Source organism: Zalophus californianus, chromosome 2 (genome assembly GCF_009762305.2).
Source record: "Zalophus californianus isolate mZalCal1 chromosome 2, mZalCal1.pri.v2, whole genome shotgun sequence".
NCBI lineage: Eukaryota > Metazoa > Chordata > Mammalia > Carnivora > Otariidae > Zalophus > Zalophus californianus.
In genome coordinates, this window is record NC_045596.1 from 174,152,795 (window position 1) to 174,224,883 (window position 72,089).

Sequence of the window (72,089 nt, forward strand, 5' to 3'; positions counted from 1 at the left end):
CCTTGGCTTTTTCAGCTCATCATTCTTTCTTTGACAATGGTGCCTAGAAGAAGCCTCCAGGGAAAATAAGGCTACCCTCCATATAACCAAGCTAAAACATTCAGGAATGGATACCAACAACATTGTATTCCTCCTCTTGACACATCAAGGATCCATCATTCATTAATTTGTGCCAGTCCTTCTTAAATCACGTTCCATTATTAATCTATTCCATTCTATGAGGATGGTAGGCTAAATAAATGTATAGTTCTTTTTTACAATTATCCTGAAAACTCTATTCACAATCTTCACTAAGTATCTTTTTGTTCTAGAATTCCACAAATAAGGAAATTAACATTAGAGTGATAAGAAGAGTCATATATATAACATAAGAGTTGAAAGACATTCTGGATATTTTGAACTTAATTCCTAGAGAACTTAACTAATCTTATGGAGCCTATAGGAATGTTTATTTCAAGAAAGCCCAGTTACTGGGCGCCTGGGTGGCTCAGTTGGTTAAGCGACTGCCTTCGGCCCAGGTCATGATCCCAGAGTCCCGGGATCGAGTCCCGCATCGGGCTCCCTGCTCAGTGGGGAGTCTGCTTCTCCCTCTGACCCTCTCCCCTCTCATGCTGTTTTTCTATCTCTCTCTAAAATAAATAAACAAATAAATCTTAAAGAAAGTGAGTTATAACAGCCATATATTAAATTTCCGCAATAATTCTTAGGGGTAATTATTATTATTATGTTATACATATATATAGGCATGTACCATGCATATAATTATTTCAAGATTAGCCAAGAAAAGTAAAGAATATATAGACCCTTAAAAATCCTGATATGATGGGCGCCTGGGTGGCTCAGTTGGTTAAGCGACTGCCTTCGGCTCAGGTCATGATCCCGGAGTCCCCGGATCGAGTCCCCGGATCGAGTCCCGGGATCGAGTCCCGCATCGGGCTTCCTGCTCAGCAGGGAGCCTGCTTCTCCCTCTGACCCTCCCCCCTCTCATGCTCTCTCCCTCTCATTCTCTCTCTCAAATAAATAAATAAATAAAATCTTAAAAAAAAAAAGAAAGAAAAACCAGTTACAGTCACAATCCTCCTTATTCAGATCAATGAACTCTCCATCTGGCCAACAAAAATATTAAGACATTTGCAGTTTATAGAAGCAGTGGATCTTTCCTGAGCATAGTTTCTTATTTTATTTGCTCTAAATTCTCTACCTGCTCATCAATATATACTAATTAGCTTTATGTTTCTGTACTTGAGAGATGTTACATAAATAAGTATATAAAACGGCTTCTTATTTTTACTTCCTTAAGGTATAGGATAATTACATCCATAAATCTAAATTTTTTAAAGATTTTATTTATTTGAGAGAGAGAGAGTGTGTGTGGCTGGGAGGACAGATGGAGAGGGAGAGGCAGACTCCCCGCTGAGCAGGGAGCCTGATGCAGGGCTCAATCCCAGGACGCTGGGATCATGACCTGAGCCCAAGGCAGATGTTTAAGTGACTGAGTCACCCAGGAACCCCCATAAATCTAAATTTTTAAAACTAGTTTCAACATAGGTTCAAATATTCCTATAAGTAAATAATGTTGGGTGATAATTAAGTGTTTAATGCCTATAGTTGCACATTATATCAGTAATGGACTAGAGTACTATATATCCCTCAAATTTAAATGGGTGCTTTTTTTTTTGTATTTGTAACATTCCTAATTTTATAAACCAAATAAGCAGCCCATCTTCTACCTTTTTTTCTTCAAATGCATAAATCAAGAAAATAGACCTTTAATAAATACTATTTATAAAGAACATCGTTAGGCTCTAATTTTTTTTCAAAATCTTGTCCTACTAAAGATAGTGTGACAAAAGTTAACTTAAATTTATCATATGACCTTGCACTTGTACCCCCGCCTGGAATTTACTCAAGAGAAATGAAAATATATGTCCACTCAAAGATTTGATGTGCACATTCATGGCAGCATTACTTTTATTAAACAAAAAGTGGAAACAATCCAAATGTTGGTAAACTGGTGAATGGTGATACATCCATACAATGGCACATTGTTCAGCAAAAAAAGGAATAAAGTACAAATACGTGCTACAACATGGATAAGCCTCAAAAATATTATGCTAAGTAAAAAAAAGCCAGATGCAAAAGACCACATATTCCATGATTCTATATTCACCTGACTCCAATTACATGAAATGCCCACAAAAGGGAGATCTACAAGATAGGAATAGATTAGGGATTTGTTGACTGGGTTAAGGGTGAGAATGAGGAATGACTACAAATGGGCACTAAGGGGTCTTTATGGGGTACTGGGAATATTCTGAAACTGAATTGTGGTGTTAGTTACTCAAGCCTATATACATTTAACTGAGAAATCACTGAATTACACAGTTTAGTAAATTTATGGTATATGGATTACATCTCTATAAAGCTATTTTTAAAAAAAGTAACACATAACACACCTGAAAATATAAAAGGGCCTGGCTGACTCTGTCCCCATCAATTTATGCCTGGATAGGCTTCCAAACTGCCTGCAAGAGTAGAGAAATGCACTAGTTGCTTTTGGTTAAACACTTGATTGAGTAGGAAGAAATGCACATGGGTTTCAAGTCCATAATGACCCAGTACTGCTCTTTTCCCTAATATTGTGATAACAATCAGTTACAACAGTCCAACCTCAGGAACTAGCCCTACCATTTCTCACCTCTGAATTTATCAAACTCCAAACACCTACATGCAAACCTCTCAATTTAGTATAAATAACCCAATTAGTTTGACACAGGTGCAAACCGCAGGTGCATTCCCAAAGGGAAACTTTCCCTCCCTGCCTCCCTCCCTTCCTTTCTTCTTTACTTCCTGTGAATATTTATTGAACACCTCTATATTCCAGACACATTAATAGGTGCTGGGGATACAGACAAAATTATTTGCAATCATGAACTTACATTTTAGCAAATCCTTGTATTGGTTATCTATTGCTGTGCAACAATATTACCCCACACATGGCACCATTAGAAAACACACATTTATCATCTCACAGATTCTTTGGGTCAGGAGTGTGAGCAGAGTTTAGCTGGGTCTTTTGCCAAGCTGCAAGCAAGGTGTTGGTCAAGGCTGCACTCTCATCTGAGATTCAAGTAGGGAAGGATCTGCTTCCTTGCCCCTGTGAATATGGGCAGCGCGCAGTTCCTTGTCAGCTGCTGGACTAAGGCCTGTTTCTCGTCTGTTCACCGGAGGCTGCACTCAGTTTCTTGCCATGTGACTCCCTTCATGGGCAGCGTACAGCATGGCAGCTTGCTTCTTCAAAGCCAGTAAAGGTGACAGAATTTCCTCATAGGATAGGATTGCAATTTTATATAATCACATCCATGTAATCATGTCCATCCATCACTTTTCATGTATCATTGAATAGAAGAAAGTCACAGATCCCACCTACACTTAAGGGTAAGTGACTACATAAAGTCATAAAAACTGGGAGATGAGGATCATGGGGGGGGCACCCTACAATCTATCTGCCACATTCCACCCTCTGGTCCCCAAAGATCTATGTTTTTTCCATGCCTAAAATACACTTATCCTATCACAAGTCCCTCTGGAGTCCCATCCCATCTGCACGAAGTTTTGAATCTCATCATCTAAACCTAGTATAGGTGATGCTGAGCCTCTTTAGATTCATCTGTCAATCCATAAAACTAAAGGGACAAGTTATCTGCCCTCCCTACAGGCATTACAATCTTATGTAATGCAAGAACATGTACATAATTACATATATCCCATCACCTTTTCCATATTCTATTGGTTAGAAACAAGTCATGGGTTATGCCCTCACTCAAGGGGAGGAGACTTGGTATTCTTGGTAAATACCAAGAGATGGGAATCTTGGAATGGTCCTAGAAGCTGTCCTCCACATACCAGAACAAGGCTACCCCAACAGAATCAGTGAAACTTTAACCAGAATCTACTTTCCATTTCTTCTCAATCCTCATTCTATGGCATTTAGCATGTTATTTAAAGTATCTCAAATCAGTTTCCATGTTTGTGAAATAACCCTTCTTCCCATTTCCACCTCACAGATACATCAAGGAGGATGATAAGAATAGTAAAAAATGTAATGGTGTTGTAGGAATTAAACTACCAAAAAAAAATCACAAATTATATTTCAGAGATTTGAGCCTAATGAAAATGGGAAGAAATTCACCAGGATGAAGCAGGTATAAAAAATGGGCTAAGGACATGTATATGCAAAAGTGTCATTTTGACTTTCCTTATTTTAAAATCAATTCAATTGAGAAAATTCTTAAGATTAACAATAAGCGTAAAGGTATTTTAAATAATTATCTTAGAAGTGCATTGTTTTTTAGAAAATGTTTAGTATTAGTAAAATTATAAATGATAAAATAGATACTATGATAATGATGCCTATATACTTGTGCTTTCACTATTTTATTATTCATGTCTTTTCATGTTGCCTGAAGAAAAATGTTTTAATTAAACAATTTCCTACAATTGAGATAATGCAGGTAACATCCAGCATGATTTAAGTCTATATACCACTACATGAAATAGTGATGACTTTAGTGTGGTATTTTGCTGTTAACTATTAAACTAAATTGCTTCTTAGTGTTCTTTTTAATGTTAAAACTATTAAATACCATGAGATAAATTTTGCTTGAGTTTGGTTTTAAACATTATTTACCAACCATAAACAATAACTGTGTCCCATGCACTATTCTAATTGCTCTACATATATCAGCTCATTTAATCCCCACAACAACTAAATAAAGGGACATGCTATTTAATTGCCATTTTCCAGATGAGGTAACCATATACAGAGGGATTAAAGAACTTGCTCAATTTCACACAGCTGATAAGTGGTGAATTTGGATGCAAACCCAGGCATCTCATTTCAGAGTCCATGCTCTTAACCATGTCACAGCTGTCACTCTTACAAGGGGTTGCATAAGGATTAATTAATATCTGACATATGTTAGGAAGATGAAAAGTGCTGTAAATAATCACATAGTTTTGTATTACCTATTCAGTTTCAAATGAATGAATGAACCAGGGTACAAGTGCAGTAATTTATTTAAATAAGCCGGAAAAACAATATAAAATATTATTCACTGAGACACTGAGAAAAGGTTGCTTAAATTGGGGCATTGAGAAAAGGTTGCTTAAATTGGGGATCCTACTGCTCTCGCACTCTCTCTCTCTCTCTCTAATAAATAAACAGAATCTTTAAAAAAAATTGGGGATCCTAGATGGCAGTCCTAGAGGAGATTTTGAAGGAAAAATAATGACTAAGTTTACTCTTGGGAAGAGGAGAGAATCTCACCACACAAAAAGAAAAGATCATTATCTGGCTAAAAAAATTTTTTTTAAGATTTTATTTATTTGAGAGAGAGAATGAGAGAGAGAGAGCACAAGAGGGGGGGATTGGGAGAGAGAAACAGACTCCCTGCTGAGCAGGGAGCCCAATGTGGGACTCGATCCCGGGACTCCAGGATCATGACCTGAGCCGAAGGCAGTCACTTAACCAACTGATCCACCCAGGCACCCTCTGGCTAAGAATTCTTTTTTAATTTTTTATTGTTATGTTAATCACAATACATCATTAGTTTTTGATGTAGGGTTCCATGATTCATTGTTTGTGCATAACACCCAGTGCTCCACACAGAATGTGCCCTCTTTAATACCCATCACCAGGCTAACCCATCCCCCCACCTCCTCCCCTCTAGAACCCTCAGTTTGTTTTTCAGAGTCCATCGTCTCTCATGGTTTGTCCCCCCCTCCGACTTATTCCGCTTCATTCTTCCCCTCCTGCTATCTTCTTCTTTTTCTTTTTTCTTAACATATGTTGCATTATTTGTTTCAGAACTACAGATCTAAGAATTTTTAATACCAAGATTTAATTTAGGGCATGCTCAAAGAAATACATAACGAAAGCATTACATTAAAAAAATATACGTTTTAGGTGGGCACCTGGGTGGCTCAGTCATTAAGCATCTGCCTTTGGCTCAGGTCATGGTCCCGGGGTCCTGGGATCGAGCCCCGCGTCGGGCTCCAGCTCCGCGGGAAGACTGCTTCTCCCTCTCCCACTCCCCCTGCTTGTGTTCCCTCTCTCACTGTGTCTCTCTCTGTCAAATAAATAAATAAAATCTTAAAAAATATATATATATACATTTTAAATGATATTTCTTAAAATGGGATTGTATTATTTCAATTTAACTTAGAGTAAGATGGAAACTTTCTATAATCTTATTATGTTGATTGTCCATTGGTAACTTCAACAGAAAAATGAACACAAGTCCTGGAGGCAGATGCAATGATTGCTCCTAGAATCTAGCAAATACCACAGGTCATTTTACCTCCTGCTGCTGTGGCTAGACTCCATATCCTGCTACAATGAGTTACTCTATTTGTCCCTCAATTTCTCAGTCTTCTTATACCAATGAAATTATTTGCAAAGCCTACAATATGCTCGTTATGAATTGCAAACACCTTGTAAGAAGTCCACTTGCTATGTGTAAAGATTTCTACCCACCTGTGCATATAACCCCCCAAATATGAAAAAAGGAAAAAAAGGAAGGAAGAAGGAAAGCAAAAAAGCAATCTAGCAGTTTCTGTGTCTTATCAGGGCATTAACTGTCAACTTGACAATGTACTAAGTTATTACTTCAGAGCTATTGAGGTTAACTACAGAAATATTTTTTGTCATCTTATTCATTTTTATTTTATTTTATTTTATTTTTATTCAGGTATAATTAACATATAGTGTTATATTAGTTTCAGGGATATAGTACAATGATTCATCAATTCTATACATTACTCAGTGCTCATCAACATAAGTGTGCTCTTAATACCCTTGATCTATTTCACCCGTCTCCCTTCCCTCTGGCAACCACCAGTTTGTTCTCCATATTTAAGAGTCTGTTTTTCTGTTTGTCTCTTTTTTTCTTTGTTCATTTGTTTAGTTTCTTATATTCCACATACAAGTCAAATCATAGGATATTTGTCTTTCTTTGTCTGACTTATTTCACTTACCCTCTAGGTCCATCCATAGATGTTGTTGCCAATAACAAGAGCTCATTCTTTTTTATGGCTGAGTAATATTCCATTGTATACATACATCACATCTTCTACCCAAAATGGTGAAACAAAAAAGCAAAAAAAGCAAAACTAGTAAATCACTTAAATCAAATGTCCCTAAATCTCCCAGCCCCCTTCACAGAATGCCCAGTTCCTTTAGGTTCTAGTCCCCATTCCACCTTCTATGGTAAGTCCAGTGTCCTAATATTGCTGAGGATTCTCAGAGCAGAGCAGAATGGGATCTGGAAGAAAAGTAAAATCTCCCCTCCTCTCCTTTTATATTGCTGCCTCTGCTTAATTTGTGATTGCTACTCACTCTCTAGGCTTCATCTAGCTAGCCCCTTTCCTTACAATTTTGCCCCACCTTAGCCATTACCCAAATTAAAAGAAACACAAGGATATTATGTGTAAAAAATTTAACTGAATATTTAATGATAAAAAAATAATTATAACATAGAATAGGAAACAACTTTAAATTTTATACCATACAATACTGATCCAAAAAATTTGCCTCCAGTACTGATCACAGGCTATCTCTTACTAATAAATCCATCCTTACTTAGACTTTGCTTCCATTCTGCTAGGGCCCTCCTCTCATGAAAACTTTATTCTCATTTTCCAGTTCCAGTGACAACCAAGGCAAGAGCACACATTTTTAAAATATGGTTCTCTCTAAACTGTCAAAGATCATATTCTTAGACCTCCATCCCCTATCAATTTTTGCAAATAGAATACTGTAAAGTATAAAGTAATGAGTTCAACTCATATTAAAATTTATTTTCTTTCCTCTTCAAAACAAATGTAAGTTATATGGATGTTTTTCTTTACATTAGAATGTAAGAATGAGAATTCTCACCAGATGCTCATGTGCTCACACATGTGCAAAGACACACACACACACACACACACACACACACACACCAGTATCCTATGGTGGGAAAAATCTTCCTTCTGTAGAAAAAAAAGCACAATATCTGGGAAAAGATAAATCTGTGTTCAAACCCAGCCTTTGTCACTTGCTAGCTATATGGCCTTGTTCAAACTCCTAGTATCATTGACTCTCAGGTAGAAAAACCTCCCTCACAGTGTTGGCTTGAGGATTTTAAAAGACAATGTATGATAAGTGAATTTCCTAAGACATTTGAGTAATAAATATTAGTTGTCTTCAGCTTTTAGGAGAAAAAGTATTAAAATGTGTGCTGTGTTTATATTATTTTCAAAGTGATTTTTCTTTCTTCTTTATTTTTTGAAGTTCTTTTGATCAAGGCCATTGCAAAATACTATCAGAAATTTCTTAGTAATCCTAAACCTTGCTTTTGAAAACATTATGCCTCATTCCACAGGATGGATATCAATTTCAAAAAACATGAAATTCACAAATAAGGATAAATATGAATCCCAAAGTTTTTGCAATGTATGGTCACCAGACCAGAACCCATTTGTGGTATTCACTTATGTCAAACTACTGGATACCACCAGCCAGCCAAACATGAATTGAAGTGTTCTTCTGAAACATCCACAAGGCAATGCAGTGAGGCTGAAAAGACATATTGGCTTGGTTCTGGGCTGTTCTTTGCCAAGAGAAGCTGCTGTAGAGGCTGCTTTTGTGGACTTTTTAAAGACTTCCCACTTTATCTTGACAAAAATTTATGATCTACATGTGCCAATTGGAATGGCCATGAATTCCAGAACATTTAGTAAATAAAATAAAAACCCCAAAGTAGTCACAGATGTTTAATATCAAATATAAAATAAGTGTGGCTGATACTAATATTTTTAGTTGGACAAAGAATTCTATTTAAAACTTGTACTTCAAGGGTGCTGATTATATAAATTATAAAACTTGCACATAAGGGAATATTTTGCATCAATTAAAAAGAAAATTAGAAATATAAAAGCTAATAGAGAAATTTCTTCAAAATATGTTTAAAAAAAAGCAAGTGAAAAGCAGTGGGTATAATATTCTCATATAAATTTTCCAAAGTTTAGTTAAATATATAAAGTGAAAGAGAGAATTTTATAATGTTTGAAATTTTATCTTGTGCCACTATTTTTAAATATAATAAAAATTCATCAGAAATGAACTATTATAGTTATAGATATTGTTACACCATAAATCAAATGGGATTTCTCATACTGGAAACTAAGAGTAATGAGGAGTTGGATAATTTGTGGAAACTACTGATTCAGTATTTTTTCAAAAAGAATTTGTGTAATTCACATAAGGTGGGGCCCTTCTAGAACTGACCAAAAAAAAAATATCAAGAGCTTAGATTTAAATTATAGAACTCTCATAATTATCACCAAACTACCCAGAAACAAATTAAAATTTGTATTCTGATTTACATATTCAACATTTTCCAGAAGTGAATGCTTTGGTATTTTCCCTTTTTTAAAAAAACATTTATTTATTTGAGAGAGAGAGCACAAGTTGGGGGGGGCAGGGGCAGAGGAAGAGAGAGAAGCAGACTCCCTGCTGAGTAGGGAACCAGTCGCAGGGCTCGATACCAGAACTCTAGGATCACAACCTGAGCAGAAGGAAGATGCTTAACCAACTGAGCCACCCAGGTGTCCCTATTTACTTTCATTTTATAATGTAAATAAAATTTTCTTAACACTCCAAAAAATATTTTTTTAATGTTCTACTTTCTGTTCTGCAAATGGAGGAGAAAGGACCTTTCCCATACCACTAGAAACAGTAGACAATTATCAATATAGAACTGCCAAACCTTTGGAAAAGAGCTACTAAGATTAACATGGAACAATTATAAATCAAGATAACTTGACAATCGATTATAAAAAGCTTCAAGATTTCCATGTTCATTGTCATCCTCTGCTTTAGATCATACACTTCATTTATTTATTCACTCACTCATGTTCAATAAAAAGTGAGCAAAATAGAGCACCTGACCTCAGTGAGAGAGAAAATAAACATATATCTAAAGCCAGAGACTGAGAAGTGATGTCAAGTAAATTAAAAAGAGTGTAATATGTACAAATATTATATCATTTACATCTCAATTTTAAAAAACAGGAGAAAAATTTAAAAGAGTAAAGAAATCACTTCTACTTCTAGTCAAGAAGGGACCAGGTTTACCCTCAAATCTCTAACTTGAAATAACAACAACAGAAAAAAAAAAACAGACAAAATATATGCAACAATGGTTTTCAAAATACTGGACATCAGGCGAAGAAGGACAGTGATCCCAGAGAGACAAAAAACAAACTAATTAATATGATCGTCCCAGATAGATGGCCTTGAGAGAATTTCCAGACCACAGAGCAGAGAGGAGGAACCCAAGCTGGTGGACAACCTAGCTAGAGATGGAACTGAGAATCTGGGGATATTAAGTAGTCTAGAGTTTGTAGGATAGAGTACTGGAGAAGGAAATGTTGAACAGAGAGAGACTCTGAAAATCTGAAGAGGGTCCTCTTTTAGTACTGAACAGTACATGCGTGGAAGGAAACTATCTGAGTCTAGAGAAAGAGCCATCACAAAAGATTATAAGAAATAGGACCAGCATGCACATAGTACTGGAAATAATGTCTGTCACAACCAGCCAGACTGAAAACCTCATAATTCATGAAACGCTGGGTAGGGTTTTCAAAAGGAATTCACCTCATTGGTCAGAAATAAATAGGCCTCCCTAAATTCTATGCTGGCCCTGCATTACAAATCTTAAAAGCAAGATGCAAAAAGATCAGGCTGCTTCCAAGTAATTTAATTGTTCCCACAACAAAACTCAATAACACTGAGAGGAATATAAAAATATCCAGCACCCAACAATATAAAATTGCAATGTCTAGCATCCAATCAAAAATTATGAACAACTCTATGCCCAGAAATCAGACAGTGTTGATGAAATGGACAAACTCCATGAAAGGTACCAACTACAAAACTCACTCAAGAAAAATAAAAAAGTCCTATGGATCTGAAGTTTCAACATTGTGAAGCTATCTACCCTCCCCAGATTAATCTATATATTCACTGCACTCCAATAAAAATTTCAGCAGGTTTCTCTTAAAGAAATTGACGTTGTCTCTAAAATTCATGTAGAAATTATAAAGAACCCAGAAAATCCAAAAACAACTTTGAAAAGGAAGAACAAAGTGGAAATACTAACTCTACAAGATTTTGATTTCAAAATATATAATGTTAATATTGGGGCCAGCTTCATGGAGTTGTACCAGGCCTCACTCTTAGAAGGGCTGTGTGCTGGGTGTTAATGCTCTGCTATTACTGCCTTGAAATTCTTAATAATTTTTGAACAAAGGGACCCATGTTTTTATTTTATACTGAACCCCACCAATGTGGCTGGTCCACCTACAGAAATCAAGACAGTGTGGTATTTATGTAAAAATAGAGAAATAGGTCATTAGATCGGTATAGAGTCCAGAAATAAACCCCACCCACAACTATTTTTGACAAAGGTGCAAAAGCACTTTAGTGAGGAAAGATAATCTTTTTAAACAAAGAATGCTAAAAAAAAATTGGATGTTCATATGCCAAAAAAATGACTTTTGATCCAAATAATACTACATACAAAATTAACGCAAATAAGCATAGTCATAATGTAAAACCTAAAACCATAAAACCTCTAGAAAAAGAAGTTCGGAGAAAATCTGTATAACCTTGAATCAAGAAAAGATTTCTTAGCAACAACACAAAAAACATGATCCATAAAAGAAAAAATAATTGATAAAGAAGACTTCATCAAAACTAAAAACTTTCACTCTTTGAAAAAAAATGAGTCTAGAAGAGGAGTTAAGATGGCAGACTAGTAGGGGCACTCTGGGCTTGCCTCATCCATCAAACTCAGCAAGATCAACATCAAATCATTTTGAACAACTAGGAAATCGATCTGAGGATTAAGAAAACAATTTGCACAATTGGAGGAAGAGAAAATGGGAGATGTGAGCTTCAGAGATGTGAATTGGGGTAGAGAAAAGCCAGCATGCCATGGAGGGGAGGGAGCCCTTTTTGGGGAGAGAAGTCAGGGAAAGAGGGAGAGGGTGGGTGAGAGAGCAGCATGTAGGGTTCATGCAAGAGCCATGGTGTGAGGATCCCCTGGATTGCACTGGGAGAAAATGTTCCCCCTCCTGGAGTACATTTGGAAGAGAGTTTACTGCCTCTCTGAGGACAAAAGGCCTGCTGGACGCCACTGAGCAACCATTTAACAGGAGGGCACAGAGGGGACATGCAAGGCAAATAATCTGGTCACAGCTTTTCACGGTGCTTTTACCATAGACTCCAGGCACCTGCACAGGCATACAACTGCTTTCCTGGGACAGAATGGTGCAGGGTGCAGTGCTGGGAGACTCTCTTCTGGTGGAGGGGAGTGGGCCCACACCTTGCCGGGTCCTTTAAGATTTAGAATTTTGAATCCCAGCCACTGGCCAGAGATAAAACACAGGAGAACTGTGGTGCTGGGCATGTCGATGGCCTCAGCACAGACAGGTTGAGGGCAGGGATCTGATGAAAGCCTGCGACAGAGGAGGGGAGAGTGTTCACTTGTCTGTGAGGGCCTCCTGAGCAGCTGTGGCTGCGAGTTCCTCTCCCCAGGAATGACAGGCTGGGGTGACACCATCTTCCACCGTCCCACCCCCCCAAACCAGCACCATGGGACTTCAGAGAGATATACAGCACCTCCAGTGGAGGCTGGAGTCACCTACACCAAACGCCAACCCCCTGCACCCAGCAGGGACATGTTTACTAGGGCAGGTCTGACTGTGAGCCAGTGCAGCAGGCCTCTCACTCAGAAGACCAACACAACCAAGTCTACTGATCATAGAGTGCTCCAAAGTGTCAGTTTCAGGTCTGATAGAAATAAGACCATTCATTTTATCTTTTTTCTTTTTTCTTTTTTCTTTGGAATCAGGCATATAACTTTTGTTCATTTGTTGGTTTGTTTGTTTCCTTTTCATGTTTTTTGGATCAGGCCTTTTTTTTTCTTTTCTTTTTTCCTTCTTTGTTTTTCTTTGCAGTCAGGCTTATAGTTTTTTGTTCGTCTATTTGCTTGTTTTTTTTGTTCCTTTTCCTTTGCTCTTTTCTTGGATCAGGCTTTCTTTTCTTTTTTTAAAATCAGGCTTATCTTAACAAACAAACCAAATCACACCTAGATAAAGGTCTAAACACTCCCCACTGCAAGGAAGGAGGAACTCTGCAGAGGACTGTCCTCTGGGAAAGAACAAACAAAACACAACAGCAGAGTGCACACAGCATACACCAGAAACACTTCCTGAAGCACCAGGCCCTGGACAGTGTAGGACCCCTTCTTGATATAGTATTACTCTCAGGAGCAGGAAACATCACAAGTTTTCATAACATGCAAAAGACAGAAACCTAGACATAATGACAAGATGGAGGAATTCTCCCCCAAAAAGAAAGATTAAGAAGAAACCACAGGGATTTGCTAAAAACAGATATAAGCAATATATCTGAACAAGAATTTAGAACAACAGTCATAAGAACACTTGCTGGGCATGAAAGAAGCATAGAAGACACCATAGAAACCCTGGCTGTAGAGATAAAAGACCTAAACACTAGTCAGGCTAAAATAAACAATGCTATGACTGAGATGCAAAACTGACTGGATGTAATCACAATGAGAATGGAAGAAGCAGAAGAACGAATAGGTGATATAGAACATAAAATTATGGTAAATAATGAAGCAGAAAAGAAGAGGGAAAGAAAACTATTAGATCATGAATATAGACTTAGGGAACTCAGCGATTCCACACAGCACAATATTTATCCATATCATAGGACTCCCAGAAGAAGAAGGGCAGGAAAAGGGGGCAGAAGCCTTATTTGAACAAATTATAGCTGAGAACTTCCCTAATCTGGGGAAGGAAACAGGTGTTCAAGTCCAAGGGCACAGAGAACTCCCTTTAAAATCAACAAAAACAGGTCAACAAGACGTAGCATAGTGAAATTTGCAAAATGCAAAGATAAAGAAAGAATTCTGAAAACAGCTAGAGACTAAAGTCCTTAACCAACAAGTGTAGACACATAAGGTTAGTAGCAGACTGTCCACAGAAATTTGGCAGGCCAGAAGAAAGTGGCATAATATATTCAACATGCTAAATGGAAAAATATGCAGCCAAGAATATTATATCCAGTAAGGCTGTTATTCAGAATAGGAGAGATAAAGAGTTTCCAAGACAAGCAAAAACTAAAGCAGTTCATGAACATTAAACCAGCTCTGAAAGAAATATTAAAGGGGACCTTTGGGCAGGAAAGAGAGACCAAAAGCAACAAAGACTAGAAAGGAACAGAGATAACCTACAGGAACAGTGACTTTGCGGATAATACAATGGCACTAAATTCATATCTATCAATAATTACTCTGAATGTAAATGGACTAAATGCTCCAATCAAAAGACAGAGGGTATCAGAATGGATTAAAAAATAAGACCTATTGATATGCTGCTTACAAGAGACTAATTTTGGCCCCCAGGACACCTCCAGATTGAAAGTGAAGGGGTGGAAAAACATCTATCATGGTAATGGACATCAAAAGAAAGATGAAGTAGCCATACTTATATCAGACAAACTAGATTTTAAACCAAAGACTTTAATAAGAGATGAAGAAGGGCACTATATCATAATAAAGGGGTCTATCCAACAAGAAGATCTAACAATTATAAATATTTATGCTCCCAACTTGGGAGCAGCCAAATAGAAAAATCTATTAATAATAAACTTAAAGAAACTCATTGTTAATAATACAATAATAGTAAGGGACTTTAACACCCCACTCACAGCAATGGACAGATCATCTAAGCAGAAGATCAACAACGGAACAATGGCTTTGAATGATACACTGGACCAGATGGACTTAACAGATATATTCAGAACATTTCATCCTAAAGCAGCAGAATATACATTCTTTTCAAGTGCACATGGAACTTTCTCCAGAATGGATCACATACTGAGTCACAAATCAAGCCTCAACCAGTACCAAAAGATTGAGATCATACCATGCATATTTTCAGACCACAGTGCTCTGAAACTTGACAAGAAAAAATTTGGAAAGACCACAAATATATGGAGGTTAAAGAACATCCTACTAAAGAATTAACCAGGGGTTAACCAGGAAATTAAAGAAGAAATTAAAAAATACATGGAAGCAAATGAAAATGAAAACACAACAGTCCAGAACCTTTGGGACACAGCAAAGGCGGTCCTAGGAGGGAAGTATATAGCAATACAAGGCTACCTCAAAAAGCAAGAAAAGTCTCAAATACACAACCTAATCTTATACCTAAAGGAGCTGGAAAAAGAAGAGCAAATAAAGCCTAAAATCAGCATAAGAAGGGAAATAATTAGGACTAGAGCAGAAATAAAATATAGACAGGCCCCTGGGTGGCTCAGTCAGTTAAGAAAGTTAAGACTGACTCTTGGTTTCAGCTCAGGTCCTGATAGCAGGTCATGAGATCAAGGTCTGCATTGGGCTCTGTGCTTAGCACAGAGTCCACTTGAGACTCTCTCTCCCTCTCTCCCTTCCTGCTCCCCTCTGCTCTCTTGCTCTCTCTCTCTAAAATAAATAAAAATAAAATCTTTTTTTAAAAAAAGAAATGATCTAGAAGTAAAAAAAAAAAACAGAACAAATCAATGAAACTAGGAGCTGGTTCTTTGAAAGAATTGACAAAAGTGATAAACCCCTGGCCAGACTTATCAAAAAGAAAAGAGAAAGAACCCAAATAAATAAAATCATGAATGAAAGAGGAGAGATCACAACCAACACCACAGAATTCAAACAATTATAAGAGCATATTATGAAAAAATATATGCCAACAAACTGGATAATCTGGGAGAAATGGATAAATTCCTGGAAACATATAAACTACCAAAATTGAAACAGTAAGGAATAGAAAACCTGAACAGACCCATAACAAGCAAAGAAATTGAATCAGTAATAAAAAATCTCCCAACAAACAGGAGTCCAGGGCCAGGTGGCTTCTCAGGGGCATTCTACCAAACATTTTTTTTTTTCTGAAGATCTTATTTATTTGTCACAGTGAGAGAGAGAGAGAAAGTGCACAAGCTGGGGTAGCAGCAGGCAGAGGGAGAAGCAGGCTCCCCACTGAGCAAGGAGCCCAATGCAGGACTCGATCCCAGGACTCTGGGATCATGACCTGAGCCGAAGGTAGATGCTTAACAGACTGAGCCACCCAGGCGTCCCATCTACCAAACATTTAAAGAAGAATTAATACCTATTCTTCTGAAGCTGTTCCAAAAAATAGAAATGGAAGGAAAACGTCCAAACTCATTCTATGAGGCCAACATTACCTTGATTCCAAAACCAAAGACCCCACTGAAAAGGAGAATTACAGACCTATATCCCTGATGAACATGGATGCAAAAATTCTCACCAAGATGCTAGGTAATCGAATCCAATAGTACATTAAAAGGATTATTCACCATGACCAAGTGGGATTTATTCCTGGTCTGCAGGAGTGGTTCAATATCAGCAAATCAATCAAAGTGATACACCACATTAATAAAAGAAAGTATAAGAATCATCTGATCCTCTCAATAGATGCAGAAAAGGCATTTGACAAAATACAGCATCATTTCTTGATAAAAACCTTCAAGAAAGTATGGATAGAAGGAACACACCTCAACATCATAAAGGTCATATACAAAAGACCCAAAATCATCAAGTGGGGAAAAACTGAGAGCTTTCTCCCTAACGTCAGGAACATGACAGGGATGTCCACTCTCACTGCAGTCATAGCCTCAGCAATCAGACCACAAAAAGAAATAAAAGGCATCCAAATCAGCAAGGAGGAAGTCTAATTTTCACTCTTCACAGGTAACATGATACTCTATGTAAAAAACCCAAAAGACTCCACCAAAAAATTGCTAGAACTGATGTACAAGTTCAGCAAAGTTACAGGATATAAAATCAATGCACAGAAATTTGTTGCATTTCTTTACACCAATAATGCAGAAGCGGAAAGAGAAATCAAGGAATTGATCCCATTTACAATTGCACCAAAACCCATAAGATACTTAGGAATAAACCTAACCAAAGGGGTAAAGTTCTGTACACTGAAAATTATAGAACACTTAAGAAAGAAATTGAAGAAGACACAAAGAAATGGAAAAACATTCCATGCTCATGGACTGGAAGAACAGATATGGTTAAAATATCTATACTACCCAAAGCAATCTACACATTCAATGCAATCCCAATCAAAATAATACCAGCATTTATCACAGAACTGGAACAAACAATCCTAAAATTTGTAGGGAACCAGAAAAGACCCCCAAATAGGCAACGTAACATTGAAAAAGGAAACCAAAGCTGGAGGCATCACAATTGCAGACTTAAAGCTGTATTACAAAGCTGTAATCATCAAGACAGTATGGTACTGAGGGGGGGAACATACACATAGATCAATGGAATAGAATAGAGAATCCAGAAATGGACCCACAACTATATGGTCAACTAATCTTCAACAAAGCAGGAAAGAATATCCAATGGAAAAAACTCTCTTCAACACATGGTGTTGGAAAACTGGACAGCAATATGCAGAAGAATGAAACTGAACCACTTTCTTACACCATACAAAAAAATAAACTCAAAATGGATGAAAGACCTAAATGTGAGACAGGAAACCATCAAAATCCTAGAGGAGAAAATAGGCAGCAACCTCTGGACCTCAGCCACAAAAACTTCTTACTAGACAGGTCTCCAAAGGCAAGGGAAACAAAAGCAAAAATGAACTATTGGGACTTCATCAAGATAAAAAGCTTATGCACAGTGAACAAACAATCAACGAAACTAAAAGGTAACTGATGGAAAAGGAGAAGATATTTGCAAATGACATAACAGATAAAGGGCTAGTGTCCAGATTCTGTAAAGAAGACATCAGAATCAACACCCAAAAAATAATCCAGTTAAGAAATGGGCAGAAGATATGAACAGACATTTCTCCAAAGAAGACATACAAAGTAGCTAACAGACACATGAAAAAATGCTCAACATCACTCATCATCAGGAAAATACAAATCAAAACCACAGTGAGATATCACCTCACACCAGTCAGAATGGCTAAAATTAACAACTCAGGAAACAACAAATGTTGGCAAGGATGTGAAGAAAGAGGAACCCTTTTGCCATGTTGGTGGGAATGAAAGCTGGTGAAACCACTCTGGAAAACAGTATGGAGGCTCCTTAAAAAGTTAAAAATAGAGCTACCCTACAACCCAGCAACTGCACTAGTAGGTATTTATCCAAAGGATACAAAAATGCTGATCCCGAAGGGGCACATGCACCCCAATGTTTATAGCAGCACTATCGACAATAGCCAAATTATGAAAAGAGCCCAAATGTTCAACAACTGATGAATGGATAAAGAAATTGTGGTATCTATATACAGTGGAATATTACTCAGACATCAAAAGGAATGAAATCTTGGCATTTGCAACAACATGGATGGAGCTAGAGTGTATTATGCTAAGCAAAATAAGTCAGAGAAAGACAAATATCATATGATTTCACTTACGTTTGGAATTTAAGAAACCAAACAGATGAACACAGGGGAAGGAAGGAAAAATAAACTAAAAACAGAGAAGGAGGCAAACCATAAGAAACTCTTAACTATAGAGAACAAATGGAGGGTTGCTGGAGGGGAGGTAGGTGGGGGAATGGGCTAAATGGGTGATGGGCATTAAGGAGGGCACTTGTTGGGATGAGCACTGGGTGTTATATGTAAGTGTTGAATCACTAAATTCTGCTCCTGAAATTTAAAAAAAAATGAATATGAAGCCACAGACTGGGAGAAAATATTTGCAAAGTGTAAATCTGATAAAGGATTTGTATCTTTATATATAAAGAACTCTCAAAATTCAGTTAAAAAAACACAATCCAATTAAAAATTGGCCAACTATTTGAATGAAAACTTCTCCAAAAAGCTCTATGGATGTCACAGAAACACATGAAAAGATACAAAATATCATTAGTCATTAGGGAAATGCAAATTAAAGCCACTATACATGGCTAAAATGAAAAACACTCACTATATCAACTGTTGATGAAGTTTGGAGGATTTGGAATTTTCTTTCTTTTTTTTTTAGATTTTATTTATTCATTAGAGAGACAGAGTGGGAGAACAAACCGGGGGTGGGGGGATGGGAGGGACAGAGGCAGAGGGAGAATCAGGCTCCCCGCTGAGCAGGGAGTCTGATGCGAAACTCCATCCCAGGACCCTGGGATCATGACCTGAGCCAAAGACAGATGCTTAACCAACTGCACCACCCAGGCTACTCAAGGATTTGGAATTTTCATGTCCTATTTGTGGTTATGTAAAATGGTACAACTAGGGACACCTGGGTGGCTCATTCGGTTACACATCTGCCTTCAGCTAAGGTCATGATCTCAAGGTCCTGAGATCGAGCCCCGAATTGGGCTCCATGCTCAGCAGGGCGTCTGTTTCTCCCTCTCTCTCTGCCCCTCCCCCCACTCATGCTCTCTCTCTCAAATAAATACATAAATTCTTTTTTAAAAATTAAAAATAAAATGGTATAACCACTTCAGAAAATATTGCAACAGTTTTTCTTTTTAATTAAATATATGCCTACTACATGTTCCAGCCATTCTACTCCCAGGTATTTACTCAAGAGAAAAGGAAAAGCATATGTCCATACAAAGACTTGCATAAGAATCTTCACCGTAGGTTTATTTATAATTTCCAAAAACTAGAAAGAAACCAAATGTTCATCAACTTGTGAATATAGACCAAATTGAGATATATCCATATAATAGAATACCATTCTGTAATAAAAAGAAAGAAACTGCTAATACAACACACAACATGGATGAATTCTCAAAACCACTGTGAAAAGTAAAAAAAAAAGTTGGCCACAAAAGACTAATATAAAATTCTAGAATAGGTAAAAGTCTAGTCACAGAAAACAAAACAGTGGTTGCTAGGGCCCGGGATGTGGTACAAAGGAGGCATGAAGGAACTTTTTTCATAATAGAAATGTTCTATAACATGATTTTGGTGATGGTTACATGACTATATGCATTCATTGAAATTCATCATATTGTACATTTCAAATTAGCTAGTTTCCTTTCGTGTAAATTACATCTCCGTGAAACTGATAATTTTTTAAGTAAGCTTTACACCCAATGTGAGGCTTGAACTCACAACCCCAAGATCAAGAGTTGCATGCTCTAAAGACTGAGCCAGTCAAGCATCCCAAAGCTAATGGCTTTTAAAAATTGCCTTTTAGAATGTTTCCCCCAGGAGACGATGCTATTGGTTCATGAGAAAAATACAAATAAATTTCTCTTCAGGTATGTACCTGAAAAGGTTATCTTCAGCGCCTTACCTGATTTCTGATTGGAAGAGCAAAGTCTCATCCAGGCAAGAGGTAATACACAAGCTCCAGAATTTCATTTGACAGTCTCACCTTGGTTTTTGTTTTTGTTGTTGTTGTTGTTACATTTTAAACTGTAGTACACCAAACAAAAACAGTATCAATATCCTTTAATTACTATCCTTCCACGGAGTTTCTGGTTAGAGGCATGTAGAAAATGTCTCTCCGCAAATTCTTACTAATGTACTCGAAGTCTTGACAAGGCTACATACAGTCCTCCCTTGAAAGAGAGATCCAGAAGATGGTCTGCTATACTGAATACCTTAGAATCTGGACATTTAAGGTCTGACAAAGAAAACATTTCAGTTAACAAACTTTGTGGAACTAGAATTTCAAATCTGTAAACCCTGGAAGAAAAGGGGGAACAGCAGGTGGGTTGGAGGGTAGAGGGAGGGGGCAGGTGTTTGGATACCGAAGGTTTAAATCTTGGATGGCCAAATCTTTATTTTTCTCTAAAACCAGAGAAGCTCAGATGATTCTTTATGGTGAAAGTAAAAACATACAACAAGTAAATTTTTAAACTTACAAATTATTTACAGTGCAATAAACAGAGAGATTCTTGGTTTGAATCTGCCACTTGTCTTCCAAAACATAAAAATAATGCCTACTTAGAGGATAGTCCTAACTTTAAAAAACATCAAGAGGAACATCAAAATAAAATTTTTAACAGAGAGTTTTTTAGCCATCGAACTACCCTTAACCCCACATAGAATGCTTTACACGGAAAGAACTGAGCATTGTGTAGAAACACAAATACGGCCTGGCCAACAGGAACTTGGGCTCACAGCCCCCAAAGAGAGATGTGAGGGCCTGTCTTATTTAAGTCGCTGTGTGGCTAGGTGCTACATTTTCAGGTGTTTTGTCATGTTTTCATTCTCTGAAACTGATAAGGTGAAACCACCAAAACACAGCCTCTTCCAGCCTCGGTTCCTCAACAGAAAGGGGTAAAAATAACCCGTGAGTCTAAAAGAGTTCCTAATGATGGATGGGACAGCTGTTCCCAAGCATACGTAATCCACCACTGACAATAGATAACCCTGCTTGTGCCCGCAAGCTGGCTTCTGCAGCCGGTGGACCCTCTATCCAGTCAGGTTCTGAGCAGTTACTAGGCATGGAAAAGGGTCAGGACTGGTTTTACCAGTAGGAAGTCCATAATTTGAGGAGGCTAACAACAATGGTCTACAAGGAAAAGAGCATGGCAAATTCAGGCATGCTTACTTAATGATGAGGAGCTAAATTCAATACCTCTTTCCTCATGCTTATACACTGAGCGTTCCATTTTCGCTAGACTTCTGTTAAGGTAATCAACCAAAGCAGGAAATGGAAAAAAACATACTCAGTGCATTTGCTGCATTTCAGTGACTTTGAAATAATTTGGAGGTAGGGCAGATTGGGGGGATGAAAGCTAAATGTCCTGAGATTATCTGCGGATTTCATTTATCCATGCTGGCTCTTACCCCAAGTCCAGAGGTAATCCAAGGAGTCAACTGGAGTTCACGTCTTCCAATATGGATATTGAACGGCCAGATCAAGGTGGGGGAGGGGGAACAGCATTTATCATTGTTACATAAAAAATAATATAGCTAATTTATTGCTAATACCTGCAGCTATTAGGTAGCATGCCTTGGTATAAACACGATGATAAGCTTGAAATCTGAAAGTTAATAAATTGGTTAGTTAAAATGATCCTTCTACTTCAGTCTTGTCTTTTTCAGTTTCTGTTTGCGTATTATTAAAATACTTTTTTACTCTACTGGAGAAAATCAGCAGGTGCTTTTTAATTATTCAAACTCCTCTGAAAACCAAATTACTTAATGTAATTACATCTAGAATAAAAAAAAGTAGTAATAAAAGCCATTTACAGTGCTGGGGGGATTTGACATATATATTTACCATTTTGTAAAGAAACAATTGATTTTTATTTTTGATTTATTTTGATTTTGCTTTTCATAAGAATTGCAGAGCAACAATCAGGAAAGATGGTAATATGTATCTCAGAGATAAAATGTACTGTTATCCCTATATGCAGATTTTAGCCATGAAAAATCCATTTTGTTTTGTTGTAGTTTTACCCAGTTGTATAGATAATGAGGCTTCCCATGTCTCTTCTGGTATAATTAATAAGGGAAGAATTCGTTCTTACTGGAGTAAAAGAATATCTTAGAACTGAAACAAAACAGACGTAGATACCAAACATAAACAGCCAAGCAGGGCATGAAAGAACGTAGGACTACTACTATGAAAGAGAGAAAAGCCACAATAAACAATGTAATTTGCATGTTTTAACAACTTTATTTCCTTTTTAAAAGACCAGAGTCTTATGAAGCTGCTTTTCCAATTATCCCCTGACTTTGAATCAATGGGTAGGTGTTTGGGATAGAAAATTTAAGTGCAGCTGTTTGGATATGAAAACCTTCATAATTTCATACTTGAGCCAACCAATAAAGTACCCATCAACCTTTTACAACTTTGGAAAAAGCCTCAAGCTAGCATTTATGCCCGCCTCGATATGTAAAGGCTGCACTTGGCTGGGATTTGACTCTGGGGAAATTATTCTGAAAGGAGCAAGTTAGGGAGGTATAAGCACATAGACTTGTAACACAGCAAAAACATTTGCTTCCCTGGTCCACTGAAAGAGCGGCGGCACGTTTCTCACAGCCCTCAGTTATGATCTATGCGTACCAATACGGTGCACAAATTCAGCTTTTTATAGTAGTGTTCCTACAACTGACAACAAAATCTTGTTTCAAGCAGCTGAAACAAGGCAGAAAGGAGAAATCTCGTGACGCAAACAGCAAGTGCACAGGTGACCATAAAGATAAACTGTCCTTCCAGACACGTCCCTTTTTGAAAATAATTCATGTTTAGTATAAACCTTGTAGGGCTTATCATCAGTGGAACTATTTATTCTTAGCAATTAACCCCTCTTCTTAGAAATGTTATTTATTTCTAATGAAACAATTAAACTGATTTTGTCATCCTTATGTCTCATTTACGACTGAAATTTGCTCACCCCAAGCACTGGTATTTTATTTTTCAGCCAGTTTCTCCATCTGCTCTGATGGTGGCCAATTAGAGAGGTTCTTCTGGCTCCCTCTAGCTTGTCTTTGAGAAATGATATACATGACTCTCATCACACTTCTCTGAGGCCATGTGGGAATGTTCGGGTCACAGTGCTTTGAAGTCTCAGTCGCAGACATCAGACCCAGACGCTGGCCCCCGAGCCAATGCCAGCTCAGGACAAAACTGACACTGCTTTTTTGCAAAATGAAAAAAACAAGCAAACAAACAAAAAGGGGAGAAAGCACAGGTTTTTACACTACTGCATTTATTCCCTTGGGAGAACACGTCCTCTGTGAGCAGGTCTTTCAGTTGTTTTATGGTTCAAATTCTGTTTCAAAATAAAGGTGACGTAAATGGTAATAATTGTTAAGGTCCCTACGTGGCATGGTCAAAATGCTATTTCAATTTCCAGATTCTGTGAACTTCCGCTGGTTATTTAAAAATCTGAACTAATCTAAAACAAAGGATCCATGACTCTCTGGGATGTCAGGAACACAGTCACAACAACAGTGATAAGTGGTGTCGGACGGATGCTATGGCCAAGCAGAGATGCTTCCACATTAGCCTTCAGACAGAAATTGCTTGAACTGACAAAACTCAGTTCAACATTATGTGCTAATTACTTTTCTGATCTTAAATCTTTGTTCAAGTAGGCTAAAATAATCACCTACTCTTTCTGTCTCCAAAATCTTGTGTATACCATTAGTTTGGTCATCAAACTTTTATTATAAGTACAGGCATTGCAAAGGTAAGTTTCATCTCATGTACTCCCAAACCACTATCTATCAGTGGGGTTAGAAGAAATGAGCTCAGTTGGGCTGGCCAAGTTTGGTTCAGGCAGAGAGGCCCCAATTTCCTCGAAGAATCACTGGTCCTCACTGCAGTCCTTCCACTTATCACTGGGTGACATTGAGCATCTCATCACTTGCCTACACCTCCGATTCCTCCTCCTTTAAGTGGAGGCTACACGAATAATCCTGACCTCTTAAGCAAATGTGAGTGGAGTTTACCTTACAAAATTGCAGTGATTGTTTTGGTAGTATTTTTTTTTTAATTTGAGAATGAGAGAGAGCGAGCACAAGCGGGAGGAAGGGGCAGAGGCTGAGGGAGAAGCAGGCTCCCCACTGAGCTGGGAGCCCCATGCGGAACTCGATCCCAGGAGCCTGGGATCATGACCTGAGCCAAAGGCAGATGCTAAACTGACTGAGCCACCCAGGTGCCCCTGTTTTGGTAGTATTTTAATTCTAAGGTTTAGGTCAACATGTGCAATGTAAATGGTAAAAAGGAAAATAAGTACATTCGGGGATGACATTCCACAGGTGGAAGCCAGCTTAGCACTTTGATGATCGTAGGTAGCAGGATCATGAGGGAATTCAGAAACTATTGAACGGTAACAATGAACCCGGGTTTCTCCATAACCTACACTTAATTGGTGTACTTCTATATAAACCCACATTGTATCTGCAAAGTCAAAAACACAACAGGAAAAACTTACATCATCAGTATTTTATTACATCTGTGGATATTTCTCTTTGTTTTTGCCTCATGAGGTAGCATTTTAGCTTTTGGATCCAAGTGTTACACATTCACTAGTAGGATTTCCTATGTTCTGCAACTCTCTGAGTAACCTCCATTAATCTAGATTTCTCAAGTCTCTAAGGCCATTAGATCCTTTAAGTTGGAGAGATGTTCTTTTATGAGCCTCACAGAGAATACACATTGAATTTCTATCCATGGATTGGAGAAAAATGTTGATTTAAAGCAGGTGTATTTGTAGGTTGTTTGGGTTTCCTTAATGCTTTGGTATGTTTATCAGCTTACCTCTAAAGAGCAGCTTCTACACTTTTTCTTTCTCAAAACTGCCTACTTAAGGGCCATAGCCTCATTCTGTATTACTAGGAAAGAGTACATAACACAGTGTTAGGAAACATACAGCCATAAATATAGTAAGGCAAATATACCTAACATTATCTCTGATGAATTGTCTAATTTTAAAGTACCTGAATGCAAACTGGCTAAAAATAGGACTAAAATTTTTTTGATTCTTTATTTATATCCTACACAATAATTCTAAATATTAAATAAGAATGCCAAAATATTCCAAAACAGCCTGCAAAAATACCTAAAATCTTAATCAGTGCAGAGGCCAAGAGTGTTTTGCAGAGATTTTTGATACTCCCCTGCTCCCCTCCCCAAATCTAAGTAAAATCATATCTTGCTATGTAAATACAACTTCAAAACAGGTACCTAAACCACCTCCCTGCCATGGTCCTCAGCCATATTGCCTCTCCTAAGCCTCCCCTAAGAGAAATAGCACTGTTTTTAGTAGGACCCCCCTTTTTTTTAATTTTATTATGTTAATCACCATACATCATTAGTTTTTGATGTAGTGCTCCATGATTCATTTTTTGCATATAACACCCAGTGCTCCATTCAATACATGCCCTCTTTAATACCCATCACCAGGCTAACCCATCCCCCCACCTCCCCTCCCCTCTAGAACCCTCAGTCTGTTTCTCAGAGTCCATAGTCTCTCATGGTTCATCTCCCCCTTTGATTCTCCCCCTTCATTTTTCCCTTCCTACTTTTTTTAACATATAATGTATTATTTGTTTCAGAGGTACAGATCTGTGATTCAACAGTCTTACACAACTCACAGCGCTCACCTTAGCACATACCCTCCCTGATGTCTATCACCCAGACACCCCATCCCTCCCACCCCCCCACCACTCCAGCAGTCCTTACTTTGTTTCCTGAGATTAAGAATTCCTCATATCAGTGAGATCATATATGTCTTTCTCTGATTGACTTATTTCGCTTAGCATAATACACTTTAGTTCCATCCACGTCATTGCAAATGGCAAGATTTTGGGGGTTTTTTGATGGCTGCATAATATTCCATTGTATATATACATCACATCTTCTTTATCCATTCATCTGTTGATGGACATCTTGGCTCTTTCCATAGTTTGGCTCTTGTGGACATCGCTGCTATAAACATTGGGGTGCACATACCCCTTCGGATCACTACATTTGTATCTTTGGGGTAAATACCCAGTAGTGCAATTTCTGGGTCATATGGTAGCTCTATCTTCAACTTTTTGAGAAAACTCCATACCCCCATTTAATCGAAAATATAAAACCAATTCATCTTCTCTCTCCAAGTAAATGAGAGCCAGCCTTGTCACTGAAAAGAGGACTAGCCTACCATAAGGAAGTTTCCTTCCAGGTCTGGCTGGGGCCCTAACAAGCTTGGGAAAGTCCTTTCCCCTCTTTGGGTATCAGCTGTATCCTCACTGTAACCATGGGCAATTAGCATGGGTAGAAAGACTCTGTGAGTCCATACCCATCTGTGTTTAACCTCAGTCAGTGGCAAACTGTGAGGATACAAGCTGAACTTTATGACTCAGTATATGAAGTAACACCCAGGAAGACTAATAATTTCAGTGAATACTACTTACTAATATCATTCAATGATGTCAGAGTATTTTAGCACCTTTACATGGAAATGCTCCATAACTCACTATTTCTGTGTTATTCTCTTCAAGAATATCATTTCTCTTTACTGATATTCTTTTTTCTCATTTATTAGGATAAAATTTGGTTTGGCTGATATTCCTGGTTCTGTTGCTAACTAGCTATGTGCTCCTTAGCAAAGCATGTTGTTCCTCAAAACTACATGTTTCTCTCAATATAAACATAGGGCTTGGGTTTATATAATTTTAAAATATTTTTAAACTTTTTCATTGTAAAATAAAGTGAATGGAGAAAATCCACATTAAAAAATGTGTAGCTTAGTGAACCACTATAAGATAATCACCCTGGTAACCACCACCTAGGTCAAGAAATAGAAATTTTCCCAGCCACTCCTGTTGGAGGAACATAGAACATATAAAAAGCAGGGTGTGTGTGTGTGTGTGTGTGTGTGTGTGTGTGTGTGTGTGTGTGCTTGTGTGCGTGTGTATGTTCATATATATAATGAATATAACTTGATGAGTTTGCACCCATAAAACCATCACCACAATCAAAACCATAAACATACCAACACTTAACAAAAATTTTCTTCCACACTATTTATTTACTGATTTACCCACTTACTTTATGATTAAAAACATTTAACATAAGATCTCCCCTCTTAGCAAAACTTTAGTATACAATATTGGTAAGTGTAGGCACTATGCTATACAGTGTGCATAGCAGGATATATTTATCATGTGTAACTGAACCTCATGTCTTTGGACCAGTATCTCCCACTTCCCCTTCCCCTGCAGCCTCTAGTAACCAACATTCTGCTTTCTGCTTCTAAGAATCTAATTTAGATTCCACAGACAAGTGGGATCATGTAATGCTCTGTGTCTAGCCTATTTCTTAGCATAATGTTCTCTAGGTTTGTCCATGTTGCATCTAATGGCAGGATTTCCTTCTTTTTTAAGGTTAAATAATATTCCATTGTATATGGAATATACACACATTTTATCCAGTTATCCATTGATGGACATTTAGGTTGTTTCCGTGACTTGACTATTATGAATAATGCTGCCATGAGGATATAGAGAAAAGGGAATCCTTGTGCACTGTTGATGGAATGTAAATTGTTGTGAGTCAGAATTTCCAATGCTTTATAAATTGTTCTAGAACATTGAAGATAAAGGGGAAATTCCTACTTTTTAAAGAAGTAACACACTGATACCTAAATCTTAATTTTTTAAGCAAAAAACAAACAAACAAACAAACAAAACCCTATAGAGTTATACACTTATAGATGTCCATGTAAAAATACTAACAACATTAGTAAAACGGAATCCTACACAACATTAAGAAATAAGTATGTGAAGACAACAAAAATATGAGAGAACTACTGTTTGATGAAGTTCAAGTGATATTTCAGTATCTTTACTAATTGTTTCTCCTTTCTCTAAAATTTAAATATTAACTAAAAATATGTTTCAGAATTATTTCAAATTAATCTTCATTTTCCTTTTAAAATTTAAAGTATGTTATTACATAACTTGTTACTTGCAAAAGAAAATGACTTCAAAATTAATGCCAATGTTGTTTTCTAAAATGATTTAAAAAGTAGTGAAGGCATATTTCCAATAACTATTGGCATGAGATCATTATATTTTATGCTATTTTTAATGATATTCATAAAATAATTTAGTTTCTCCTTGTTTCTTGTTTTCTAAAATCAAACTTCTTTTAGTTTCCCATTTCATTAGAATCATGTTCTAACCCTATTAAATTAAATCCATGAGCATCTCCTTGCTTTAATTACTCGGACTTCAAGGCCATATTCTAAAAAATCAATAGGCAAGTATCTCTTTCAAAAAACATATATCTCAATCTAGATTTAAAAGGACCTCTTCTGAGGCTAGAAACAATTTTCAGTTGCACATCAACTTCATTAATATGACTATCTTTTAGACTACCCAAATAGTAATCTTTTTGATTTTCCTATCTAATTATAGTAGAAAGTTTTACTAACTCTACTCAATCAAGCAAAATTTTTATATATTCCCTGTGTAAATGTAACCATGTGAGTTTCAAAAACTCTCAAAAAGCGTTTCAAGATTTTTGCTTTTGCTTCTTTTGGACACCTTGAAAATCTTAACAACTGTGAATATGAAAAATACAATAGAAAACAATAATAAAGCCCTTACCTAGTTCATTGTTACTAAACAAACAGCCAAACCTCAAACTATTATATTTCAATGTCTGTGCTGAAAGCCTGTGCATTGTGATTATTAAATGTCGTACATCATCCGTTCACTGTAATCAATGACTAAAGTGATCTGTCTATGTTTTCTTCTCATGGTTGTATAGATCAGATAAATTTTTTCCAAAGAGCCGTGTGTCATATAACACTGAACTACTTTGATACTAAGATACTAATTTGCACCCTTGTTACTATTTATTAGTAATAACATAGAGTAATATAGCTCTAAATTCTCATCAAAAGTGTTGCATCCTTTTTTATGGAATGTTTATACCTCCATAAAGATTCTAGTCTCTCTTCCTACATTCCATAATGAAGTGATGTTTTTATGCTTTTTCTACATCATTTGCCCTTTATTCCAAGCACTTTATTTTGTCTCTAATGGTATCTATTTTTGCACTGGAATATCTGAGAATTGCAAAACTGGACAAAAGTTTCACAATAGATTTGTAAATTAAATCATTTTCAATAAAAGGAAAATATTTGCATTGTCAATAACTGTATATGAAGTATTATAAAAAGGCATATTTCTATGTTATAATATGTCATGAAATAAAGCTGCGACAGTTCAAAAAAAGAAGAGATAAATACATGACCAAATAGGATTTATTCTAAGAGTGAAAAGTTGCTTCAGTATAAAATAATCCATTAATATCATTCTCTGTGTCAGTAAATCTAAGGAAAAACTCATAAAGTATCTCCATGGATTACTGAAAATCCCTTTGACAAAAATTCAACGTCCAGTCCCAGTGAAAGCATTCAAAAGAATAGAAACTGGGATTTGCTTTCTTAGCATAATAAAAAAATATATAGTATGTATGTACATATATATAATTATACTATTATTTTATAATAATTATATAATTATGTGATATCAGTGATACTATTATAATAGTATTACCTCAGTCAATGATAAAAGAAACTTAACCAACAAAAGAATTTAGTAAAGTAACAAGATATAAAAATAACATGAAGAAATCAATGGCCTTCATAAAAACAAGCAAAGCAGTTAAAAGTTGTGATGATAATAGAGAAAATCATATTTGCAATAGCAACAAAGAAGAATCAATAAGTAGGAGTACACTTAATGAGTCCACGTGCAAAACTTATATGAAGAAAACTTTAGGGGCGCCTGGGTGGCTCAGTCCTTAAGTGTCTGCCTTCAGCTCAGGTCATGATCCCAGGGTCCTGGGACTGAGCCCCACATTGGGCTCCCTGCTCCGTGGGAAGCCTGCTTCTCCCTCTCCCACTCCCCCTGCTTGTGTTCCCTCTCTCACTGTCTCTTTCTGTGTGTCAAATAAATAAATAACATCTTTAAAAAAAGAAAAAAAAGAGAACTTTAAAATATCATAAGATTTCCAGGTTCAGTCCTGAAATGTAGAGCTTAGAAGGCATCATTCCTGTCTGTACAATAAGGAAAAGCTGGACAACCTGAAAATCAATGACCTTTCTCGGTCCCATAAGAGAACTAAGATTGCAGAGTAAATCAATACTCCCAAATCTTGAGAGACAGGCATGTACAGAGAGTCACAGCCAAGACTGGCCTACCTGTAATTTAAGTTTCTGGAGCTATAATTAGGAACACTTAAATGGTAAGTCTTAATTGCCAGAGACTGGGTGTGGAGCAGTCTGAGAAGGAGAAATTCTTCAGGGGCTAAGGTCTTGAGAGGAAGGGCTTTACTTCCAGGAACCCCACCAGGTTCTCAGAAGGGGAATTGGAGGAAGATTTCCTGGCTTTGGCAGGGAGAGGGTCAAGACTAATCATTGTGAAATAATCCCAAAGCCTTCTCCACAACAAGGGCCTACTATCACAAAATGCATGTTTGAGCCTTATCTCAGATAAGGAAAGGTCATTCCTCACACTCTAGACCCGTCTGGCCCTCCTGTCTCACCTAAGAGGGGGGGAAAATGTTAACAGGAGTCAGGGCATCTGGAAATCAAATGGGAACACTGAAACACTGAAACAAGGAAGGAAGCACGAAGCAAGAAGATAAAAACCAACCATGCCACTGGACAAACAAATTGTGAAGGTTATAGCCAAAGACACAAACTCATGAAAAGACTGAGATTTAATTTTAAGATTATAGACTGCTCCCCTAACCCACCTTTTACCATCACACCAACAGAGCTCTGGTATCATAACAACAGACTTGCTGGAAAGAACTGCAAGCCACAGACTTTCTCTGAGGAGTACACCAAAGTCCAAAGTCAAAAGGGGAAACCAAAATTAGGACACTGGAGGGATCTGAAGTCTCTGGCACCATAGCAACAACAAACATTAAACCCACATTAACGTAATTTTTCTTACTAAAAGTCCATTTATCAGCCTCTGGTACTCAATACAAGTTCAGTTTTCCACAAAATATTATGAGATACAACAAAAGTCAAGAAAAACAAAAATCTAAAGAGACAAAGCAGTCATCAGAATCAAACTCCGATGTGACACAGATATTGGAATTATCAAGCAGGAAACTTAAAATAGCTATGGTTAATACCAAGAGCTCTAGGGGAAAAAAGAGACAATATACAGTAGCAAATATATAAGGAGACAGATGGAAACTCAAGAAAGACTCAAAAGGAGATGCTGGAAATAAAAAACATAGTAACAGAAGTAAAGAATGCCTCCAATGAGCTCATCAGTAAACTTGACACAGCCAAGAAAAGAATTAGTGAGCTTGATATACAATAGAAACTTCCCAAACTGAAATGGAAAGAGGAAAAACAAAAACAAAAACAAAAACAAAACACAGAACAGAATATCCAAGAACTGTGGGACAAGGTGTAACAAATGCATAACTGGAGGACCAGTAGAAGAAAGAGAATGGAGCAGAAAAAGTGTTTGATGTAATAATGGTTCAGAGGCTTACAAATTTAATCACAGAAAACAAAGCACAGATCTAGAAAGGACAGAGAACACCAGCCAGGTTAAATATCAAAACAAAATGTAAAAACTTCCACACCTAGACCTATCATATTCAAACTGTAGAACACCAAAGACAAAGAGAAACCTTGAAGACACAAAGAAGCGGGGGTGGGGGGGACCACCTTGCCAATAGAGGAACAAAAATAAGAATTACGGGGACTTCTAATCAGAAACCATGCAAGCAAGAAAAGAGTGGAGTGAAATATTCAAAGTGTTTAAAGAAAAAAAATCCATCAACCTAGAATTCCATATCCAAAAAAATTATACTTTAAAATTGAAAGAGAAATAAAGATTTTATCAGACAAATAAAAACTGAGGTAATTCACCACCAAGAGACATAACTTCTAAGAAATTTTAAGGGAAGTTTTTTTTTAGGTGAACGGGAAATTATATAGATCAGAAACATAGGTTTTCAAAAAAAAATGGGTGGGAGGAGGGACTGCATCAAATAAGAAATAAATGAAGGTAAATTAAACTATTTTCTTGTTCTTATTCTTAGTTAAGCTAAAAGATGACTGTTTAAATTAATAATAGTAACAGTGTACTGGGTAATTATAGAATATGGATAAGTGAAATGAATGACAACAATATTATGAGGGACAGGAAAGAAAAATGGAGAAAGTATTCTATTATAAGGCAACTGTACTACACATGCAGTGGCATAGCATTATGTGAAGATGGACTTAGATTAGTCAAAAAATGAATATTGTAAACTCTAGAGCAACCACTAAAAAAATTTTTTTAAGAAGTATAACTGATACGCTAAGAGAGGAGATAAAATGGAATCATATAAATGCCTCATTAAAAACAGAGAAGGCTAGGGTGCTTTGATGGCTCAGTTGGTTGAGCTTCTGAATCTTGGTTTCAGCTCAGGTCATGAACTGAGGGTCGTGAGACTGAGCCCCTCATTGGGCTCCCTGTTCAGCACATAGTAGGGTTGAGATTCTCTCCCTTTGCCCCCCCCACTTGTGCATACTTTGTTCCTCTCTCTTTCTCTCTAAAATAAATAATAAATCTTTAAGAAAAGAAACAGAGAAGGCATAAAAAGAAAGAAAAGAAGAAACGAGAATATATTCAACAAACAAAACCATTACTAACATGGAGCCATTAGTCCAATTATATCAGTAATCACTTTAAACATAAGTGGTTAAAATACAACAATTAAGGGGCCCCTGGGTGGCTCAGTCATCAAGCGTCTGCCTTCAGCTCAGGTCATGATCCCAAGGTCCTGGGATCAAGCCCCACATCGGGCTCCTTGCTCAGCAGGGAGCCTGCTTCTCTCCTGCCTGCCACTCCCCCTGCTTGGGCTTGCTCTCTCCTTCTCTCTCTGTGTGTCAAATAAATAAATAAAATCTTTTAAAAAAATTTTTAATGAAAAAATACACCAATTAAAAGACAAATTGTCAGAGTGAATAAATATCAAGATATAACCATATGCTGTCTTCAAGAAAATTATTTTAAAGATTCAGATGGGTTCAAAGTAAAGGGATAGAAAAGGAGATACCATTCTAACATCAATCGAAAGCTGGAGTAGCCATATTAATGTCAGGCAATCCAAACTTCCAAACAAGGAAAATAATCAAAGATTAAAAAAGAACACTATATAATTATAAAGGAGTCAATTCTCCAAGAAGATATAACAACCCTGAATGTATGGTGTGCACCTAATACCAGAGCATCAAAATACATGAGTCAATAAAACTGATAGAACTGAAAGAATAAATAGACAAATATACTATTATATTTGGGGACCTCAACACCCTTCTCATGTAATTGGGAGACCAAGCAGACAGAATATTAGTGAGAATATAGATGACCTGAATTGTCAATTATTACCAATCAACTGGATCTAATTCACATTTATAAAATATTCCATCAAACACAACAGAATACATATTCCTCTAAAACTTGGAACATTCACCAAGAAAGACCACACTGTGAGCCATGAAATACGCATTAACAAATGTAAAAGATAGAAATCACACAAAGTATGTTTTCAGACCATAATGGAATTAAATTAAAAAATCAATTAACAGAAAGATAGCTGGAAAATCCCCAGATATTTGGAATTTAAACAACACACTTTTGAATAACCCATGAGTCATAGATGATATCTCAACAGAAATTTGAACACATTTTGAAATAAATGAAAATATAATTTATCACAATTTGTGGAATGCAGTGAAGGCAGTGCTTAGAGGAAAACTTTAGCACTAAATACATATATTAGAAAATAAGAAAGATCAAAAATCGATAACCCAAGTTTCTGCCTTGGGAATCTGGAGAAAAAAAAATTTTGTACCTAAAGCAAGCAGAAAGAAAGAAATAATAAAAATCAGAGAATAAATCAATGACTAAAAGCAGGAAAACAATAAAGAAAATTAGAAAATCAATAAAACCAAAAGCTAGATTTTTGCCCTTTGAAAATATCAATAAAATAGGTATACATCCAGAAAACCAAGAAAAGAAGACATTGCCAATATCAAAATTAAATTATCAATATCAAAAACAAAAAATCACCATATATACCATGGACACTAAGGGATAATAAAGAATACTAAGACTGTATGCCCACAAATTGGTAACTTAGAAGAAATGGGTCAATTCCTTAAAATATACAAACTACCAAAATTCAAGCAGAAATAGATCATCTAAATAGCCTTGTTATCTATTAAAGAAATTGAACCGTTGAAAAACAATCTTCCAAAAAAGAAAAAAAGAAGTCAGGGACAGATGGATTCATTGGTGAATTCTACTATATATTTAAAGAAGAAATAATCCCAAACCTCCACAATTTTTTCAGAAAATAGAAGTAGAGGGAAAATTTCCTAACATCTTCTATGAGGCCAACACTATCTTGCTAATACCCAAACCAGACAAAGACTTTACAAGAATGGAAATATCTCCCATGAATATCAATTTAAAAATCCTCAACAAAATATTAGCAAATCAAATCCAACAATGTATAAAAAAGAATCATATTCCACAAACAAGTGGGATTTATTCCAGATATGCATGACCAATTCAACATTTAATATCAATCATTGTAATCTACCATTACAACATACTAAAGAAGCAAAATCACATGATCTTTTAAACTGAAGCAGAAAAAGCATCTAATAAAATCCAATGCCCATTCATGATAAAACTCTCAGCAAACTAGGAACAGAGGGGAACTGCTTCATCATGTTAAAGAACATATATAAGACCCTATACTTAACATCATACTTAATGATAATAGACTGGATGCTTTCCTCCTTAGACTGTGAATAAGGCAAGGATGTCCTCTCCCACCATTCCTCTTCAACATCATACTGGAAGTCCTAGCTAGTACAATAAGACAAGAGAAGGAAATAAAGAGTGTATAGATTGGGAAGCAAAAAATAAACAAATAATATAAATAAATAAATAAATAAATAAATAAATAAATAAATAAATAAAAATAAATAAAAGTCCTTTATTCACAGATAATATAATTATTTATGTAGAAAATCCCAAAGAAGCTACAAAAAAAGCTATTATAACTATTAAGTAAATGTAGTAAGTTCCAGGACACAAGATCAATATAAAAAGTAAGTTGCTCTTCTATATACCATCAATAAATAATTAGAATTTGAAATTTGAAAATAACACAATTTACCATCGTAGCAAGAATAACAACAAAAATGTTTAGGTTTAATACCTAAAAAATATGTACAGGTCAAAAACTACAAAACACACTGTTGGACTGCATGTCTACTTTCTAGAACTTGATTCAAGGGCTCTAGACCATCGCCATCTGATCGCAATGACCACCTTTGAAGAGACCTGCCTTGTTCATACCAAAACAGTCCCTTTTGGTCCTTTGCCCTGTACCTGTGATTTTCGGGACTAATTCTGTTTTCATTTGTGGCTGGATGTAACACATGTACAATAAATCATCTCTTCTGTCTTAGCTGAAGAAAAAAATGAAAAAAAAACTACAAAACACAAAGAGATATTTCATGTTTGTGGATTGAAAGACTCAATATTGTCAAGATGTCAATTTTCCATTTTATCTACAGAGTCAGTGCAGTCCCAAACAAAATCCCAGCAACTTATTTTACAGATATCAACAAATTCATTCTAAAGTTTTTATGGAGAGGCAAAAGGCCTAGCATGGCCAAACAATACTGAAAAAGAGGAACAAACTTGAAGATTCACACTACCCAATTTTAAGACTTACTTTAGCTATAGTAATCAAGACAGTATGATATTGGTGAAAGAATAAACTCACACAAATGGAACAAAATGAACAGGTTAGAAACAGAACCATACAAATATAGTCAACTGATTTTCATCAAAAGCATGAAGATAATTCAATGGAGAAAGGAAAGTCTTTAAAAAAAAATGGTGCTGGAAAAAACCTGAATACCATATGCAAACAAATCGACCTCAAGATAGACCTTACATGTTTTAAAAAAAATTAACTCAAAATTAATCATAGACCTAAATGAAAAATTCAAACTTATAAAACTACAAGATTACATAGAAGAATATCTATGTGGCCATGGGTTTGATGATGACTTTTGATACAATACCAAAAGCATAATCCATGAAGAAAAAGTCAACAGCCTTAATATATCAAAATGTGAAATTTCTACTCTAAGAAATACACTAAGATAATGAAAAGATAAACCACAGATTGGGAGAAACTATACATATTTATTAAAGAATCAAATCTAAAATATGTGAGAATACTTATAACTTAAAAAAAACCTCACACAACTCAATTTAAAAATAGGCAAAAGATCTGAACATATACCTCACCAAAGAGGATACACAGATGGAAGATAAGCATATGAAAAGATATTCAATGTTATATGTCAGCAAAAAAATGCAAATTATAAATTTGAATACTAACCCTTTATCAGATGTCATTTGCAAATATCTTCTCCCATTCTGTAGGTTGCCTTTTAGTTTTGTTGATTGTTTCCTTCACTGTGCAGAAGCTTTTTATCTTGATGAAGTCCCAATAGTTCATTTTTGCTAGAGTGTATTATGTAAGTGAAACAAGTCAGTCAAAGAAAGACAAATACCATATGATTTCACTCATATGTGGAATTTAAGAAACAAAACAGATGAACATGGCGGGGGAGGAAGAGAGCAAAGCAAACCATAAGAGACTCCTAACTATAGAGAACAAACTGAGGGTTAATGGAGGGGAAATGCGCTGGGGATAAGCTAAATGGGTGACAGATTAAGGGGGGCACTTGTGATGAGTGCTGGGTATTATAAGTAAGTGATGAATCACTAAATTCTACTTCTAAAACCAATATTACACTATATGTTAGCTATCTAGAATTTAAATAAAATTTGAGGGAAAAAAACAAGACAGCACAACATACCTATTAGAGTGACTAAAATACAAAAAAAAAAAAAAATGACACTACCGATTGCTGGCAAGGATGTGGAATAACAAGAACTCTCATTCTTTGCTGGTGGAAATGCAGTTTGGAAGACACTTCGACACATTCTTGCAAAGCTGAACCTAGTTTTACCACGTAATCCAGCAATTGCACTACTAGGTATTTATTTCCTCAAATGATTTGAAAATATGTCCACACAAAACCTATGGTCTCAGGGTTGTGAGATCAAGCCCTGCATTGGGCTCCACACTCAGCACGGAGTCTGCTTGGGATTCTTCTTCTCCCTCTCCCTCCCCCTCTGCCTCTCTCCTGGCTCACACACAGGAGCTCTCATGCCCTCTCTCTCTCTAATAAATAAATAAAATCTTTAAAAAAATGAAGTATTTAAAAAAATTAAAAAGCTTTATTCATAATCACCCTAACTGGAAGCAACCAGGATGTCCTTCAATGGGTAAATGGCTAAATAAACCATATATAATAGTATTCCACTTGGAATACTATTCAGGGATAAAAAAGAAAGAGCTATAAAGCCACACAAAAGCATGACCGAGGCTTAAATATATAGTGATAAGTACAAGACAGCCTGAAAAAGTTACTTATGCATGATCCCATTTATATGACCTTCTGGAAAAATAAAAACTGTGTTGACAGTAAACAGATCAGTCCTTGATACGGGTTTAGGAGAGAGGGAAGATTAGGTAAGTGAAGCACAAATCATTTTTAGGGCAGTAACTCTATTCTGTATGGTACTATAAAGGTAAATACGACACTATGTACTTGTTGAAACCCACACGATTTTATAGAACAAAGAGTGTACTTTAATATACGTAAATTTTAAGTCATTTAGGAATTCAGAGGATCCCAATGTGGAGTACACATATGACAAAAGAATCTAACTGTATTTATAAATGCCTGGAACAACCTCACTGAAGGGGGGGGAGAGGTTCTCACTTAAGCAATTTTGCAAATGAATGGAGTCCATAAGAATGCATATAAAATCTGTACTCTCATGACAAAGTTATCTCCCTTGTGGAATGGGTTAACAATTCTGAGACCACCTTTCATGTATACTAAAACTGAACTACTAAGTAAATGGATGGCAAGTGGTAGGAGCCAGGTTTCTCACTGTTAGATTAAGAGGTTACAGATGGGGCGCCTGGGGGGCTCAGTCGTTAAGTGTCTGCCTTCGGCTCAGGTCATGATCCCAGGGTCCTGGGACTGAGCCCTGAATCGGCGGGCTCCCTGCTCAGCGGGAAGCCTGATTCTCCCTCTCCCACTCCCCCTGCTTGTGTTCCCACTCTCGCTGTGTCTCTTTCTGTCAAATAAATAAATAAAATCTTTAAAAATAGAAAAGATGTTACAGGCAAACAAGAGAAAAAGACTAGAATGATCCATATAGTAACAGATTAGAGGACACATAAGTATAAACATGTGTTTTAGCTTAATTTAGATACAGATAGTTACGTATAGAAATATTTGTAGATATGTCCACATAGGAAGTTAGTATACACACATATCTCTGCTTTGTCAGCTGAGAAGGCCTAGAAGCAAAGATTACCCCAGTAGCAATGACCATACCTAGTGCCCAGGACTTGGTTTCTCTCATTCTCCAATAAAAGGAACCAGGGCTTCTGGGGAAAAATTGGCTGCGTCTTAGGCCGTTACGGAAAATATACAACATGAGCCTAGAGTATCTTTTAGTGCTAGACAGTAAGGAAGTACTAAAACAAACAAAAACCCACATACAATGATGGGAGAAATGTTAAGAGACACAGGAACCAGCTGAAAGGGCTCCAATGGCTAGAGCTGGAACAATTTGAGCAACAAAATAAAGTAGGGTTGAATTATATAACCCATAGTATGAGTCCATATTGATATAAATAAATGATGGAATAAATAAGGGGAAAAAATAGACAAATCTCCCGCACAGAAGAATTCCAAATAATTTGTATAGACATTCTGCCTCAAGAAGGGAGAGCATAACTTCTCACTCCTCAAGGAGTGGCTTTCCATGATGACTCTTTCTAAAGAGTATAGTATGAAAAAGGAAGGGAGTAATTTAACAGTGGAAAAAACCTGACCAACATTATCTCAGCTGGGTGACCAAGGTCAATATCGATAGTTGACATCATGTCGATAATATGTACCCTTGGTCTATGTGGTCATCTTCTTCCTAAAACCCATACTCCCAATCTAATCATGAGAAAAATATCAGATAAACCCCAATGGTGGGACATTCTACAAAATACCTGACCAGCACTCCTCCAATCTATCAAGTTCATCAAAAACAACGAAAGGGAACATCTGCCTGGCTCTGACAGTAGAGTGTGAGACTCTTGATCTCGGGGTTGTGAGTTCGAGCCCCACATTGGGTGTAGAGATTACTCAGAAACAAGGAAAGTCTGAGAAACTGCCACAACCAAGAGGAGCCTAAGGACACGTAATAATTATGTGTAACATGGTTTCCTGAATGGAACCCTAGAACAGAATACTACATTAGGTAAAAATTAAGGAAAACTAAGTAAATTATGGACATTAGTTAATAATGTATAAGTATGGGTTAATTATTCATAATAAATATATCAACAACAGGGGGGAAACCAAGGGTGTCTAAGCCCAATGTCAAGGAGTGGAACAGGGAACCCCCACCCCCACCCTGGAAGAACACGGTAAAGTTTGGTGACAAAATGCAAGAATACAAAGAAGATGAGGAATCATAACGTCCTTTCAATAGGATATGTAATAGGTTTCCCTCCCATCTCTTTTACTTTATCCTTAAAACTTATTTGATAAGGGTTGTTATTTCTATAAAGACCCTTACAGTACGGATTTTGCTGGCTGAAACCTTATGGAGTAGATTAACATATCTGTGGCTGCTGGATTACCTGTAAATTGAGTGTGGTATCCAGATGCTTGATCTGATGTGGGTTCCTGCCTTTGATGTGACTCTCAGTAGTGGTGTGTTCTTTCCGAAGAAGGCACAGTGATTAGTTGTCTCTCTTTTGGATATGTTAGAAGCCACTGCTGATGCTCATTAGATCTTAAGGGGTGGCACAGTGGTGGAATTTTTTTTTTTTGTTTTATTTAAACTCTAAAATTTCCTAAAATCAACTTTATTGAGGTATAATTTACATAAAACAAAAATTGACAACTTTAAATTGCGGGAAAAAAACTCTGCTAACATAAAAATGCATGGTTTTAACAGTGCCTTGGATTTCTGCTATTCTATATGCAAATGAAAGCATTGTGTATACTCTCTCATTCTTTCCCCTGTATTTACAAAGAACCAAATAATGACCATAAGTTTTCAAGGAATCAACAAAACTTGGGGGAAATGTATCTGTTTTCATGTTCATTGACATCACTGGTAATCCTCACATAAGTGAAAGTGACATTAACCTTCAGATTAAAATATATATTTCTAGATCTCTTTGACATGCATAGCTTATCACAGTTTGCAAAACCTTTTTACATTTGTTTTTCTCATTTAGTACGAATAACCACATCATAAGAAGGCCCACTGATTAATGCCATAAGCTATACTGAATTTGGACATAAGGGAGCTAGGGAAGAGGGAGGAAAAAGATAAGAAATAGCCATGGAAATAAAATAAACATGTATGATAGGGAGAAGATGAAGAGACATTCTAGCAAAGCTGATAATCTCAGATAGAAGTTGTCAATATCAGTTTGAAAAAGCATTCAGTTTTTTAAGCCTTGAAAATAGTCATATAGCCAGGACCAATAAAAATACGTGGAAGCCTATTCACAAACAAGCAACAACAAACTCTCTCCATGAAAATCAGACGGAGAAATAAAAAAAGAAAATGAGCTTAATTTATTTTCCCAAGTCACACTTCTACATATTTTCAGATTTATCAGCATTGGCAGAGAACAGAAAGAACACAGGCTCTTAAGGAAAAAAGATCTGGCTTTAAGTCCCAATTCCACCATGTACCTATGTGACCTTGGGTGATTTGCAAGCCTCTAGGCTCTAATTACCTCACTTAAATAATGAGAAAATAATGTCTATTTCCTAGGACTGTAGAAGAGATAAAATGAGATGTTACACAGAATATTCTGGGACAAGTATTATTTCTAATGAAAGCTCAGCACCTACAATACTGTGGGGCCACAAGGGCCTAATCATTAAGGTCCTTGGGAGCATTTTCTCCCCATAGTTTAAAAATTGTTCCTGAGCAGAGAAAAACTTACAGTATGATTCAACTTCAATAACTTCTTCAACAAAAACAAATTGGCAAATGGGTTATGCAACTATTTGCATTTCACATTGTTATGAAATTTGATATAGGATACAATTCAGGAAAACTTACCCAATTAAAATAGAGAAAAAAATTCTTTATCATTAAAAAAGAAGTTCCTCCTTTCTGTCACTGTTTTTCTTAGTTTGGGCTCCAAATAGGACTTCAGTGATCATTTTGATGTAATTTATAAATGCCTTTGACTTTCAAATGTTATTTATATAAGTTACACAGAAGAGATTATTAGTATTATATTTATATTTTAAAATAATTATACATTTTCTACAAATAAGTACCAATAGCAATAAATCATAATTTTTATTTTGGGGATCCAAAACTTCTCTCAAAAATATAACATTAAGCAGTAAAAGGAAATTATCAAATGATATTGAGGGCATAATATCATTTATATCCTATTTTTTAATTTTAAAAAATACTATTTAGTCTTTTACCATTAATATTATATACACACCTACATACACACACACACAAGACCAATCTCTTCTGGGGAGGGACAGGTATAGGAAGAGTCTTCAAATATATGTGTAATATATTTTTTTCTTAACAAATAATCTGAAGTACAAATGTTAAAATATTCAGATTTGATAAATCTAGGTATTAGGAACAAAGATGTTTATTATATTATTCACTGTGTTTTGCTGTGTTATGTTAATAATGTTTTAAATTATTATAATTAAAACAATGGATGTACATTAAAACCCTTTAAGAAATAATAAGGGGTATAATATGAAAATGTAGTTTCCTAATCCATTTCCACCCAGTCCACTTACTGAAAGTATCACTTCTGATCAAAATATGTTCTAGTTCTACAGTTACCACAGTAAATCTCAAACATATACCACTAGTTCTAATTTTATTAGTTTTAGACAAAATCCATTAATATCCTCCTATAAAAGACAAAATAATTAGCTCCCTGACGTGATCCCTCTTCCCTTCCAATTTGTTGGTCATTATTCAGTTACTCTTTAAAAGTTTAAGTGATCTTACTTTTGCAAGATATTCATCAATTACTATTCATCAATTACATGACCCAATGTCTCTACACCTCACACTATTTCTTGGCATTTAAAATCTTTTCTGTACTTTTTTTTTTTTTTACAATAGGATTTGGGGAGGGAAGGAAAGTAAGTGAACTGGAAGCTAATATTCATCTTTTTATTGTTTTTTAAAATTGTGGTAAAGTGCACATAAATTTTATCATTGTAACCATTTTTAAGAGTATAGTTCAGTGGTACCAAGTACCTTCACAGTGCTGTGCAACCATCACCACCATCCATTTCCAGAATTCTTTTCATCTTGCAAAACTGAAACTCTGTAACCATTGTTAAAAGAACACTCAGGCCCAAAGTGGTATCACTTCAGTTAAGGCCTCAAGTCAGTAAACCAAAACCTAATACCTAAACAAACTGCAGTTTCAACCTCCCAGGAATGTCACCTTTAAGCAGTCAACATGGGAATTTCCTGGTCAGCCTAAGAAATTTACTGATAGACCTTTTATGTTCTCCTAGGAGGGTAGTCTTGCCTAAAACAATGGACTCTGCTAATAATTTCCATTTTTCCCCTCCCTCTCTCCCTTTAAAAAACCTTTCCTTTTCTGTAGCCCTTTGGAACTCCCTTCTACCTGTTAGATGGGATGCTGCCAGATCCAATGAATTGATTAATAAAGCAAATTAAATCTTTAAAATTTACTTGGCTAAATTTCTGTTATTTAACACCACTAAACAATAACCCTTTTTCTCTCATACCCCAAGCCCCTGACAACCAACATTCTGCTCTCTGCACCTGTGAATTTGGCCTACTCTAGATACTCGTAGAAGTGGAATCATACAGTATTTGTCTTTTATATCTGGCTTATTTCATTCAGCATGTCTTCAAGTTTCATCCCCAGTGTGGCATGTGTCAGAATCTCCTTCATTTCTTCTATCTTTTTAAAAAGATTTATTGATTTATTTGACAGTGAGAGAACATGCGCACACACACCCTTGCACAAGTGGGGGAAGGGGCAGAGGGAGAAGGAGAGACTCTACAGCAGACTCCCTGCTGAGCACAGAGCCCCACCCAGGGCTCCATCCCGACCCTGAGATCACAACCTGAGCCAAAACCAAGAGTCAGATGCTTAACCAACTGATCCACCCAGGCACCCCTAGAATCTCCTTCATTTCTAAAGCTGAATAACAATAAATAAATAAATAAATAAATAAATAAATAAATAAATAAATAAATAAAGCTGAATAACATTTCATTGTATATACATACCACATTTTGCTTATCCATTCATTTGTCAGTTCATACTTGGGTACTATGAGTAATGTTGGGTGTACAAATATCTCTCTGAGACGCTGCTATCAATTCTTTTGGATAAAGTATACCCACAAGTAAAATTGCTGGATCATGCAGTAACCATATTTTTAATTTCTATAGTAGCTGCACTATTTTACACTCCCACAAATAGTACAGAAGGGTGCCAATTTCTCCAGTCTCACCAACACTTGTTATTTTCCAGTTTTCTATAGTAGCCATCTTAATGAGGTGAGATGGTATCTCAGTGTGGTCTGGATTTGCACTTCCCTAATGTTAGTCACCTTGAGCTTCTTTTTTTGTGTGTGTTGACCATTTGTGTATCTTCCTTGGAGAAATTTCATCAAGTCTTTTGACCATTGTTTAATCAGGTTGGTTTTTTCTTGTTGAGTTGCAGGACTTCTTTATATATTCTAGATATTAACTCCTTATCAAATGCATGATTTGAAAATATTTTCTCCAATTCAATGCATTCCCTTTCCACTCAATTTTTTTTCCTTTGGTGCACAGAAAATTTTAACTTTGATGTGATCCAATTTATCTATTTTTTTTCTTTTGTTGCCTATCCTTTTGGTGTTGTGTCTGAGGTATCTTTTCCAAATCCAATGTCATGAAGTTTCTCCTTCATTTTTTTGTTTTTGTTTTTTGGGTTCTCTTGCCTAAGAATTTTATAGTTTTAGCTTACATTTAGGTCTTTGATCCATTCTGGGTTTTTGGTTTTGTTGTTGTTGTTTTAGAGAGAGAGAGAGAGCACATGAGCAGTGGGGAAGTGGGGAGGTGTGGCGGGAGAGAGGGGAGAGGGAATCTCAACCAGGCTCCACACTCAGCATGGAGCCCAATGCGGGACTTGAACCCAGGACCCCGAAATCATGACCTGAGCCAAAATCAAGAGTTGGATGCTTAACCGACTGAGCCACCCATCTGACCCATTTTGAGTTAGTTTTTGTATATGGTATAAGGTAAGAGTCCAATTTCATTATTTGCACATAGATATCCAGTTTCCCCCAACACATTTTCTTTAAAAGACTGTCCTTTCCTCACTCAATGGTCTTGACACCCTTGTCAAATATCACTTCATTTCCATATATGTGAGAGGTTGTCTCTGGGCTTTATATTCTATTCCATTGGTTTATATGTCTATCTTTATGCCAGTTCCACATTATTTGGGTTACTGTAGCTTTGTAGTAAGTTTTAAAATCAAGAAATGTGAGACCTCATATTTTGTTCTTTTTCAAGATCATTTTGGCCATTCAGGGTCCCCTAACATTCCATATGAATTTTAGGATGGGTTTTTCTATTTCTGTAAAAACATCTTCAAGGTTTTGAGGCACTGAATCTGTAGACTGCTTTGGGTTGTATCAACATCTTAATAGTATTAAGTCTTTCAATCCATGAACATGGATGTCTTTTCATTTATTTGTGTCTTAATTTTTTTCAGCAATAATGACAAAATTTTGTCATTTTTTGTGTTAAGGCTTTCACCTACTTGGATAATTCATTAGTTAGGTATTTTATTTTTCTTGTTGCTATTTTAAATATAATTTTTCTTGATTTCCTTTGCAAATTGTTCATTGGTGTATAGAAAAATCCAGCTGATTTTTGTGTATGTTTTGTATCCTGTAACTCTGCAGAATTGGCTAGAACTTCTAGTACTGTGTTGAATAGAAATGGTTATAGAGGATCTTTTTCCTAATTCTTATAGGGAAATATTTCAGTCTTTCATCATTGAGCGTGATGTTAGTTGTGGGTTTTTCATATATGGCTTTCATTATGTTGAGTTAGTTTCCTTTTATGACTAGTGTTTTTAAGTGTTTTCATTATGAAAAGTGCATTGAATTTTGTCAAACTTTTTTCTGCATCAATTGAGATAATTGTGTGGTTTTTTTCCTTCATGCTGTTAATGTACTGTATTACATTGATCCATTTTTCTATGTTAAACATATGTTTCACATATTCTTGCATTCCAGGAATAAATCCCACTACATCATGGTGTATAATCCTTTTAATGGGCTGTTCAATTCTGTTTGCTTAAATTTTGTTAAGGATTTTTGCATCAATATTCATCAGGGATATTGGTCTATAGTTTTCTCTTGTTGTCTTTGTCTGGTTTGGATAATCAGGGTAATGCTGACCTCATAGAATGAGTTTGAAAGTGTTCCCTCCTCTTAAGTTTTTGGAAGAGTTTGAGAAAGATTGGTATTAATTCTTCTTTAAATTTTTGGTAGAATTCACCAGTGAAACCATATGGTTCTGGACTTTTCCTTGATGAAGGGTTTTTGATTATTGATTCAATTTCCTTACTAGTTATAGATCTGTTCAGGTTTTCTATTTCTCTATGATTCAATCTTGGTAGGATGTATGTGTCTAGGAATTTATCCATTTCATGTAGGTTATCCAAGTTGTTGATGTACAATTGCTCACAGTACTTTTTTTTCTGTAAAATTGGTTATAATGTTCCCTCTTCATTTCTGTTTTTAGTTGAGTCCTCGTCTTTTATTTTTAGTAAATCTAGCTAAAGATTTGTTAATTTTGTCAATCCTTTGGAAGACACAACTCTTGATTTCAATGATTTTCTCTATCATTTTCCTCTATTTCATTTACCTCTGCTCCAATCTTTATTATTTTCTTCCTTATGCCAACTTTTATTTAGTTTATTCTTCTTTTCTTTTCTTTTATTCTTCACACTTTAATAATTGGATAAAACAAAAACACAGTTGGACTTTGGCACAATGAAGTAGAACTGAACAAAGACTAGATTAAGGAGGCAAAACTCTAGTACCTTGGCAATACCTCTTACATAATTATGATATAACAATGAGAATAATGTGTGGAATAATTAAAATCAGGTAACATTTTGTCAGGGTTTCCTTTCCTAAAGGGAACCTCAGGGAAGATCTAAGAAAAATTGGCAGGTGTATTTTATGTCACATAGATGAGACCATAATTTGAATTATGTATGAAGCATTTAAATCTGGTGTGCATGCATAATATCACCTCAGGATAACCAATATCTATTGTTTGTCCAATGCAGTTTAATCTCAGTCTTATAGTTAGTTGCATCTCAGTATTGTCTCTAGCTCTATCCTTTAGTATCACTGCCTAGAAGGATTTTAAAAGATTTTCCCCCTGGTAACCAGGATGGAGTGGCTGTAAATGAACCAGTAGTTAGAGCTTGTCACTCACTTGCTTCTAGAAGATATAGACATATAAACTGTTACTCTAGATGCAAATACTTAAAAGCGGATCATTGTTTTTTTCTGCCTTCAAAAATGAGTGTATTGTTACTTCTGAGATGTTAAAATGTGAATCCATGAAACATGGAAACTACCATTTTCCAAGTTTAAACCTTGCTTTGACAATAACTTCCTTGTGTTTCTTGCCTCTAATTTTACCTAAAAGAAACCATATCTAACAAAGCAAAACCAATATTCACATTTTAATTAATTACTTCATTCAAAAATTGGGGGGTATTTCATATACGAAAGGCATTATTTTAGGTACTGGGTATGTTTTGTGCTGCCAAACTAACAAATATGATAACATATTGTTTATGAACTAAACAACAGCATGCATTCAACAAATATTTTTCAAGCATCTCTCACATCAGGGCCTTAGAGTTGGAACAAATTGTAAATCAGATATAGATCTTGCCCTCAAAAAACTTAAAGAAAATAAATGATGAAGTAAGATACAAACATACTGCAAGCAGCTCAAACTAGGCTATTGTAAGTGCTGTTAGAGAGATACTTGGAATGATGAAGAGGCAGAGTACACATCGAGAAGACCTTGTGGAGATGTGCAAGAAAGATGGAAGAGAGTATTATCTTGTGAAATATTGATGGTATGGTTGCTCACAGCATATGTGTCTACCAGAAATATCATCTCATTGGAGTACAGAATGCATGGCACTATTTATGACTGAGCAACAAGGATTTCGTTCAAACTTCACCCATCTTCCTTAAGTATTACAAAAAATATAGTAAAAACTAAGAATTCTGTATTTTATTTCATACACTTATTCTTTTAAGGTATAAATTTAGGTTACTGATTTGAGAACTTCTCTTTTAAATGTAAGCATTTACAGCTATAACCTTCCCTCTTAACACCTCTTCCACTTTTGTTGCATCTCATAAGTTTTGGTGTGTTATGTTTTCATTTTTGCTTATCTCATGATATTTTCTAATTTCTCCTATAATTTCTTCTTTGACCTATTCATGTTGAATATATTATGTAATTTCCACATATCTGTGGACTTTCCAGATTTCTTTCTATTGTTTATTTCTTGTTTCATTCTTTTGTGATCAATCAGCAAGGATACTTTGAATGATTTTTTTTTAAAGATTTTATTTATTTATTTGACATAGAGAGACACAGCGAGAGAGGGAACACAAGCAGGGGGAGCGGGAGAGGGAGAAGCAGGCTTCCCGCTGAGCAGGGAGCCTGATGCGGGGCTCAGTCCCAGGACCCTGGGATCATGACCTGAGTTGAAGGCAGAGGCTTAATGACTGAGCCACCCAGGATACTTTGAATGATTTTAATTTTTTAAAATCTGTTACTTGTTTTGTGGCCTAACATAAGGTCTATCCTGGAGAATGTTCTATGTGCACTTGAGAAACTCTGCTGTTACTGGATTGGGTGATCTGTAAATATCTGTTAGGCCCACTTGATCTCTACTGCCATTCAATTCTCTATTTCCTTATTGATTTTTCTTTATTGATTTTCTCTCTGGTTGTTTTATTATTGAAAATGGGTCATTGAAGTCTGCTATTATAATTGTAAAGATTCCAATTTCTTCCTTCAATTTTATTTTTGCTATATTTATTTAGGAGCTCTGATGTCTGGTGCATATATGTTTAAATTGTTATATCTTTTTTGTGAATTGACCTTTTTATCATCAAATAATGTTCTTCTTTGTCTCTTTTAATAATTGTTTATTTAAAGCCTATGTTTTTCTGATATTAGTATAGCCAGCCCTTTTGGAATATCTTTTTTCAACCTTTCACTTTCTACCTATGTGTGTCCTTACATCTAATATGAGTCTCTTGTAGACAGCAGATAGTTAGATCCTTTTTTAAAATCCATTCTGTCAATCTACTAATCTGTGTCTTTTGACTGGAGAGTTTAATCAATTTACATTTAAAATAATTACTACTAGGGACGTACTTACTATTGGCATTTTGTTATTTCTTTTCTGTATGTCTTGCAGGTTTTCTGTCCCTCATTTCCTCCCTTACTACCTTCTTTTGTGTTTGGTTGACATTTGCAATGACATGTTTTGATTACCTTCTAATTTCCTTTTGTGTATATTCTATAGATATTTTCTTTGTGGCTACCATGGGGATTACATACAATATCCTAAAGTTATAACAGTCTATTTTAAGCTGATAACAACTTAACTTCAATTGCATACAAAAACACTATTCCTTTACAGCTTTGTCCCTCCACCATTCTGTTATTATTGTCACAAGTTACACATTTATATATTACACACACACACACAAATATATTAACATAGATTTATAATTCATTTTATGTTCTTTTCTTTTAAATCCTATAAAGTGATAAATGGTAGAGTTTGAGTATATAGTGTTTATAGTTGCCCATGTGTTCACTTTACTGCAGAATTTTATATGTTCATATGGTTTTGAATTACTGTCTAGCATTCTTTTATTTCATCTTGAAGAAATCCCTTTAGCATTTCTTGTAGGACAAGTTTAGTGGTAATTAACTCCCTCAACTTCTGTTTATCTGGAAATGTCTTAATTTCTCCCTCATTTTTGAAAAACAGTTTTGCCAGATATAGAATTCTCAGTTGACAGGTTTTTGTTTTTGTTTTTTTCCTTTCAGCACTTTCAGTGTATCATTGCACGGCCTTCTGGTCTGCACGGTTTCTGCTGAGAAATATGCTGATAATCTCGAGAATCCCTTGTATGTGATCAATTGCATTTCTCTTGATGCTTTCAACATTCTTTGTTTTTGATTTTTCACAGTTTGATTGTATTGTGTCTCAGTGTGGGTCTCCTTTGGGTTTACTCTACAGGGAATTTGTTGTGCTTCTTGTATTATATTTCCATGTCTTTCCTCAAATGTGGGAATTTTCAGCCACCACTATTTCTTCAAATAAGCTTTCTGCCCCTTCCTCTCTCTGTTCTCCTTCTGGGATTCCCATAATTTATAGATTGATCCACTTGTGGCACCCCATAAGTCCTTAGGCTCTGTTTGTTTTTCTTCATTCTTTTCCCTTTTTGGTTCTCAAATTTGATCATTTCAAGTGACTTGTCTTTAAGTTTGCTGATTCTTTCTTCTGCCTGATCAAACCTACTGTTTAAACCCTCTAGTCAATTTTTCAATTTTGCTATTGTGTTTTTCAGCTCAAGAATTTGTTTGCCTCTTCTTTATAATAATCTGTTTGCTGATATTCTCATTTTGTTCATATATTGTTTTCCTTATTTCCATTACTTCTCTGTGTTCTTTTATCTTACTGAGCATACTTAAGACAGTTGTTTTAAAATGTCTTCAAGTAAGTCTGAAGCCTGTGTTTCTTTAGGGTCAGTTTCTGGAGATTTATTTTGTCCCTTTTGAATGCGCCATGTTTGACTATTTCTTTGTATGCTTTATGATCTTTTGCTGAAAACTGGGCACTAAGAAAACATATCAACTTCACCCAGTCTTGGAGACTGGCTCTGTACAGGGGAGGATCTTCACAAAAAAGCCTGGTTTAAGATTTTTTTTCAGGCCTTTTCTGGGCATACATCTTCCCTGGGCCTGTGTGTGTGTTTTATCCTATTCCTCTATAGTCTTGGCTGCTTTTAAATGCCCTCATTTCCCTAAGGGTCTCACCCCATTTCTTTTTCAAGGCCTTAGGTGTTCTGCTGTATTCCCGTGCCTCTAATTTCCTGCCCCAAGGTAGCCACAGTTTTACAATCTCCCTAACACTCTTTTGCATTAGCGTGCCTGGCAGTGATTTTAGCAAACTCCAACCTGACAGCTGATCTATGCCATTGCTCCCATCAATCCTCCATGGCAAGCAAGACAGAAACCAGTCCCTTGCATAGCCCCATACAAGCCAGAATGTTGCAAAGAAGTTCTACTTTCTTTTCCATCCTAAACCATGAACTGAGAACTGGTTAGCTTCCTCCCATACCACACCAAGTAGAAATTGGGGCAAAGGTGAGCAAACATGCCATAAAATTCCTACCATTTTGAGTGTGGCTTTTCCTTAGACAGGAATTTATCAGGTTGCTACAGATTCTTAACTGGCTTCTAGAGTTCCCACAAAGCTATTCTGGTTAGTATGTTGTTGTTTACTGATGTTTCTGTGGCTGAACAAGGGGTCTTCCTAGTTTGCCATCTTCTGTAGTCATCTTTCTAAAAAACATAAATTGGTGATATTTTGCCCATAAACTGAATTAAATTATTCAGTGTCTTTCTGTTAAAATAAAATTCAACTCCTTGGCCTTCAGTCATTGTATAACATGTCCCAAGCCTTGCTTTCCTTTCCAACTTTAATTTGTTCCATTCCCATTTCTCACTAAGCTTTAACCACAAGAGTCCTCCCTTAGTTCCAGGAATGCTCAAGTTCCTCCTGCCTTGATGTCTTTTCATTTTTATCTAGAATACCATTCTTTTTCTCTCTGCATGGCTAATGCCTATCTTTTCCCCTCAAGTGTTATCTTAGAAGACCCCTCCTCAGGAAAATGGTCCCTTACCTTTCGGTAGAGTTAGTCCCATTTTTATATGCATCACAACACCAGGCATTTGTCCTCCATATTGTTTTTTCAACTGTAAATATATAGTTTTAGGTGAGTTTTGGGGTCATATTTACTCAATATCAAGCTCCCCTATAAGCCAGTGAACTCTGCAGTACGATGAAAATGTTTGGTGTATATTGCTATGTCCACAGTACCCAACACAGTTCCTCGGTCACAGTAGGTACCCCGAAATATTTTTGTTTGTTTCTTTGATGAAGAAATGAAGCTTCTCATTTGTATGTTTGCCTTGCTTTACTTTCTCTCCTCTTCAGTCCTGTAGAGATACTGCTGCATAAGGATTTCCTTTCCAGTTTTAATATTTACACACTACACTGGATGGTCTCCATGTCTTCCATCTTCCATCTCAATGTCTTACACCCGGGCTGACCTAGGGCTATGTCACAAAGTGGCAAAGCTTTCTTTTTACAGTGTCCTTTGCCCACTTTAATCATTTTCTTTCCCTTCAGGTAGCCAGTGCTCTCAGCCTGGGAAGAGGTAATTGCATTTATAAAATGACCCTGAGTTCCTACTAAATTCTGGACTTACTTCATCAAGAGACCCTCTTAGCAGCAGACAGTGCATAAATATAAAATGGAATTGCTCACGTCATTGACAGGCATGGGAGAAAGCTAATTTTGGAGGGAGCTTCTCCACACTTTTAAGTAATAATGCAGAGTCCCTCTTGTTCAGTCTCATTCCTTCTTTCATTCCTTCATTCACTACAATATTTTGAGCACCTACTACATGAACAGTATACGCAGGAAGGAGTAGTGCAAAGATTAACAAGATTGGATCACCATCTTTAAATACAGCCTAACAGAAGAGATGGATACTTGAATAAACAATTACATACATATCCAATTATTAATTCACTCAACAAACATTTATTGAGAGCTTACTCTGTCAGCCTGTTGGGGAAACAAGTATGAAAAGAAATATTCTTGCTCTCAAACATTTTAGAGTATAAAGGCAAACATACTTGCAAGCAATTACCATTAAAATACATTGTCAAGGTCTCATAGAAGTGGGAAATAATAGCCTCATATAATTCTTTCAGCAACTCAGCCAACAAAGACAATTTCCATCCTCAAGAATATTTTGCTGTTGGTCCCTTTAACAAATGGCAAGAAGACAGACCGTATTTTTTCCAGAAAGAAACAGTACAATATAAAGGGAAAATTATGATGAAGGAAGACAAAAGAACCTATAAAATACAAGGAAAGAAATGTCAAGAGGATAAAAGGTTAGAGTAAAAGCACACTTAAACTTTTAATAAGGTCAAATGGGAACCAATTAAAAACAATAATACCTTCTCAATTCAGTTCCACAGCTAAAGGGCTGATGGGACATTGCCAGGTCACTGGTTCAATTCCCTGCCTCTAGGCTTTACTTAATTTCAACTATCCTGGGTAGTGACTGTGATGTTCCCACCTGTATCTGCTAGTTTCTATGCAATAGCTTTATTTTCACCAATTAAACCACTTCATTTATTTTACCTTGGCAGAAGAAACCAACAAAACGAGTTTCCATTTGTAATTTAATGCTTCTTCTAGGGCTTCTCAGAGGCAGTATCTGGTACAGATTTCAGTAACACATGTGCAGTGAGACATAGACTGCCTAGAACACACCCCCTTAATCTTTGCTATAAAATTGTTACAAAGAATAGAGTGTGAGAACCTGAAACATAGGGCAGTTTCTTAGCCTATTTTTGGTACCTTGAGGAATCGACACTTAGCAAGTGTTTGAATTTGTGTTAAGGGTCCAAATTATAAAATGTATGATATTTTAAAGGTCCCTCTCCAGATTGATAGTCTATGTATCTATATATTCTGATGTTTTATTTCACCTTACAAGGGAAAATCAAAATACCAATTGTAGTGGATACTGTGATGCTCTGCTCAGATCCCACCTCAGGATGCACTGATCCATTCCTTAACTTTTCCACATCAAGGGGCTTTTGTGTTTGGATAAAACTGACTCTTTGTTACATTGCTTAAATGTTCAATTTATTAGATAATTTTCAATAAAATTTATAAGTTAATTTTCCTTAAATATTTCAAGTTTTATTATAAAAGTAATTAAATCTCCTTAAATGATTTGGAATAGACTTAATATTTTAGCCTCGCTAATTCTTTTGTATATCTCAAATACCTTAATCGGTAAACAAAACATACAGAAATACAATGTTTTCAAAATGTATAACTACACTAAGAGGTAAGCATGTTCTAGAGCATGAACAACATGTGCTTGATTTATTTCTTTATTATTTCTATATCTCCTTAACTATTGCTAGTGTTACAGAAATACTAACTTTGACACCATCCCAGAGTTACAGTATCCTTTTAAATCAACAGTTTAAAAACAAAATCTCAAAAATCTAAGGTTATAGAATATGGGCTATCAACCAACTGATCCTTAGGTGGGAAACGAGAATTGACTGTTTCTCTCAAGATTACTTTAAGAGATTATGTAGCCTTTTATAGTTATAAATTCCTTATTAAAATAATAAGATTTTTTATAGCCATGATTTAAACTGGATTTTAGCTCTTTGTAACTGCTGGTTACTCTCCAAATCATGTACCCTTAAGGCTCATTTGGTTGGTGTTCAATAACACAAGTCCCATGATAGCAGCGTTAGAATGTATGTATGTGCAATGACACTCCAGTACCAATGAGCACACCTGGCACCCAAATCTTGGTTCCAAGATACCATTACCCAGTAAAAGAACCAGAACTACTTGGAGAAATGACTGATTCTAGGGTTTGGGGAGAAAAGTATAAGATGAGACTGGAATATCTTATTGTGTCAGAAAGTTAACAGATGGCTCATAAAATGATGAGGGAAATGCCAACTAATAAATGTAGAAGGAATGGAAGAGGGATTAGAAAAATTTCCAACCAAGAGCCAAGATGCCCATCGACAGATGAATGGATAAAGAAGATGTGGTATATATACACAGTGGAATATTATGCAGCCATCAAAAGGAATGAGATCTTGCCATTTGCAACGACGTGGATGGAACTGGAGGATGTTATGCTGAGTGAAATAAGTCAATCAGAGAAAGACATGTATCACATGACCTCACTGATATGAGGAATTCTTAATCTCAGGAAACAAACTGAGTGTTACTGGAGTGGTTGGGGGTGGGAGGGATGGGGTGGCTGGGTGATAGACAATGGGGAGGGTATGTGCTACGGTGAGCACTGTGAATTGTGCAAGACTGTTGAATCACAGATCTGTACCTCTGAAACAAATAAAGCAACATATTTTAAGAAAAAAAAAAGAAGAAGATAACAGGAGAGGAAGAAAAGGGGAATATGTCAGAGGGGGAGACGAACCATGAGAGATGATGGACACTGAATAACAAACTGAGGGTTCTAGAGGGGAGGGGGTAGGGGGATGGGTTAGCCTGGTGATGGGTATTGAGGAGGGCACGTTCTGCATGGAGCACTGGGTGTTATGAACAAACAATGAATCATGGAACACTGCACCAAAAAACTAATGATGTAATATATGGTGATTAACATAACAATAAAAAAATTTAAAAAAAAAAGAAAAATTTCCAACCAAAAATTTCCAACTGACTCAGACAAGAATCATTCATGGGTGCCAAAATCACGTTGTGACTATTTCCTGGGCTACCACACACTTTCAAAGGATTGCATCACAGTTTGGTTTAGTCTCAACGGGAAAATGCTATTTACAGGGGAGGATCCTGCTAAGTCTTAAATCAAGTGATCAAACTTGGTATCACTAATACTTACACAAATTGAAACCCCTGAGGTGATTCACAGAGAAGGGCACATCAAATACATAAAAGTTCTTGCCAAAAAAGCACAATGGGAATCTACATGAGGAAAGAGACAAACCCAAATTGAGGCTCATTCTGAAACAACTAGCCTGCCTATTTCAAAAATGTTAATGTTATGAAAGCAAAAATGACTGAGGAAATCTTCTAAGTTAAAGAATACAAAGAGATAGGACAATTACATACCATATGTGCTACTGGCTTTGGATCCCAGATTGGAGAAAAAATATTATAAAGAATGTTTTTGGAACAATTGGTAAAACTTTAATATGGACATATGTATTAGATGATAATATTGTATCAATGCTAAGTTTTATGAATTTTATACTGTGGTTAGGCAAAATAATGTCCTTGTTCTTCAAAAATATAGACTGAAATATTTTGTGGTAGAGTCATTACGTCTGAGATTTACTCTCAAATGACCTAGTAACTTGGCAGTTATAATAATGGTGATTTTACATTTGCATACTTATGTGACAAAACAAATGGGGAAAATGTAAACCATTGGTGAATATGGGTAAAGGTACATAGGAATGAAGAATGTGAGTTGTTGAAGGAAAAAATTGCTACTATTGTTCCAACACTTTTAATTTGACAAAACTCTTAAAAGAAATGTATTTCTTTTTAGGCTCATGTGTTTTATTCATTTTTCCAAGTTACTGCAATATACTATTTAGAGAGTAGTATATGTAGTACTACACAGTAATATATATATGTATATACACTATACATAGGATATGTTACAGTATCCAACTTAGTGAAATTTGATTAACCACATTTTTTTTACTACCCTGATTAGACAGACACATCACTTTATAGATCTTAACTTCTGACAAAATGTCAGCACTGTTGTCACTTCTTTCTGACACATCTTTCCTTCACTTCTTGCTCTCAGCTGAAACAGAATCTCCTCTCTGATCCTATCCTGTCTCCCTCAAGAGACAGAATCTCTTTCTCCTCTGTTCCCATGAACCTTCAAATAATGTTCTGACATTGCCATTTTTCTTTCTGCCTTATGGTCACCTGTTTGTACATGGTGTTTCTGAACTACCTTCAAACATTCCCCGCCTTCTTACCCACCCACAATTTTGAAAGGGGAGTATAGGACTTACTATCCTTCAAATTATATCTTCTCCCTCTCCTTTGTCCCACTTTGCTGCTGCCTCAGAATATCACAGCAGTTAAGATCACAGCCTTCGAAATAAACTATTGGGACTTCATCAAAATAAAAAGCTTCTGCACAGTGAAGGAAACAATCAACAAAACTAAAAGGCAACCTACAGACTGGGAGAAGATATTTGCAAATGATGTAACTGATAAAGACTTAGTATCCAAAATAAAGAACTTATACAACTCAACACCCAAAAAACAAATAACCCAATTAAAAAATGGACAGAAGACATGAACAGACATTTCTCCAAAGAAGACATCAAGATGGATAACAGACATATGAAAAGAGGCTCAACATCACTCATCATCGGGGAAATGCAAATTAAAACGACAATGAGATATGACCTCACACCTGTCAGAATGGCTAAAATCAACAACGCAGGAAACAACAGGTGTTGGCGAGGGTGTGGAGAAAGGGGAACCCTCTTACACTGTTGGTTGAAATGCAAACCGGTGCAACCACTCTGGAAAACAGAATGGAGGTTCTTAAAAAAAGTTAAAAATAGAACTACTCTATGATCAAGCAATTGCACTACTAGGCATTTACCCAAAGGACACAAAAATACTTATTTGAAGGGATACATGCATCGTGATGTTTATAGCAGCATTACCTACAATAGCCAAATTATGGAAAGAGCCCAAATGTCCATCGACTGATGAATGGATAAAGAAGACGTGGTATACATATACAATGGGATATTACTCAGGCATTAAAAAAAATGAAATCTTGCCATTTGCAACAACATGGATGGAACTAGAGGGTATTACACTAAGCGAAATAAGTCAGTCAGAGAAAGACAAATACCATATGACTTCACTTATATGTGGAATTTAAGAAACAAAACAAACTATCATAGGAGGAAAAAAGAGAGGCAAACCAGAAAACAGAATAAACTAATGGTTACCAGAGGGGTGGGGGGGGAGGCGGGCTAAATAGGGGATGGGGATTAAGGAGTACACTTGTGATGAGCACCGAGTGTTATATATGTGTTGAATCACTAAATTGTACACCTGAAACTAATATTATGCTGTATGTTAACTAACTGGAATTTAAATAAAAACCTGAAGAAAAAAAAAACAGATCACAGCCTTTGGTGTAAGTCTCACTAGGTTCAGATGCTGGTTCTACTGCCAGCCATGTATAAGGTTTTGAATGTTTACCTCTCTACACGTTGGTTTTCTAATCAGTAAAATGGTAAACTGTTCTGCAGAGTGTTAGTGAGCATCCCACTAGATAATGAATGACAAACTCTTACCATGCTGACTAGCAAAAAACTGCTCAGTAAATATTACCTGCTATCATCATCATCGTCATCATCACCAACATCATCAATGCTACGTTAGCATCTTAGAAGCTGGCAAGAGCCATAAAATAGGAACTGATGAAATGTGAATGTCTCCGTTTGCTGCAATTAAACTATGTTTAATGAGGTATTAACCATTATTGACTCTTCTGATCAAAACTTCCAAAACTCTCAGAGAAAAAGTTACAGCAATTTTAGTCCTGAATTCAGCAAAAGCAACCATTGATTCTTAACCTAACTAACAACCTTGACTTTAACAATAATGTGTGTTCCAAAGCAGAGAAATTTATTAAGCAAATACAGTATGACTCATATATTAATTGGTCTATCCTTCAGCCAACATTTATTCGGCATCTACCATGTGTCAGGTACTTTTTGAAGGTGTTAGCAGCATTGCAATAATCAGAGTAGCAAATTCTGTTTCCATGAGACTCACATTCCAAGTGGAGATGGAAGATACAGTCATTTCGTCCCAAAATAAATATTGTATATTATATATCACATAGTGATAAGTGCAAAGATATAAATGGGTAAGGTGACAGAGAATAATGAGGAAGGTGCTACTTAAGTGGGGAAGTCAGAGAGGACCTCTCAGATGAGTTAGCACTTTTTAAAATCCCTGATTAAACTCATCTTCTCATATTTTAAATAATAGAAGAGATTAAGTCTAACACTATACATCCTTAATTGTATAAAGTCTTGTCCAAGATCACCATGCCCAAATTTTTAAATAGAAGAATATAATTACTGATTATGGATTAATTCCAATCTATAGTCTACCCCCTGTTCTTGAGCATGCACTTCAACTACAATTTGTTTCATAATGTGAAGTGCCACTTGTTTTTCAGTGAAACAGGAAAGTCCGCCTGGGTGTGTGCTAGCCTGAGCTACATTAGGGCAATTTATGGGAAGTAGTTTATTCCAGACTCACTTATTAGTCTGCAAATACCATTCTCTTCTGAGTTCCTTGTCTGGGGTTCAGTATGCTAATGGCTAGTGGTACTCTTCTTTAATTAGAGTACGGCCATGACATTTCTATTTCTGCCCCACCCCATCATTGTTTGTTATCCTTCACTTCAAATACCCTACAAATCACTCAAAGTCTCTTTTCCCAAAAATAAAGAATATACTGATGGAAGGGCTCCCATATTTCATTTGATAGTTGATTCTGTGATATACTGCCCAGATTCACCTTCAAGACTGAAGGACCTATTCTCCCAGAGGCTGGAGGAGCAGCCAGCAGACAGTCCTCAGCTAACAGCCCTCTTTCAGAAGTGCCTTGGTTGAAGAGAGCTGCCTTGCCCAAAGTTATGCCCCTTCCCTGGACATCCTTCATCCAACATTTGGTCAACACAGGAGTGTAAAGGCCCAGTCCCCTCACCTCAACTCAGGATGCTGCAAGGCCAATCCACATCAAGAGCTCCCCATGAGTCCTCTGTGGCCACCACTTTTCCTTCTGCTCAGTCTTGCTTTTTTTTCTCTTCCCTTCCATAGGAATTTTTTCAGAGCACTCTCTAATAAGCTATCACATTCCAGGGAGATTGGCATAAATTTAGTGGTTTCTATTAAAGACCTAAGGGATGCAAGGGTGATGATCTCCATCATAACTCCATTTAATTCACCAGTTACTCACCAAAAAGAAACCAGACGGATTCTGAAGAATAACACTGGATGGGGCGCCTGGGTGGCTCAGTCATTAAGCATCTGCCTTCAGCTCAGGTCATGATCCCAGAGTCCTGGGATCGAGTCCCACGTCAGGCTCCCTGCTCAGCGGGAAGCCTGCCTCTCCCTCTCCCACTCCCTCTGCTTGTGTTCCTGCTCTCCCTATCTCTCTCTCTGTCAGATAAATAAATAAAATCTTAAAAAAGATAACACTGGATAACCAAAAACTCAACTAAGCAGTAGTAGCCCAAATGCACAAATGTAGCATCTTTGCCAGCACATATTACTATGACCTCAGGCACATGGTGTATGACCAGTGATTTGTCAAACACATTATCTTCTAACCACAATTTTTTAAAAAATCAGAAGGAGCTCACATTCACTTGGAACGGATAAGAGTATATATTTGCAGTCTTGCCCAAGGGCTATGTTATCTCTTCTTCCCTGCCGTAAAATAGTTTTAAGAGATCTTGACTGACTAGGCATACCATAGAAAATCTCATTGGTGGACTATATCTAAGATATCATGCAAAGTGGATCAGATGAAAAAGAAGTGACCACTCTACTGTAGGCCTAAGTAAAATACATGCATAACAAAAGGTGGGAGATTCGTCCTATGACAATTCAGGTCCTGCCACATCAGTAACATTTTTGGGAGTCTCATGGTCTTGGGCACTTGAGGACATCTCCCCCAAAGAAAGGAAAGATTATCACAATATTTACATCCTACCACAAAGAAGAAGAACCTTACCTAATAGATATTTCCATGTCTGGAGACAGCATATTCCATAGCCAGGAATACTGTAACAAATCATATGTCAGGCAGCATATACAATTTCCAGCTTTGAGCCAAAACCAAAGCAGGAAAATAATGTATAGCACAGCGGTGCAAGTATCCCCATCACTTGAGTAGCATAACCCACCAGAATGGAATAGCATTAGAGGTATCTGTGGTGGGATAAGATGCCATATGGTGGTTTACAGCAAGCCCAAATGGAAGAGTCACAGCACAAATGTCTAGGGGTTTGGAGTAAGGTCATGCTATCTACAACAGACATTTACATACCTTTTGAAAAGTAGGTCCTGGTATACTACTGGGCTCAGGTATAAATGTAGGGCCTGATCGTGGACACCAAATAACCATGATGCCTGACCTTCTCATTAGGAGCTGGGTGCCATCAGACAACAGTCATGAGATCAGTTAAGTCCAGGACCAATAGATCATGCAATAGAAGTGATACACCTGAGATCAAGCATTAACAGGACCAAAAGACATTAAAAAGAAACATAAGCAGATAGCTTAGATCCTGAAGTTATGTACTGTTGTTGCTGTAGCACTTGACCATTAACTCATATCTATCACCATATAGGGGGATCTCTTATATGGTCAATGTACCACACCATAACAGATACATGTTCTGAGTTTGGATATGGTTCTTTCTCAGGAAAAAAAAAAATCCAAGTTTGTTTACAAATGGATTTTCTTGACATGTGGGTGACAGCTGGAAATGGGTGAGGGCCATATTATATCCTGACTCAGAGATGGCTCTTAACAACTGTGGCAACAGGATATGCTCCCAATAGGCAAAGCTTAAGGCAGTGTGGTTCTTTGTGAGGTTATAATGTTCATGGACTTATGTGCAGTGGCAAATGACTTGACCAGAAGTCAGTGGTCAAGAATAATAAAAACTGGAAGGGCAGGAAAAGAAGGTCTGGGATAAAGGGATTTGCATGAACCTATGGGAACAGACATGAACTATGAAAATCTTTGTATCAAATGTTAACACCTTGAATACCTTCAGGAGAGCACCCATTATAGAAAAGGCAATAATAATCAGGGGGACAATCTAACTTAATTAGCTGACATCAGTCAGTCTCTGTCATCAACTTAGCCAGTGCTAGCACAATGGTCACACAAATGAAACAGCTACAGTGGCAGGGACAGAAGCTATTCATGGGCTCAACAGCATTGCTTCTACCTACCAAGGCTAATCAAGCTACTGATCTGATTGAATGTTCAATCGGCTAGAAACAGAAACCAACACCCAGAATGGCACCATCTCTATAGGAGACCAAACAGCCATTTGGTGGATACATTGGACCTTTCAGCTTGGAAGAGGCTATAATACATGTTGACAGGAACAGACACATTTTCTAGGTTTAGTTTTGACTTTTCCGCCCATAGAATGTCAGTCAGCACCACTGTCTGAGGATTTACAGTGTTTGATTTACCAGTGTCATCCTAAATAATATACCATCAGACCAAGGGGGTCCACGTCAAAGAAAGGAGATGCAGGAATGGGTACCTGGTACCTGACCATGAGATCACTGGTCATGTCAACTACCAAACCAACCGAAACTGCTAGCCCAAAGGAGTAATGGAGTAACCTGCTGAAAGCACAGCTGAAGTGCCAGCTTGAAGCTCATCCTGTCAATACGGTGCTCCATCCTCCAAAATGCAATGCACACTCTAATTCCACGATCTTAATATGGTGCTATGTCCTAGGTGGTGGAATACATGGCTACAGGAACTGATACATGGAAGCAAGAGTGGCCCCACTTATCACCACTCCCAGTGACCCACTTGGGTAATTTGTGCTTCCCATTCCTGTAACTCTAGGAACTGCTTGACTTGATGTCCCATTTTTCAAAGGGCAAGTGTTTCCAACAGAGAGCAGAAAGATTCTAGTTATAGTTAGCTTTGGCTGGCACCTGGTCATTTCAGTGCTTTAAGCCAAGTGACAAGCTTATAACAGAAAAAGGAGTCACCATCTTGGCAGTAGTAATTAACCCTTATTATTGGGAGGAAGTAAGGCTTCTTGTATACAACGGGGACAGGAAGAAATATGTCTGACATCCATGTGATCCACTTGCCCAAGCTTGATGACAAATGTACTAATGCAACTAAGACTTCAAGAAGGTAAGGCGACCAGAGGCTCAGGATGGTCAGAATCATGCCAAGAGGAAAGCCACCAAAACTAGCAGAAGGTGAGGGAAATCTAGAGTGGATAACAGAGGACAGAGATGGTGAGAATTACCTGAAATCTTAAAACTATCATCCTACCAACCTTATTCTTATAAGAATCCTCCAAGAAAAGAAACCCATTGGAATCCTGGAAGACTGATTCTTAGTATGTCTATGAAGAAGTGGATCCAAGAGGTACAAGCAGTTCACTGATAGATATGCTGCCAAGATGCCCCTTTTAGGAATGAAAATGTTATTCTACCAGCTTCTGGAACTGCTGCCAGCTGTCAGCTGCCTTTGTAAAGTGCCTTGGCTGAAGAGAGCATCCTTGCTCAAGGTCATGGCTCCTCGCTGGGTGCAGCACATAAAGACTGATCATGGGGGTCATAAAGTCCTGTCTCCTTTGCCCCAACTCATGACAACCCCCAAGGCCCATGTCAGTCTCAGATATTCCTCTGGATCACCTAGGAGCTTCATTAGATAGCCTCCCGGTCCAATTTTCCCCTGTGCCCAATTCTGCTACCTTCTTTTCCATTCCATTGGTGTTGCTCCCAAGAGAATTCCCTAATAAGTTTTCTGCTCACTAGTCTCCATGTCATCCCAAAGAACCCAGTGTATGAAACCAATGGTGGTGTCATATCAAGTAGACTCATGCTGTGGACCAGAAATGTGATGTTTGGTTCTAATGTGTTGACTGACCTCGATCAAGTCAATAAACCATACGACCTTTATTTACCTCATCATTTTCACTGAGAAGAAAAAGAAATTGCCGTGGTCCATACTCCTAGACTAAGAACAAGAATTTTAGTCCCCAAGTGGCTATTAATCGGTTTTGCGACCTTGGGAATATCACTCCAAACCTCTGGGCCCACCTCTAAAATGAGAGGTAGACTAAATGATCTTTATGGCACTAATAGTCTGCAAATCTAAGTATATAAATCCCACATCATTATTTCTGTAACATAGCATTTAAGATGGCATTTTCAATTTTATCAATAACTTTGTTGCCAAGAAAAAAATTTTTTTCAGTCCCTATGAAAAAAGCGTTCAAGGTCCTTGCCAAAAAGAATTTTTTTTAAAAAATCTTATTACTTCATTCTTTCTCTTCTCTTTGTTCCTCCCTTATTAACCTTTTCTGAAATCCTTTTTGGCATGTACCTTTTCCCCCCATTCCTAGGAGACTTTGAGCAAATAATAGGGGAGTAAAATAAGTATTCAGTGTTGGCATACAAGTATTATAAAGCTTAGCTTCAAACACTTCATGTTCTCTTCCCTTTTCCCTGTTTGTTTACAGCCTCTGTTGCATTATACAGACTCTCTAGCTTGTTTTTCTTAGTCAATATTTATAGCATGTTTACTACCAAAGCTCCTCAGAAGCATTCTCAAGTCTTACCAAATGTTTTTCCTTCCCTACTACCTATCTGCTTCTTTATACTCAGTTTGAACCCCTTTCTGGTCATTATCATAGGGGTTGCCTAAAACTACTCCTTTTCTTTTGCTATCCCTGCTCTCCACTAACTGGCCCCACACATTCCCATGAAGAAGGAAAGAAATATCAACCCACTGCAACAGGAGCAATTAGAAATGGGGTTGGTGGCTGTCTGTGCCATTCTGGACATCTGAAGAGGAGCCAGAAATAGAAAGGAGCTGAGTCTGCACAGGGCTTAGTGCTGCCAAAGGAGTTTCCTCAGTTAGTTCTTGAGGCTATATTTTCTGAGTCATCTTTCACAGCTCACAGGCCAAAACTCATAACTCATATGCTATGCTCTCCATCAAGACACAGTTAATGTCAGAAAGTGGTTACTCTCTAAAGGAAGATCTTTACTCATGTCCTGACGGACAGCCCACAGAGTCCGTGAAATGAAGGTCATAGTGCTCACCTGTATCAGAGTTGCAGTGACCATCTTTTTAAATCATACAATAAAAGTATATCTCCTCATCTCATTCTCGTCTCTCTCAACCAAAAATGTGCTTTAGAAAGAACCACGTTAAAAATAAATATGTAGTAGCCTGGTTTGCAGACTCTAAGCTATGTGGACCAGAGACTTCATGGCAGAGCGGGGAAAGTGAGAAGCAGTGGGGCTCTCATGTTAATGTCTCCCAGATGCTCTTTATTGCTTATTACCTTCTCAAAGTTCCTTTATTTCTTATTGTTCAATGAATGTCAACAATAGTCTTTGGTTTATTTTTTTTTCAGATCCTGCCATTAAATTGCACTGAATTGGTAAGAGGATAAAGCCCAACTCTGATAAACTAGAATATCCCTAATTCTGAGTACTCTTCTTGCTATGAACCTTCTTAAATTCCAAAGTTGTCCAAGTTACCCTATCCTCAATTCCTGGTTTAAACAGTTTTAAGATAAAAGCATTTGCCACTCCTCATCCCATAAGGTCAATGAACACACTCAGAATTACTTTCTTTCTTTCTTTGCTTACTGACACAGATCAAATCACAACCTATTCTACCTATCCTGTTGTTCGACAGAGTTCAGAACACTGACATAAAGTCAGGGAGGCAACATTAATGCCACACTATGTGCGAGCAAGGAAAGAAGAATGCTGGCTGTGAGATTTCTTGAGGAGAAGGAAATGTTTACCTGTGTGCCTCAAAACCCTTTGGTTCTTTAAATGCTGCTCCCCCAGACTGTTAACCTTGCACAGTAAGAGAGAGAAGGTTGGAGATGCTGCGTCTCATAATCAAAACTCTCAGAACAGTTCAAAATGGGGACAGCAGCGCCACCAAGGGACGCTGTGAGCAGTAACTAATAAAAACTAGTATGAAATGCTTTGCACATGGGGGATGCTGGGTTAATCACCAACAACCTAAAGTTTAAAATATATTGGCTGCAATGTTGATTTAAGTGACAGGAGAGGTGTTGCATTACAACCATCTCTTTGAAATTCACACTCAACTTCTTCCATGTTTTTTGGCCATAGCATGCAATATTAGGTGTTAGAAAAGTTTACATTTGTTACTTATTGAAAAATTTGGTCCGTTAGTCATATTGAAAATATAATGTCTGCAAGTACAAAGATGATGGATGGACTCATAAGTTCCTTAACTCTACCAGCATAACACGTTCTCAGCTCTGCAAGGGCAAATGACAGTAATTCCTTCAATTATGGAGAAGAAACTATGGTCATGGGAGCACCATCATGGGTGCACCTAATGATGCTGACGCCCCCTCCACTCAACCATCTACCCTAACTGTGGAAATGGCCTATGCTATTAGTCAGGGGAGAGCTGTGTTTAACAGGAAATTGACAGCAGTATATTATATCTTGGAAAATTGAGAGCTAAAACATTTCCAAGTAGAAAATGCACAGGGTGCTACTTCTGGTATTTTATGGCTTCATGTGCCTTACCCAACAATGATATAGCACTTTTTAGTTCATAGACAAGAGTTTTCTTTTAAGAATTTGTCAACTGTAACTGGGTGATGGGCATTAAGGAGGGCACATGATGTGATGAGCACTGGGTGTTATACGCAACTAATGTATCATTGAAAATTATATCAAAAACTAATGATGTACTACTATAGGTTGGCTAATTGAATTTAAATTAAAAAAAAGAATTTGTCAACTACCCAACATTCTATAACATCCATAATAGTAATTGATGTCATTTGTATATCTGTATAATGTTTTAGAGTTTTCAAATTGTCTGTAAATATATTCTACTTGATTAAATTCATTCTATAATTTTTAAGATCTGAAAATTAGCCAGGAAAATCACCTTCACACATAAACATACAATGACAACAACAAAGCAAACTAGGTATTATTACCTTCATCTAGCAAATGAAGAAAAGTAAGGCTGGAATGTAAAGTGGTATCCCAAGGTTAGAAGATGACAGATTAGAGAAATTTTGGCAAACAACAGCCAGAAAGATTTGCCAAGATAGTAAAGGTCAGTTACTTGATAACTCAATTAGCAACGTAATGAATATATAAAGGAAAAATGTAGAGCCTCTGAAAACTCAGTAGCCTCGATGCAGTTAACTGCTTCCAACGTAATATTTGAAATAAAACCTATAAATTTCACTTCTTTTCATTTTTATTTTTCCCCTCTCTTTCTGTTGAAAATATGAAGGAATAAAGAAATTGCCAAGTCTGATAACCAACAGGGATTCTTTACCTTTTTTTGTGTGCGTTACTGCCCCTTTGGCTAACTGGTAAAGTCTGTGGACCACGTCTCAGACTAATGTTTTTAATGCACAAGAGAAAATACCCAGGTTTACAAAAGACAAAAAGTAAAATGAAACACAATTACAAGGTATCAAAAGAAAAAATTGTGATTTCATAACATTATGTGCTTCCATATAAACATACTTAATAACAAACTCTGATGGCAGGTCTAATAGCTACTCTACTTTAAAAATAGTGACAAAGCATAAATGGCATTTCCAGAGGTCTGCAATAGCTACAGTGTGATATGAAAATATCTGTAATTTCTATTGGTGATAAGGTCACAGATATTCTTAATACTACTGTGGTTTGCACCCACATACATAATTGAAGGAACTGTTACATTTCAGTCAGTGATTAACAATTAACAAGATGGAATTTTTACAGACCGCTTGAATTCTATCCAAGGGCTTCTTGTGGGTCCATGGATCCTATATTTAAAACTCCTGTGGCGGGAGGAAGGAAAGAGTAAGAGCATCAAGAATGCACATCAAGTATTCACAGCGGCCTGAATTAGTGCAAGGTTTCATCAGCCCAGATAAGAACGCTGTTTTCTGCTTCTCTTCAGGTCCCCACAGTCACTGGAACAACGTAGGTAGGTAGTCAGTCTCCAAGAGCGCCTGTTAACAGATTCATGGATGGTCAGACCTCTTGGCTGAGACCCACTGCAGGGTCTCCCTTCCTGAGCTGACTTCCATTCCTCCTGCTGGAGACTGGCGGACCGTCCTTGACAAAATGAGCACAGAGCCTTAGTGAGCCAAGAGAGGAAGAATGAAACCCTCCCTTATCGTCAGGGGCAGGTGGGAAAATTACAATAGCAAAATGGGAATAAAACAAATTAAAAACATATCAGAGAGAATGTTTCACTTAATATCGTTTCTGCTTGACAAATTGTTTCTTCTCCTAGTGGAACACTCTGTTTTATATGACACTAAATGGCAAGAATAAATCAAAAGCATTGTTTGGTTGGGGTAAGGAGAGAAATAAACGTGAATGAATTTAAACTGTAGGTTGAAATGGTACAGATACCTCTGACGAATGACAGCGGTTAACCCTCAATGGTTTCATTATGCAAATTATGTTATTTGTTTTCCAGCTTCCCTCAAAACAAACGATGATGCCAGAATAAAAGCAAATTGTATTCTTATCAAGTATCTCATCAATGTGACTGAAAATATTACAAAACTTACCATATGCTGGCCTTTTTTATATTACTGATCATTTAATTCCAAACGTTGACGTGACAGCATAATATCATCACCAGAATTTTTTTCTTAATAAATATTCTGTGCATAGGAAAGCATCATGGGGAATTAGAGCTTACAGTAAGAAGAACAAAATGAATGTGATTTTCCAGTCTTGCTGCCATATAAATAAGCTATTTCTTGTTTTATACCAGTAAGTTTATATTTCCTACAACGCCTCCATAGTAACAGTGAAAAGCCAAGTATTCCTGAGTTAAGGAAACAGCAAAAGGAAGCGAATTAAAATAAATTGTTCTCTGGAGCCAGATTTCCTTGGGTGGTAACTTGCCTTTTCCAGTTTGGAAGTCCTCATTCCCCACTCATCCTTTTCCTTCTGAGACTGCCCACCAAGTCTCAATTTTGTTTCCTCTCCCCTCTGCTTAGACTCTTCTCAGTTTAAATGCCATGATCTGTTTCCTCCCTTGTCTCCCCTGCTTCTACTCATAGCTTAATCCTAGAGTAATCACACAGAAGACAGCATGAAATAAAGACAAACTTAAAATAATGAAAAATGTGATCTTGTAATAAGTAAGCATCAAAAGGATATGAAAAATACATGAGAGAAATACTTCAAATTCAGCAAAATCTATCATTAATTTTTTTCCCTCTAAGGATCAGGGAAAGACTTGGGATTTAGCAGTAGAAGAGCTCAAATTTCAACTATTTAAGAGTCATTTTACTAGTAAAATCTTCCTTCCCACTGAACTCCATACACTGACCCACCAAAGAAAGTGTCTTCTTGAACCAGATTTCTGAGAAATCTGAGCAATGTTACTGTTAGCACAGAAGATAAAAGCAGACCAGGAGAATAAGGCTTCAGGACTAACAACAGCTATGAACACTAAAAGGCATTCATACCACTTTGGTCTGTTTACTTTTCCATTCAAATCAATGAATACTTATTGAGCATTTGCTATGTGAAAAGTTTCTGAGGAATATGAAATCACTAGGAATGGCTGCTACAAAGTGCATGGATTAAAGACAAAAACAAAAGGAGTGGTGGTATGTATCTTGTGGACCAGGGGGAGATTCTCCAACTAGAAAATTCCATGACCCAAATTCACTTTCGTAAGATTATTATTACAGGATAAACTGGAAGAAAAGAGATATTAGAGAACAACCTAAGAGAGTTCTTTCTTTTTGTTTCATATTAATTGCTTGACTAATTCTGATAACATTTGCTAAGATAGTGTTTTAGCTTTTTTTAACGTTAAACTTAAAAGTCACATCTTAAAAATACCCTTATATCTTAAAATTTAAAAGGCTTTCTAATAAGAGAAAACCAAATTATTCAAAATACTCAAATAGAACCTGATGAACCAATTTAAATATGATTATCCAATAAAATATTAATATATAACTTTAGCATTCAACAAATATGAAATATTAAGGCAATATGTTTACTTTCTTAATCACTAAATTATTTTGGAGGATTTATAGAGAAGGAAAGACCATTCTCATTCAAAAGAGAAAAATTTATTTAATATATTTAATATTTTTGAGTAATTTGAATTAAACCATTAATTATAGACTTCTAGTTAAACAGGGCAGTTGAGCCCTGTTCAAAGGACAGATTAATCTGTTCTCCCTAACCGAACACCATTAAAGTAAAAGGGAACAGGTATAAACATATGAATACAAAGGATGTGGATCCTGAAATAATAGGAGATGAAAAGTGTTGACATAATTTTGGAAGATGAAGTGTGGATGGATGAGTGGTGATTAAATTAGCAGAGATGAGAAAACTGAAATCCCGGCAGCTTTGCAGGGAAGGGTAGGTTGTCAAAAGGGAGCAAAGTCTCTCATGGTTCAGAACGCTTGAGCAGTTCAGGAATTGGAGCCACCAAGGAACTATAATTCTCAAGACTGGGGTATGGGGTGGGGCTGACAACAGAGTACTGGTCAAAAATCAAGGAATGTATAAAAATCAGTTACACACCTGTATCTTCTTCCCAAACCCACAGCGCCAGATAGCTGTACCACCTCTACACTGACTAGAAAACTGGAGACTCTTCTCAGGAGAGACAGAACCGAAGAGGCTCTGGACTCTGGGACAGTAAGTACAGCTGTGGGTGAGGGGGAATCTCCACCAGACATAGGGTAACTAAGCGACAATCTACACACTGACTTGGCCCCAGAGTGTTGGCAGTAAGGCACCTATGTCTCAGATAGCTGGAGAAAGCCAGTCCAAGAAAAAGAGCCCAAAGAAATAGTTAAATGTCCACTTAATCCATGGTAAGGCCCAACAGTTGACAAACCAACCCATCTCCACCACACATACATATGCATAGTCCTTCCAATTCATTTTTTCCTACTTCATTTATAAATATGATGAACAGCCAAGAATCACCAAACATTGTGGCAGGGCTTCACAATGAAAGGCAAGGGGCACCTGGCTAGCTCAGTTGGAAGGGCTTGCGACTCTTGATCTTAGGGTCATGAGTTGGAGCCCCACATTGGGTGTAGAAAGTACTTAAATAAATAAAACTTAAGAAAAAAAAGACAAAATTTTTTTAAAAAGCAGGGAAAAAGGAAATTATAAGAAATAGAAATGAGAATATGTGAATTCCAAAAGAGAACTTCAAAAAAATTTACAGTGAATATCCTGAAAGTGATGAGAAGAAAAAAAAAAATCACACCCTTGAATTAGAAGAGAGGACTATATTAAAAAAAAAGAGTTCCAAAAATAAAAATATCTGTATCTCCCTTAAATTTCTGCTTAAATGTAATATTCTCAGTGAGGCCTATATACCCTGAGTCTCCTTTTTAAAATGTAGTATCACCTACCTCTTGGTACTTACAATCCCTGTCTGGCTTCAGCCATGAGAAAATAAGATCCCCAAGGGCAGGGAATTATGCTTGTCTTTAGCACCTATAATGGTCCCTGGCATATCCTGGTGGTTCAAAAAACGCAGGTGAATGAATGAGGGGGAAAAAGTCCTTTGAAATTAAAAATATAATAACAAATGTAAAAAAAGTGATAGCTTGAAGAATAAAATTAAGGAAATCACCTAGAAGGTAGAATGAAAGGACCAAGAGTAGTAAGAAAACAAAGGAGAAAAAGTTATGAAAGAAATAATACAAGAATATTTTCCAGAATGAAGATGTGATTTTCCAAATTTAAATGGCCCTCTGAGGGCCCACAAAAACAAATGAGAAAGACTCACACCACAGCACATTATTGTGAAACTTCAGAATATTAAGAAGAGAAGATCCCAAAGCTACAGAGGAAAAAAAATTATCTATGAAAATTAGGAATCCAAGAATCATTAAACTTCTAAGTAGCAACACCAGAAATAGAAGACAATGAGAAAGCACCTTAGAATTTCAGGGAGATTTATTTAAAAGTCAGTATCATGCAAAACTATTAATCAAATTGTGATAATAGAATACCAGACATTCAGGATCCTCCAATATTATTTCCTTTGACCTTCTCGGAAAGCTGTTGGGGAATGTGCTTCACCAAAATGAGATGTAATCTAAGAAACAGTAATCAATAAATCCAGTAATCCTGAAAGGAATCAAGGAGAAAGGCAGAGAGAATTCCCAAAAATAGTGAAGGGAAGTATCCACAACAACAGCTCTGGAGCAGGCTTAGAAGGTAACCTGTTAAGATTAGAGTAGAAGGAGAGAGGGTTCCACAAGGAATTCTGCAAGAAAAAAATGAACCTGACCAGAATGAGAAGATGTTTCTAGTTCTTGTGCAAAGCATGTGGCTGATTAAGTAACAGGTAAAAATAAGCTTACGAAAACGCATTAAAATAAGAAAGTTTAATTCCAGGAAAAACAAAAACCCCGCAAAAAGAAAATATAATATAGTACATTACAGGGCTCAGCTATAACCAT